The sequence below is a fragment of the Medicago truncatula genome, chromosome 7 (genome assembly GCF_003473485.1).
Source record: "Medicago truncatula cultivar Jemalong A17 chromosome 7, MtrunA17r5.0-ANR, whole genome shotgun sequence".
Classification (NCBI taxonomy): Eukaryota; Viridiplantae; Streptophyta; class Magnoliopsida; order Fabales; family Fabaceae; genus Medicago; species Medicago truncatula.
The window spans coordinates 11,546,546-11,618,634 of NC_053048.1; the positions used below are offsets into that span (position 1 = coordinate 11,546,546).

General features: G+C 33.8%; 2 protein-coding genes and 2 long non-coding RNA genes across 4 annotated transcripts; 2 read left to right on the plus strand and 2 right to left on the minus strand.

Annotated features, from left to right (window-relative positions):
• Positions 1-15,780: 15,780 nt before the first annotated feature.
• Positions 15,781-18,523, minus strand: LOC112416479 (uncharacterized). Its single transcript, XR_003006977.2, has 2 exons — positions 18,414-18,523; positions 15,781-16,030 (listed from the first exon to the last, which is right to left on the minus strand). It is a non-coding gene; the product is annotated as an uncharacterized lncRNA (long non-coding RNA).
• Positions 18,524-20,570: 2,047 nt separating this feature from the next.
• LOC11439938 (vacuolar-processing enzyme) lies at positions 20,571-36,568 on the plus strand. The gene is made up of 10 exons (XM_039827834.1): positions 20,571-20,596; positions 21,197-21,233; positions 30,635-30,868; positions 31,012-31,168; positions 31,816-31,901; positions 34,027-34,226; positions 35,513-35,561; positions 35,643-35,864; positions 36,063-36,269; positions 36,425-36,568. Exons 1-10 carry the CDS (start codon positions 20,571-20,573, stop codon positions 36,566-36,568), a joined length of 1,362 nt encoding a protein of 453 aa, XP_039683768.1.
• A 794-nt stretch (positions 36,569-37,362) lies between these two features.
• On the minus strand, positions 37,363-41,771 carry LOC11427435 (zinc finger protein CONSTANS-LIKE 6). Its single transcript, XM_003622218.4, has 3 exons — positions 40,823-41,771; positions 39,421-39,669; positions 37,363-37,640 (listed from the first exon to the last, which is right to left on the minus strand). The coding sequence occupies exons 1-3, from the start codon at positions 41,606-41,608 to the stop codon at positions 37,617-37,619; spliced, it is 1,059 nt and encodes a 352-aa protein (XP_003622266.1). The 5' UTR covers positions 41,609-41,771; the 3' UTR covers positions 37,363-37,616.
• Positions 41,772-71,161: 29,390 nt separating this feature from the next.
• LOC112416348 (uncharacterized) lies at positions 71,162-71,874 on the plus strand. The gene is made up of 4 exons (XR_003006724.2): positions 71,162-71,247; positions 71,334-71,403; positions 71,492-71,587; positions 71,688-71,874. It is a non-coding gene; the product is annotated as an uncharacterized lncRNA (long non-coding RNA).
• The last annotated feature ends 215 nt before the right edge of the window (positions 71,875-72,089 follow it).

Consider the following 72,089-nt stretch of genomic DNA (forward strand, 5'->3'; position numbering starts at 1 on the left):
AGGAACATAAAACAGAAAGAAAACAACAGACATAAAAAGAAACATCTGTTTACGGGAACCTAGGGCGAGGGAACCCTCTCCGGTCCAAGAAGAAGTCAGTCTGAAGATTCTGAGGCAACACCGATAACTAAACCTTGCCTTGTATCGAATGACCCAAATTCACTAGAAAGTCCGCACAGGTTCCCAAAAGATGGAACATGTGCAAATGTTACCATTGGCTCCACCAAAAATAATAAAAGGATATAAAATTCATTTATCACCTGAATTTGATCCTCCCTGAGAGCGGGTTTTATATGGTGGTGGCTTGCCAATCTAAAGCTGTTTTTTAACTTGCTGCTTTTGTTTCTTAGAAAGAACCGGAGTAAAGGGTAACTCCGCATTGGCTTTGTCATATTCACGGATACGCATCCAAAGATCCAAGTCATGTTGAACATTCGGATTGCTATGTGGTTCAAAAACAGTCAAAATTTTGTCTCCATTTTCATTAGTCCCTGTATGCTCAACCGTGTAATTCTGAGCAATACGCTCCATCTCTAAAAAAGTGGCAGTGTCGTCCGGGATGGATCTGACAACAAGGGGGCTAGATTGCACGCCATCATGCGCATCATCAAATTAAGTTGAGTTGGTGACATCTCCCTAGCAGAAGCAGAGGCCTCCAAATCAACAGTCAAAGAATGCTCATAAACAAGGGCATCCGAGCATGGATGTGTCTCATGTGCATTCTGAAGAATCTCCAACTCCTCCCGTGGTTCCGAATTAATATGTTCCGAAAGCACGTCATCATGCATATCATCAGGGGAAACTAACTCCAACACCGGTACATGTGATGTCTGTTGTTGTGGTGGAGTCGCAGTAGTAGGCATAGCAGCAGCCGGCATAGATTTTTGAGTCTCATTAGGGATAGTAGGTGCTGCAAATGCTTTGGATGAACCTATACCAGATGGATTTTCTTTCGTAGACACCCAGTGAGGTTTTGTGGCTGGTATCTGCGTCTTCCCTTTTGCAACTTTATCCTTAGACATGACATCTTGATGAAGTTTTTTTTTTTTTTTTTTTGAATAACATCTTGATGAAGTTATTGCAGCGGATCTTAAAGTGCGCAGGCATTTAACAATGTCTAACACCTTAAAGTATTATTGATGAATATGTTTTAATGTTGACAAAGTAGTGAAGGCTCTCACAAGCTAATAGATTAAATTTGTATAGAACCTTTTTAAGATTTAAAGGGAAATTGATTATTCAAATTAGCACATTAAGACACATCGCATATGCATTTCATCACAAACCAATAAATACTTTGGCATCTTCAACCTCCACCTTTCGTTTTCTACGTGACTGTGCAACATTTCTCTTTTACAACCTCGTATCTCCATCTGATATATTATTTTTTCTTCATCTTTCCTCTTGGCAAGGGTTCATATTTCAAAGAAATTAATATTGGGTTTTGTCAAAAATTCTCTCTTTGCCTTGAGTCCTTATTACGCATGATTTTGATCCTTAGAGAAACTCTCGATTTTCCTGCGGATGTACCTCCGGGGTTTAGTGTAAATTCTCGGAAACCTGTTTCCTACGGATTTCGCCAAGAATAAGTACTCCCAGGTAATACCTTGAGGGTAATTGTTTCCCTAGGATCTTAGGATCCGCAAGAAAAGAGAAACAATCTGCAGGAAATATTCGGTCAGTATTTGAGGAGATTTTTGCCTGCTACAACCTTCTCTGCGAAATATTCGCAGGTGATTCCGCAGCAAAGGTTACGTAAAGGATAATTATTCGCTGGTAAATCCGCAGGAAATCGACTAATATATTCAAAAGTAATATTGCTTTTCAATGCATTCCAAAACGATAAAAATATAGATTACAGAAGAAGATACTAGTTATAAATAAACATTTTAGCGATTAGAACAAATTAGATGTGAAGAACAGAAAGTGTTGAACAATTGCATCATCATGATCATACAAATATAAAAAAATTTAAAAGAAACATAACTCAATTGCCTAAATTCTCACACCTCTCCAAGTCTATTACACTAACACCACCTTAGTGACTTACAATTCAAAGCAGCTCAACTTACCATTAAAACTGTTCAGAGTTAACAACTTACCATTAAATTTTGCAGACAATAAATGTGCCACATGCGCCAAACTAAATTGAAAACAAAAAAAAAAAAAAAATTATGCAACGTGTTAGAGCTAGCATAGCGTACTAGTGATATAACCAAAAAGAAGAAAATAATATAACGAAAAGAATCTATCAAATTATGAAGTACTCACTAATAACTGTTACATTCATCCTTAATTTCTATTTATAAAGCTCATACTCTTATTTCTTTACTGAATATTAGTAGAATAAAGACCCACTAAATTAATGTTGGAGATAAAGAGAACATGAAATGGTTAATCATTTGGTTTAGAGAATTGGGACTCACCTCATTATAACAGGCTCATAAATCAGAACATAGCAACATCATTCAGACATCTCCAAACCAACTGAATGGCCAAATCCACATGATAATATCCTATCTCTCATTAAAAAAAATGACACATGTCATTTCATTGTACTTACATACAAACCAATTGTCCTAAAAAAAATACAACAAAGTCATTAAAACTATTTTTATTGGCAAGACGTAAATTACTAATTAATTTTTTTTTTTATAAGCAAGGAGAGAGGACGTGCATTAATTAAGAGGCAACATCGACATCCAAACTAGGTTGGCACTCCGAGAAACCTCTATCCTATGCCGCCAAACTCTATAAATTTTATTAAAAAAAAAGGGGGAAAGTAATTACAAAGGAGGGGAGACTAGGCCAAAACCCTCAAAAGTAAACTGAAAGGAAAAATAAGCAGAATACAAAAATAACCAAAAAACAGATTATGGAAATCTGTAGTTAGGTAAACCACATCTATCCCTAAAGAAATCAACCTTCAATTCATCCGGAAGAGATGGAAGCCAAACCGTAATCATCGGTTCCGCAATAAAAATAAGCATAGGTTTATGAGAAAAATATAAATTCTTTCACGCAATCCGAGTATCAGAATTACCGATACATTTCAACAGAGAAAATTCATTGATCAGTCAAATGTGGATCACCCTGAGCATGAGTTTTAGTAGGCTGCTTCGGCAAGACTTGTTGTAATTTAAGTTCATGTCTCTGCTTCCTATTTAGGACCGGCATGAAATCTTCAGCAGCTGATCTTTTGTCATATTCACGAACTCTTTCCCACAAATCCAAATCGTGCTGAATATTCTTGCAGGGATGAACTTCTTGTTGTTGTAAACTGGCAACCACTTGCTCCTCTTGAATTGCCGTGGGCATGCTAACATTCTCAGCAAGGGGCTGCTCAATAACCACAGATAAAACCAAAGAACTGCGTGAACCGGAATGCACGTCAACGTGCTCAACAACCGTATTCGTCTGAACCTCAACCAATTCTACAAACACCTCATGTACCTCAATGTGCTCAACAAAGGATGAATGTGATACATGCTCATGGGGGCTCCACCAGCTCCCGCAGGATCGAATGATTGTGTTCTACATCATCAGAAAACGTAACTGTAACATCATCCACCGTGGCGTTATTAAAATTTAATTCAGATTTAAAATCAGATACAAAAATAAAAAATTGAAGTCAATTGTCTTTACTAATATAACAAAAGATCCGTTATGTTTATTTGACTCAAGTGAATTTTTTTTTACTAGATGTAACATTTCGTGCACAAATTCTATTAACATCCATATCGAACCCTAGAGTTAACATCAAAAAAGAAATTTTAATAATTCTCATGCAACAAAATTAATTTGTTGTACCACAAAATTGGTTTCACGCTAATTGATGATAGGCTTATTAAACTATTCTAAATTAATTTTTTTTATAAAGATTTCATTAAAAACATTTTTTTTGACAAGATATATCAATATCTTAAACCACTTTCAAAATAAAAATAATTTAAGATACGTTTAATCGACAAATAACTCAAAGATGAGTTACTCTGCTGAGTCAAATATTCACTAATACAATTGAATATCAAAATATATCATATTGAGTACAAAATTATATTATTGAGTACAAAAATTTCAAAATTTAGATACCAAAATACATCATATTGAATACAAAATATATTATTGAGTACAAAAATATATTCGAAGCAAGTACCAAAATATATTATATTGCATACCAAAATATTTTAGATTGTTCACCAAATTAATTTAGACTGCGTTTCAAAATATTTTAGCAAACTTGGGTACTAAGAAATCACTTTCTAATAATGATTAAATTAAAGTTTTTTCTTAGTTCCGAAGATTTGCTAAAATATTTTGAAACACAATATAAATCATTTTAGTACACAAACTGAAATATTTTGATATGCAATCTAATATATTTTGGTACTTTCTATGAAGTATTAATGTTTTTTCTTAGTCCCGAAGTTTTTCTTAGCCTTCACTTATAACTTTTTCTGATTTGAGAGACAAATGAAGGGTATTAGTGTTATTTTAAGTTAATGGTACAATCAATATTCTCAATGCAGGTCCGAGGAAGATAATTAACTCAAAATAACACTTATAGCCTTCATTTGTCTCTCAAATTACACAAAGTTATGTTTCAAGTTTACCTTCATAAAGTTGCTATATATGTGAGAAAGAAGAAGAAGAAGAAGAAAAGAATTGGAAGTTTCACAATATTTTTCGGTGTGTGGAATAAACTACGTGATCTACCTATTTATAGAGAAAAATCACAACTAATATGTGAGAAACTTTGTGAACAAGTAATTCACATATTAGATCTAGTACAAAAATATTTTAAATTCAGTACCAAATAGATCATATTGAGTACAAAATATAAATTTTGAGTAAAAATATATTATTGAGTGCCAAAATATATGTGTAATCATGTACGAAAATATATTAGATTGCATACTAAAATATTTCAGGTTGTGTTCCAAAATATTGTAACAATTACTATGAAAAACTTTCTAATAATGATTAAAATAATAATTTCATTTAATATTTCCAAATAATAAAATATATATCAATATATATTTTTTGAATAATTTAAGGGTTAAATATGTTTTTATTCCCTACAAAATAATGAGTTTTTAAGCTTAGTTCCTATGAAATTTTAATGGTAATTTTAGTCCTCCAAAATATTTTAGTTTGTAAAAATAGTCCCTATTTTGAAAACTTTATACTAAAAAATGGATACTTTTAGTCCTCCAAAATAGTCCCTTTAAAATACAAATAGGGACAAAAAGTGATAAAAAAATTCCGAGACTAAACTTGAAAGCTTGTAATTTAATAGGGATTAAAAACATATTTAAACCATAATTTAATCTTGACAAATTTCCACCGAATTTACTATTAATCAGAAAAGGAACAAATTAGAACAATAAAAATAGAATTTGAGGTCTTTTAGAAAATTTCATCTCAAATTTGTTTTGTTGTCTAAGCATGTTTGAAAATGAGTGAACACCTATTCTGGTCCCAAGGCCAAATTAGTTATAAAAAAAAAAAAAAAGACCAATTTTTGTTTAAATTTTTAATATTTTCTTTCTTCAAAATGTAGGTCAAATTTATCCCTTAAAATATATACACATGTTAGTGCACTAAAACGAGCAGTCAGGCATGGTAGTGCCCTTCCTTCTTCTAGTTTTTATTATTTTTATTTTTATAAAGAATGTGTTTCCATTCTAATCGGTAACTTGGGAAATGTTTTTCATTTTTCAGATTTTTTTTTATCTACTCCTTTGGAGATTTTGTTTGTAACGCCCTAGTTATTTATTTAATTATTTTATTATGTGGAGTATATATATATTATTATATATGATGTTCGGTGATTTATGCGGAGTATATATATGCATATAATTGTGTATATATGAGATTTTGGATGATTTATGTGGTATATTATTTTATTATATGATTTATTTAATAATAATTAGAATAAGTATGAAATATTAATTATTTTGGTGTTTGGGGAAATAATTGGAGTTATTAGGAATTTGGGGGAGTTAAGTGTAATTAGGAGGGAGTTACTCTTAAGTGGGAAGTTAAGAAAGTAGAAGTTAGAATTATTGTACGTGAGAAAAACAGTTTTACGTGAAACCAAGCCAAGGAAGAGAAAACCAGGAGCAAGGGAGAAGAACCAGAGGAACCCCTTTTGCTGTGCATTTTTTTCATTCTGAACTAAGGTAAGGGTGAGGTTTGCTTCAGTAGTATAGACATTAATCTCTGATTTTGAATTTATCAGGTTTTGGTGAGAATGGGAAAAAAAATGGGTTTTTGATTTTGATTCCTAAAATTAGAAGTGTATAGGAATCATGTTGTTTTTGGACTTAGTTGTGTTCTGGGCGATTTTAGGATTGCATAACATGTCTGTAGCCTGTTTTGGGGTTTGGATTGGAAAAAATGGGATTTTTGATGAAAAACTACAAAATTCACGATTCTGGAACTGTCACGATTCGCCCTGGCGAAGTCATTTTCGCCTGGCGAAATTTCGCCATTCCCTCGCCTTTGGTTCGCCCTGGCGAAAGTGTCCAGAAAGTTTCCCAAGAACACTGCCTTAGTTCGCCATTACACCGCCTTTTGTTCGCCCTGGCGAAAGTGCCCAGGAGCTTTTCGCCTTACGCTCGCCTTTGTCTCGCCATGGCGAGTAGCCTTTTTAGTGAATTTCGCCTGGCAAGGTCAGTAGTCCGCCTGGCGAAAATACCCAGAACTGAACCATAATTTTGAGTTTTGTATACTCAGTGGTACGCATTGTTTGGTTGATTCTTTTGATTGTGCTAATGGTTATATATGACTATATGATTTATCAAGAGTATGATTAAATGTTGAGTGATGATTTATGTATATTTACACTTAAATAAATTATACAAATTGTTGGTGATGTTCTGATGTATGTTGCATTTGCTAAACCATACATGTCGTTTTATTCCGGAGTCACATGGAGTTGCATTGCATGGTCAGTTGTATGTAGATATACACAAGTAGGTCCATTGCATATGCATAAAACAGCGGTGAGGGCTTCGGTCCTGGAGTACTAGTTGCTCAACAGCGGTGAGGGCTTCGGTCCTGATGAATGCTTTAACCATTCAAAAGCGGTGAGGGCTTCGGTCCTGATTGGTACCACATGCATAATGCATTTCATTAAGAAGTCTAAGATGGTGTCTTAGCAGTGGTCATGTCATTGCATGAGTCTCGGTTGTGTTTCAGTTTTATCTGGTGGATGATGTTGGTGTTGAATATGTGTTATATATTTATATACCTTGTGATTATGGTGTATTGTTGATGTTGTGGTTGCTTGTGACTTATACATATATATGTTTACAAGACAATGTGTTGTTGTTTAGGGTGTTAGATTCAATTGATGATTTTAACATCTATATTTATTGTTGTGAATCTCACCCCTTCTGCTTGAAAATGTTGCCCTTCCTATGGGTAACTTGCAGGTGATCCTGAGTAGTTGGTGGTGGCTCATTGTCGTGTTTAGGGCTCTGATACGTGGGATGGGAATATTTATATTATTTTATTGTTGCTTTCCTCCTATGTATCAAATTCTGGAACTTGATGATGTGGCCCTTTGTTGGTTGACTTTTGTTGTTTAGGCTTAATGCCAGGATATTGTTGGAGATTTACATCGTTGTGGTTGTTATTGAAATGCAAAACTTTCCGCTACATTATTTTGAAGTTATGACTGATGTTGAATTAAATAGTTTTATTTTCTATTTAAGAATTTTGAATTTGAAATGTAGCATGCCCGTTTGGTGAAATACTCTGATGTTTATATGCTATTTTATTGCTTTTGGGTAACGGGGTGTTACAATTTGGTATCAGAGCAGGTTGGTCCGTCCGGCCAAGTAGTAGAGTCGTGTTGAGCCACCTAGGATAGAGTGTCAACTTTAATGTTGCTTTTTGTTGTTGTCCTGTTGGTTGTTTGTTGTGTCTTGGTATGAACTGGTTGGAGAATAACCATGTTCATATCAATTGCTTTAGTAAGACGGTGTACTTCCTTCTGCCGGAGAAGAGAGTAAAGCTGAGCTTGTGACTACGAAGCAGTTGAAGGAGTTGATGAATGAAGGTACTTCAGTGTTTGCTTTGATGGCGTCATTGTCGTTAGAAAATCAAGCTGTGATTGATGGTTTGCCTGTAGTGAATGAATTTCCAGAAGTATTCCCTGATGAGATTCCTGATGTGCCACCAGAGAGGGAGGTTGAATTTTCAATTGATCTTGTTCCAGGAACTAAGCCGGTGTCGATGGCACCGTACCGTATGTCAGCTTCTGAGTTGGCTGAGTTGAAGAAACAGTTGGAGGACCTGTTATATAAGAAGTTTGTAAGACCCAGTGTTTCACCTTGGGGAGCACCGGTGTTGTTGGTAAAGAAGAAGGATGGTAGTATGAGACTGTGTATAGATTACCGTCAGTTGAACAAAGTTACGATCAAGAACAGATATCCGCTTCCTAGAATTGACGACTTGATGGATCAGTTGGTTGGTGCTAAGATATTTAGTAAGATTGATTTGAGGTCTGGTTACCATCAGATAAAGGTGAAGGATGAGGATATGCAGAAGACGGCCTTTAGGACACGTTATGGTCATTACGAGTACAAAGTGATGCCTTTCGGTGTTACTAATGCGCCTGGTGTTTTTATGGAGTACATGAACCGAATTTTCCATGCTTTTCTGGATAAGTTTGTTGTGGTGTTTATTGATGATATCTTAATTTATTCCAAGAATGAGGAGGAGCATGCAGAGCATCTGAGAATAGTGTTGCAAGTGTTGAAGGAAAAGAGGTTGTATGCTAAGTTGTCAAAATGTGAGATCTGGTTAAATGAAGTAAGTTTTCTGGGTCACATTATTTCTGGTAGTGGTATTGCAGTGGATGTAACACCCCGTTTTCCCGACTTAAAAATTTCATTTAATTAATCAGAGTATTCAACATGTAAACGGAATGCTACACTTCATAAAATCATAAATAAGTTAATTAACTAATTTATCCTTCAACATATTAATTCAAACTTTGCAGCGGATTAAATTCATTAACATAAAAAGTCTTGGCACGAAGGCCTCATCAAAACATCTCATAAAAATCCAATTAACAACTTAATCATGTAAATTTATAAACAATACGTAAGGAATAGAAAAGCATGCAACAAAGTTCCCATCCCGTTACGTATCAGAGCACCTAAACGACTCAGTGAGGGATAGCCACTCACGACAGCAAAAACACAGCAACCTACTCTTGATCACCTGCAAGTTACTCATACGAAGAGCAACATTTTCAAGCAGAAGGGGTGAGATTCACAATCAATAATAATAATATATAATTCATCAAATGCATCTAACAACTTAAACTCCGTCGATTAGTAATAATAATCCTTTTAACGACTCCTAAACCATATCATGTACTCATCATATCAACAGTCATAACTCAATATCATAGATAACATCATAACAGCATCATTTAACTTCATAATTAACATCTTAATCATAATCATATAACATCATACTCATAATTCGTATACAACATGACAACTTCATAATCAATGACCTAAACAACGTACAACATCATATTCATAGTTCATAATAATAATTATTCATCAAACATTCCATTAGCATTACATGAATAAAAGACAACTTATCAACTTAACATAACCATCATCACAACATTCATAATCATCATCACGTAACATCCTAACAACCTCATATTCAACACCTTAAACAGTCATCATAACATTATAATCAATATCATAATAATATAAACAACAACATATATTCAACAATAATGTTCTTACTTCTTTAACTTTAGTAACGCTTGCTAATTCAACCAACAACGACGACAACAACAAGATTCAACGACAACGACAACAACTTAATCAACAACAACAACAACAAATCTCTCAAGAACAACGACAACTACAATTATCCAATATATGTATATATTTCATAATCAACAATATCATCAATAATAGATATCCAATTCATCATTTACATCTAACACCCTGCCATAATAATAATTCATCACTATATAAGTATATCATCATTAACACATCAACCAAATGATGATTAAAGCCATCAACAACGACTCATGCAACAACTCGACACCACCGCTAAGACTCATGCAAGACATGAAAACTCCACTAAGACTCCTCAACAAATGCAACTATGCATGTGGTACCAAAATCAGGGCCGTGACCCACACCTTTGTCGAATGGTTAAAGCATTCTCATCAGGACATAAGTCCTCACCACTAACACCACTTTGAGCAACTAGTACTCCACCACTTTGAACGACAAGGCGTTCCAGAGCCGAAGCTCTCCCACTTTTATGCTTATGCAACTGACCCACCTGTGTATATCTACATACAACTCAACTACAAACACCGACAGTATGAACGACGACAACCACCCCTCAACAAATACATATATTTATATATATGAACAAGACTTACACCACAATAATACAACTAATGATAGCCAACAACAACTTCAACGCCATATATTTTCCACATAATATATATATATTTCACATTAACCAACACCAGCCAACATTTCCCACAACATTAACCAACGTCACCTAAATATTAACCAACTTTAATCAAAGGTTAACCCACTTTAATTAAACATTAACCCACTTTAATCAAATATTAACCAACATATTAACCAACAGATGCATCTTAATCAATAATAACCAGTAACATGGCAGCACACAAACAATCTCAAAATATAACAACATCAAATGGTAATCAACATCTTAAAACATCATATATACATATAACACTTCATCAATCATTGACAATATCGTATTCACAAATATATACATACATATATTAATTCATCAATCATAAACAATTCTTCACTGTGACCTACGTGCAGTAATTTGACCATAACTCAAATTCTATAAATCCTTTTGAAGTCAAACCAACGGCATTAGAAAGCTAACATCCATACCTACAACTTTCGTGTTTACATCTAAGACCAATTATGTACCAATCAATACCAGTTTTCATTTCAAATTCTGACAAAGTTGTGCTGAAATTCATAAAAATTCACTAAGACCTCCTTGGAGTATTTTCATCATATCTCATAAACCAAAAATCAATTTCGAGTCAAATTAAAGCCATTGGAAAGCTAACAAAATTATCTACAACTTTCATGTTTACACCAAAGACCAATTCAAAACAGAAACATGTGAAAAAGACGCAAGAACGCGAAACAGGTGATGCTGTCTCTGTGTAGCTCGCGAGGCGAGTATGTTTACTCGCTGTGGCGAGTTGCGACGAACAACCCTACGGGAACAGACCAGTTTTCAGCCAAAAACCCAATTTTTCATCCACCCAAACACCAAATTTGATAGGAAACTCAACCTATGTTTATTCTACAATCTGAACATCGATTCTTAACACAATTGCCATGGTTTCTACACTTTTCAATCCAAGAATCATACTCCAAAAACCTAACCCCCAATTCCCAATTTCAACTAGAACTATGCTAAACCAAAATCAGAATTATATAACCATTATCATTGAGAGATAGTCTCACCCTTACCTTAATTCAGAAGAAAAATGCACAACGATCGGATTCCCTTGGCTCTACTTGCTCTTGTTCTCCCCTTGGCTTGGTTTTCTCTCCCAAAACTTGTTTCACGTAAAACTGCTTCTAACCTTCTCTTTTCCTAACTCCCAAAATATAACTTCTCCTTTATTTCATTAAACTCCCCTTAATTCTATTAATTCCTAATTAACTCCCCAACCTCCAAAATAATATTAATTCTCACATTATTCTAATTAATATTAAAATAAACTATATAATAAAATAATACACACCACATAATCAACCAATATTATTTAAAATCACATAAATTATATAAATATATCGTAACTCATTAAAAATAATTAAATAATCAAATAATTCAAGGAGGGCGTTACAGTGGATCCCTCAAAGGTTGATGCGGTATCACAATGGGAAACTCCGAAGTCGGTAACTGAGATCAGAAGTTTTCTGGGTTTGGCTGGTTATTACCGCAGGTTCATAGAAGGGTTTTCGAAGTTGGCTCTTCCGTTGACACAGTTGACCTGTAAGGGTAAGTCTTTTGTGTGGGATGCTCAGTGTGAGAGTAGTTTCAATGAGTTGAAGCGAAGATTGACAACTGCTCCTGTTTTGATTTTGCCTAAGCCGGAAGAACCGTTTGTTGTGTACTGTGATGCATCTAAGCTGGGCTTAGGTGGTGTTCTGATGCAAGATGGTAAGGTGGTAGCGTATGCTTCTAGGCAATTGCGTGTTCATGAGAAGAATTATCCTACACATGACCTGGAGTTAGCTGCGGTGGTTTTTGTTTTGAAAATTTGGAGGCACTATTTGTACGGTTCCAGATTTGAGGTGTTCAGTGATCATAAAAGTTTGAAGTATTTATTTGACCAGAAAGAACTGAACATGAGGCAGAGGAGGTGGTTAGAGTTACTGAAGGATTTTGATTTTGGCTTGAATTACCATCCTGGTAAGGCTAATGTGGTTGCTGATGCTTTGAGTAGGAAAACTTTGCACATGTCTGCTTTGATGGTGAAGGAGTTTGAATTGTTAGAACAGTTCAGAGACATGAGTCTTGTCTGTGAATTGTCACCCCAGAGTATACAGTTGGGAATGTTGAAAATTGATAGTGATTTCTTGAACAGTATCCGAGAAGCTCAGAAAGAAGATTTGAAGTTTGTTGATTTGATGACTTCTGGTAACGACACTGAGGATAGTGATTTCAAAGTTGATGATCAAGGTGTACTGAGGTTCAGAGGTAGAGTTTGTATTCCTGACAATGAAGAGTTGAAGAAGTTGATTCTTGAGGAGAGTCACAAGAGTAGTTTGAGTATTCACCCAGGGGCTACAAAAATGTATCATGATTTGAAGAAACTGTTTTGGTGGTCCGATTTGAAAAGGGATGTTGCTCAGTTTGTTTATGCCTGTTTGATTTGTCAGAAGTCCAAGGTTGAGCATCAGAAGCCTGCAGGGTTGTTGACACCGTTAGATGTACCGGAGTGGAAGTGGGACAGTATCTCTATGGATTTTGTGACGAGTTTACCGAACACTCCGAGGGGGCATGACGCTATTTGGGTTGTTGTCGACCGGTTGACGAAGTCGGCACATTTCATTCCTATTAATATCAGTTATCCGGTAGCGCAGTTGGCAGAGATTTATATTCACAGTGTGGTGAAACTTCATGGTGTTCCGTCGAGTATTGTGTCGGATAGAGATCCGAGGTTCACTTCTAGATTTTGGAAGAGTTTACAGGACGCCTTGGGTTCGAAGTTGAGGTTGAGTTCGGCTTATCATCCTCAAACAGATGGTCAGTCGGAAAGGACAATTCAATCATTGGAAGATTTGTTGAGAGTGTGTGTGCTTGAGCAAGGTGGAGCTTGGGATAGTCACTTACCTTTGATTGAGTTTACTTATAACAACAGCTATCACTCGAGTATTGGTATGGCACCGTTCGAAGCCTTGTATGGTCGGAGGTGTAGGACTCCTTTATGCTGGTTTGAGTCGGGTGAAAGTATTGTGTTGGGACCGGATTTAGTTCATGAGACTACTGAGAAAGTCAGGTTGATAAGGGAAAAGATGAAAGCTTCGCAGAGTCGACAGAAGAGTTACCATGACAAGCGAAGAAAGGATCTTGAGTTTCAGGAGGGTGATCATGTTTTTCTGAGGGTCACTCCTTTGACGGGTGTTGGACGTGCTTTGAAGTCGAGGAAGTTGACTCCTAAGTTCATTGGTCCGTATCAGATTTCAGAGAGAGTTGGTACAGTGGCATATAGAGTTGGTTTGCCACCACATCTTTCGAACTTGCACGATGTGTTTCATGTCTCTCAGCTTCGGAAGTATGTTGCGGATCCTTCTCATGTGATTCCGAGGGATGATGATGTGCAGGTTAGGGACAACCTAACAGTTGAGACTATGCCATTGAGGATTGATGACAGAAAGGTGAAGTCCTTGAGAGGTAAAGAGATACCTCTTGTGAGAGTCGTTTGGGGTGGAGCGACTGGTGAAAGTTTGACTTGGGAGCTGGAGAGTAAGATGCGGGAGTCGTATCCGGAGTTGTTTGCTTGAGGTAAGATTTCGAGGACGAAATTCTGTAATTTGGGGAGAGTTGTAACGCCCTAGTTATTTATTTAATTATTTTATTATGTGGAGTATATATATATTATTATATATGATGTTCGGTGATTTATGCGGAGTATATATATGCATATAATTGTGTATATATGAGATTTTGGATGATTTATGTGGTATATTATTTTATTATATGATTTATTTAATAATAATTAGAATAAGTATGAAATATTAATTATTTTGGTGTTTGGGGAATTAATTGGAGTTATTAGGAATTTGGGGGAGTTAAGTGTAATTAGGAGGGAGTTACTCTTAAGTGGGAAGTTAAGAAAGTAGAAGTTAGAATTATTGTACGTGAGAAAAACAGTTTTACGTGAAACCAAGCCAAGGAAGAGAAAACCAGGAGCAAGGGAGAAGAACCAGAGGAACCCCTTTTGCTGTGCATTTTTTTCATTCTGAACTAAGGTAAGGGTGAGGTTTGCTTCAGTAGTATAGACATTAATCTCTGATTTTGAATTTATCAGGTTTTGGTGAGAATGGGAAAAAAAATGGGTTTTTGATTTTGATTCCTAAAATTAGAAGTGTATAGGAATCATGTTGTTTTTGGACTTAGTTGTGTTCTGGGCGATTTTAGGATTGCATAACATGTCTGTAGCCTGTTTTGGGGTTTGGATTGGAAAAAATGGGATTTTTGATGAAAAACTACAAAATTCACGATTCTGGAACTGTCACGATTCGCCCTGGCGAAGTCATTTTCGCCTGGCGAAATTTCGCCATTCCCTCGCCTTTGGTTCGCCCTGGCGAAAGTGTCCAGAAAGTTTCCCAAGAACACTGCCTTAGTTCGCCATTACACCGCCTTTTGTTCGCCCTGGTGAAAGTGCCCAGGAGCTTTTCGCCTTACGCTCGCCTTTGTCTCGCCATGGCGAGTAGCCTTTTTAGTGAATTTCGCCTGGCAAGGTTAGTAGTCCGCCTGGCGAAAATACCCAGAACTGAACCATAATTTTGAGTTTTGTATACTCAGTGGTACGCATTGTTTGGTTGATTCTTTTGATTGTGCTAATGGTTATATATGACTATATGATTTATCAAGAGTATGATTAAATGTTGAGTGATGATTTATGTATATTTACACTTAAATAAATTATACAAATTGTTGGTGATGTTCTGATGTATGTTGCATTTGCTAAACCATACATGTCGTTTTATTCCGGAGTCACATGGAGTTGCATTGCATGGTCAGTTGTATGTAGATATACACAAGTAGGTCCATTGCATATGCATAAAACAGCGGTGAGGGCTTCGGTCCTGGAGTACTAGTTGCTCAACAGCGGTGAGGGCTTCGGTCCTGATGAATGCTTTAACCATTCAAAAGCGGTGAGGGCTTCGGTCCTGATTGGTACCACATGCATAATGCATTTCATTAAGAAGTCTAAGATGGTGTCTTAGCAGTGGTCATGTCATTGCATGAGTCTCGGTTGTGTTTCAGTTTTATCTGGTGGATGATGTTGGTGTTGAATATGTGTTATATATTTATATACCTTGTGATTATGGTGTATTGTTGATGTTGTGGTTGTAACACCCCGTTATTCCAAACTTAATAATAATAATAAATAATCAGAGTTAAACACGAACGGGCATGTCACACTACTTTTCAAAATTTCTTAAATAGAATAAAATACTATTTAATTAAAACAACTTCATAAAATATCAAAACATAGCAACGGAATAGTTTTCAAATCTTTATCATCGTAAACATCCAACAACATTTTATGGCACGAAAGGCCTCAACATAAAGTCAACAACATTGTTCAAATAACAATAAAAAGGCTCCACAGCATAATTCCAAAATTGATACATAAGGAATGAAAATAAAGATAACTAATTCCCATCCCGTACATATCAGAGCCCTAGACAGTTGAGCCACCACACCTACTACTCGGAATCACCTGCATGTTACCCACGGTCGAGGCAACATTCAAACAGAAGGGATGAGATTCACAATCAACAATAATAGACATAAAATTAATCAATTGAATCTAACACCCTATTATAATCAACATTTCAATATTTAAATATATTTCGTGTTCACATCAAATTCATCATAATCATCTTCAACCAATTACGTAGAAAGTATCATTCAATCACCGACAATGACTCATGCAATGGCATGACAACACCACCAAGACTCCTCGACAAATGCAACTAGACACATGCATGTGGTACCATTTTACAGGACATAAGCCCTCACCGGATTTTGAATGGTTAAAGCATTCACAGGACCGAAGTCCTCACCAATTTTGAACGACAAGGCGTTCCAGAACCGAAGTTCTCACCGCTTTTGGACGACAAGGCATCCCAGGACAAAGTCCTCACCGCTTTATATGCATATGCAATGGACTCCACTTGCGTATATCTACATACGACTTAACAATGCATATATGTATATATGACTTACAACTCCGCATTTTAAACAACATGTATGATTTAATTATGTAGCATACATCACAGTCAACAGCAGATCATCATATAACAATCCAATCATCTCAGAAAAATACACAATTAATCATAATTATGCTCAATCATCAAGTCCATCAAACATCATTCAATTACATAACAAACAGCTTCCCAACAACAACAACAACAACAATTCGACTGTGCATAAATAATTATGACTTACCCGCAACTTGGTCAACTTAATGATATTAATAATCAACAACAGTAGGGACAACAACATAAGCAACTTGCCCCATAACAATATTAATAATAACAACTTGAATAATATAAACAACAATATTTTCTATATCACACAACATAATATATATTCATATGATCATATATACACATCTCATTAATCGATAATTAATCATATCTCAAACGACATCATATATAATTCATCATGCATCTTTGTAAAATCATAATAAATTAACCACAACAGATTTTCATGCCAAACCAAATCTACTGGAAAGATATCACAATTATCAACATATTTCATGTTTATACCAAAGAGTAATTCAGAACAAAAACATGTGAAATAGACGCAAGAACATGAAACAGAGAATGCTGTCACTGTGCAATTTCGCTAAGATTCCCTTGGGGTATTTTCATCATATCTCAAACACCAAAAATCATTTTCAAGTCAAACCAAAGCCAATGGAAAGCTAACACAATTATCTACAACTTTCATGTTTACACCAAAGGACAATTCGAAACAGGAAATTCCAGAAAAGTTGATTTTCCTAAGCTCGGGGAAAGAGCACGACCGTGTTGATCTCTATTGACCTCTCTGTAGTATTTTGATCATATCTTGAGTTCTATGTACTTAAATCGAGTGCCTCTAAAGGCTAGTGACAGATAACATCTATACCTACAACTTTTGTGAAAACACCTAAGACCAATTATGTACTTATCAATACAGTTTTCATTTCAAATTCGGGAAAGGTTGTGCTGAAATTCATAAATATTCACTCTGACCTACGTGCAGTAATTTGACCATAACTCAAGTTATATAATTCATTTAGACGTCAAACCAATGGCATTAGAAAGCTAAGTCAATTATCTACAACTTTTATGTTTACACCAAAACCCAGTTTAAAACAGAAACATGTGAAAAAGACGCAAAAACATGTAACAGAGTATGCTGTCAGAGGTAACTCTCGGGAAAACTCCATTTTCCATCCAAAAACCCAAAGTTTGATATCTAAACACCCAAAATCGTTTCAAAAGTTTGCTTACAGGTTTATATATATAAAAGACACTCTAAAACTATGTAGAACTTGCAACAAAACATCAATAACAACATATCATAACAACAACAATAATAACAACTTAGTTTCTTCACTTTCATATACCCGTTAACATAGCAAGAACACAATTTATGAATTCATCATCATTCAACAACCACAATCATGATCTTTCATCCTTTTAAGCGAAAGTCCCTAAAACCACTTATTATGAATCAAAAGCATGAATATGAACATGTTAATTCACCAATTCAACAAAAATTAGTATACACATAATTACCCACTAACTATGAGTACGAATTTCTCAAAACAAAATCATCAATTAATCAATTCAACAATGAAACCCTAAACCCCAATTTCCACTATCAATCCTAATCTCCCCAAATTCGATCAACAACAGTAGTTTGAATTACTAAAATCAATCCTGAATATGAACTAAACATAATTAACATTGTTCTTTAACTTTTCAAATCAAATTCAAGAATTCACCCTATTTTCCAATTTTTCTCCAATTCAAGAACAATTCTCATGAAAGATTAATTTTTAGAAATTCTACACTATTATTATTGAGAGATAGTCTCACCCTTACCTTAATTCAGAAGAAAACCGCACAGCAATTCAGTTTCCTTGGTTCCTCTTGCTCTTCTCTCCCTTGTTCTTGGTTTCTCCCCAAAACTGATGTTTTCACGTAAAACTGGTTTTCTAACTTCTCCCTTTTTCTTAACTTCTATTATTAACTCCCTTTAATTACGCTTAACTCCCCTTAATTCTATTAATTAAAATAAAACCCTAAGACTCCAATTAATTCTATTTCTCACATTATTCTAAATAATATCAAAATAAATCATTAATAAAATATAACACACCACATAATCAACAATAATTATTTAAAATCATATATATATATATATATAAAAAGACTTTAAATCGACCAATAATAATTAAATAAAATTGGGGCGTTACAACTCTCCCCAACTTAAGAATTTTCGTCCTCGAAAATATACCTCTAAAACATAACTCTGCACCACAAACAACAATCAGAACAATAACAAAACAACATTAGAGTTGACACTCTATCCTAGGTGGCTCAACACGAATCTACTACTTGGCCGGACGGACCAACCTGCTCTGATACCAATTGTAACACCCCGTTATTCCAAACTTAATAATAATAATAAATAATCAGAGTTAAACACGAACGGGCATGTCACACTACTTTTCAAAATTTCTTAAATAGAATAAAATACTATTTAATTAAAACAACTTCATAAAATATCAAAACATAGCAACGGAATAGTTTTCAAATCTTTATCATCGTAAACATCCAACAACATTTTATGGCACGAAAGGCCTCAACATAAAGTCAACAACATTGTTCAAATAACAATAAAAAGGCTCCACAGCATAATTCCAAAATTGATACATAAGGAATGAAAATAAAGATAACTAATTCCCATCCCGTACGTATCAGAGCCCTAGACAGTTGAGCCACCACACCTACTACTCGGAATCACCTGCACGTTACCCACGGTCGAGGCAACATTCAAACAGAAGGGATGAGATTCACAATCAACAATAATAGACATAAAATTAATCAATTGAATCTAACACCCTATTATAATCAACATTTCAATATTTAAATATATTTCGTGTTCACATCAAATTCATCATAATCATCTTCAACCAATTACGTAGAAAGTATCATTCAATCACCAACAATGACTCATGCAATGGCATGACAACACCACCAAGACTCCTCGACAAATGCAACTAGACACATGCATGTGGTACCATTTTACAGGACATAAGCCCTCACCGGATTTTGAATGGTTAAAGCATTCACAGGACCGAAGTCCTCACCAATTTTGAACGACAAGGCGTTCCAGAACCGAAGTTCTCACCGCTTTTGGACGACAAGGCATCCCAGGACAAAGTCCTCACCGCTTTATATGCATATGCAATGGACTCCACTTGCGTATATCTACATACGACTTAACAATGCATATATGTATATATGACTTACAACTCCGCATTTTAAACAACATGTATGATTTAGCAAATGCAACATACATCAGAACATCTTAATCATCAAATCTCTTATACATCCAATAATTTGGAGTTCATCATCATTTTAATTATCTTATTCAGACTCATGCAACTTAGTTAATTAACAATAGCAGCATAATCAGATCACATCAACAGCTTAATATCAATTCATCTTCAACAACTTCTTGATCATTCAATAATAATTCAAGTAATGCAATCAATCAATAAATCACATTATAATCACTTAGCATTTCATAATAGCTTCACAGTTCTCAGTTAATATCTTAAATAGGTCTCATTAGTACCTAAAGTTCCTTTCCTAATCAATCCAAGCAACTCAGGTCTCAAAATCCTCAAATGCACTCAGTTCTGGAAGTGCTCCCGAGGCGAGAGCATCTGCTCGCCATGGCGAGTACAAGCCAGATTCCCAACTAAGGTTGTTCCAGGTTCAATCTTTTTCAAAATCATCCTCTAATCTTTAGTAGACACCTAAAGGTACTCAAAGGCATCTAAGGTTCAACTCAAAAGTCAAAAACTCAGAATTCGACATGCTCTCTGGTCATGCTCGCTATGGCGAGTAGGGTTGCTCGCTGTGGCAAGCTATGACATGTAACTCGCAAGGCGAGGGGTTTTGGCTCGCGTGGCGAGCGATGAACTTCATCACTCGCGAGGCGAGGATCATCGTTCGCTAGGGCGAGCGATGAATGTTGGCTCGAGCAGAAAGCAGTTTTCTTCAAAAATTCATCTAAACTCATGGTTTTAAGCCTAGTTTCGGTTCCAGAATTCATCCTAAACATATTCTAATGTCAAGGGACAGTTTCTACATCAATCTAATCAATTTTTACCGTTTGATCATCAATTTTAGGGATTTGACCTAATTTCAAAACTTTCTAATTCAATCCTAACTTTGTCAATTAATCATCATAATCATAGAAATTAACATTACTGAATTATTAGTCTCACCCTTACCATAATTGATGAAAATCGCAGCTCTCCTAGGTGTTCTTGCTCTTCTCTTGGCTTTTCCTCCTTTTCTCCAAAAACAGTCGTACGTACAAAACGTTTTCTAAACCTAGGTCTTTCCTTTTTATATCTCTTCTTAATATCTTATCTTATCTCACTTTCTCCCCCAAAACTCTCTAAAATCTCAAAACAGCCCTCAACTAAATATTTTATTTTATTTTCAAATCTTATTTTATTTAACAATAAAATAAGTCTCATAATCTCATCAAATCATCCAAATCATCTAAATCAACAAAACTCACATATATTATATAAATATAATATAATCATCTAAACTCGATTAAATAATTAACTAAACGAAAGTGGGCGTTACACCAGACCTGCCCCCAATGAGGATCGGGTTTCCCGACCCGACCCCGCCCCCACCTGCAAATTGTAGAGAAATTTTTTTTTGTTTTGGCTCATAATAAAATGGGTTTTTCAACCATTCAACTTTAATTGCAAACTAAGCAAGAAATCTAATCCAAATTAAAAATAAACATTTACTCTCCTAACACTTTTATGATGAGTATTATCCACATAATGTTGGCTTGAACCGAATTGAAGTAGAGGGTTTGATGCTCTGGAATGTATAATCATTCATATTAAAGTAGAGGGCTTGATGTTCTGGAATGTATAATCATTCATATTAAAGTTGAAGGTTTGATGCTCTGATGGTACCACATACATATTGCATTTGTATGAGTTGTTGTTGATGTGTTGTTGAGTAAAGTTAATTGATGATTTATAGTTGGAATTATGTGAAGCATTGTTGATGATGATTTGAATGATGATGATTAATTTATCTTGACGATGAGAATAATAAAGTATAATTATGATGATGATTTGCCGTTGTTTTGTGTTGCTGAATTCTCTTACTTAAACTATTATTTATTAGTATTGTTAATGATGAATTGATGTTATTTTATGTTGATAAATTCTCTTATCTAAATTATTGTTTATTAGTATTGCTAATGATGAATAGATGTTGTTATGTGTTGTTAAATTCTTTTATAGAATTATATTGCTTATTATTATTGAATATCTCACCCCTTCTGTTTGAATGTTGCCTCTACGTGGGTAACGTGCAAATACTTAGAGTAACCGCTGATGTGAGTTGATTTCTCGTGTCGTCTTAGGAGTCGCTCTGATACGTAACGAGATGAGGACTTTTGATGTTTATTTCCTTTGTTACGTATTTATCTTTATGAATTTAATGTTGGACCAATTTGTTGGATTTAATGACATTGTCTAAGTTGAGGCCTTACACTATGTTTGGTAGAGGAGAAAAAGGAGAGAGAGAAGTTGAAGAGAGAGAAATAGGAGAGAAGTCCTACACTTCTCTTGTTTGGTTCTGGTGAGAAAGAGAGAAGAGAGAGTTAAAACCTGTGGGACCCACTGTTTTTTTAGCCTTCCCATGGATGAGAAGAAACAGGGGAGAGAATTGCAATATTTGTTATTTTCCAATTATGCCCCTCTATTGCATAAAAAAAGACAAAAACGCAAATATAAATGGTTATGCTATCATGTATGTGAATGTTATTGCACTTTTAATTAATTTCATAATAAAGTTTCCTAATTTTTTTTTTTAACTTAGCAATAAAAATAATATGAACCACACTTCCCTATAAAAAATTAACCTATTTTCTTAGGGACTATAATTGAACTGTTTATTAATTAACATAATTAATTAATCAAAATTATTCATTTTTAATTAACGTTGATAAAAAAATGTATTGCAGGTAACATAAATTATTTATTTGCCAAAAGGGAACATAAATTATGTTTTTCTACTCCAAACAATTATTTAGTTTCATTTTACTTTGTTTAAGGGTATTATTGTCCTTTAAAAGCAATTATATTATTCTCTCACTTCTATCTCTCTTATCTTTCTCTTCGACCAAACAACCCCTCATATCTACTCTATTTCTCATATACTTCTCTCTTCTCAATCTCTCTCTCACCTATTTCTCTCTTCACAACTTCTCTTCCAAACCAAACACACCTTAGTGCCAATTTTGTTGAAAGAATAATGAAATGTTTTTCCGCTGCGATGTGATTTGAATTATTGATAAAAGATGTTTTAAATAAAATTTTACTCTATTTATCTTTTAAAGAAGTGTGACATCCTGTTTAAGTTGAATCTTCTGATTATTATGTATTATTTTGCATGTTGTGAGAACAGGGTGTTACAACACATCCCTCTACTTAAATCATTAAAACACTACTCAGCTCACTAACTACATTTCTTTTCAATTCAATTTTACTAATCCACCTCCGTTCACACTCTACTTCTTTATTCTTTCTAAAAACTCTATTTTCTTCCTAAATATTATTTTCTCTCACTCTTTTTAATTAAAGTTCTATTTTATATATACTATCCTTTTTAGTCCAATGTCTCTATCCCAATTAACTAAATAAAACCTCACCCAAACATGCCAAAACTAATTTAATTCAATCAAAATAAAAATAATGTCACACAATCAACAATACTACTAAAAATAATAATACTATATTATCTAATAAACTAATTTTAAAAATTGGGGTGTTACAACTCTTCCCCACTTAAAGAATTTTAGTCCTCGGAAATTACCTGACTCAAACAACAAACAAGTACGGACAGTGTTTACACATATGTCCTAAAAAAAATATAAATTTCGTCTGACTGGACCGATATGCTCTGATACCATTACGTAACACCCTAAAACCCACATATCAATTCTAGTAAAAATATAATAATTATTAAAGCATGTAAGGGTGTCGCACATCTTCATCAAATCAAAAGTACTTTATTTAGATAAAAAAAAAAAAACGTCGCAGCGGAATAGTTTTCAAAAACTTTAAAGTATACATCTCATCATAGTTTCAACAAAATCTGAATACAATAGAATTCAAAAACATAGTCTAAATAAAATAAATCCTCAATCCCTAGTGTCATAGATCAGAGCATCGACTCGATAAAGACTCCCAAAAGCGATAAGTAAACGAGTAGGCTCCAAAGCCATCCTCCAAGACTCACTGCTATTAAACTTCTTCTTCCTGCAAATCTACACCACAAGGGTGCAGGCGCCCAACCCGCCTCTAGAGGGTGAGAATATACTCAACATAAGAGGCGCCCAACCTTTGGAGATTTTGTTCGGATAGACAGGTAGAGACAGTTGAAGAGATGAAGTAAATAAGCTTCTTTTGTCTAAAGAAGGTCCAGATTGACAGTGGTTGGGAGACGAAAGTCGGTTGCGGCAGTGGAGAGATGGAAGAAGGGATTGTATTTCAGAATTATGGGTTTAGAGAAAAAGAAGACGAGATTAGAAAGTTGTCGGTTAGTGATAGGAGCTTCGGCCTTGCCCAATTTTATACTCCTAAAACTGTGGTGTTAACAATATGTCCAAATGTTTTACGTTTTTTTTTTAACATAATACAATAATTTCAAACTTAGAGATTAAACCATTTAATTTTTTTTTGAAAGAAGCATATAATTTAATTTTTGAAATAACTACATCGTGAAATATATCGCCAATAATTTAAGCAATGTACTTTATAATTTAAAATAATTATAAAAATTGAATAATTAATTTACACATAGTAAATTGGAATGTAGATCATTAAACGTAATCGCATGGTTTTTTCTTATGACTATCAAATATCATCCAATTAGCCTAATTTGCACTTGATCCAAGAGTTTGAAGGTCCTAATTTGAGTCTTCAAGTCGGTTCAAGTCAACATTATGTGGATAATACGTATCAAAGTATTCGGAGAAGAAATGACCATGAAAATGAAGTGTTTCTTAGTAACCACAAATTAATATTTCAAGAATATTAATGTTCATATGTATATGAAGAAAGGAATAATAAGAGAGAGAAAAGAAGTATTACCTCTCTGATTTGGAAGGAAGTTTGATTAAAATGTCATGAAATAATAGACTATATATCATTGTTGAAGATGGTAACGGTGATGGTAACGGTGAAGATATGTATGTCATTGTTGTAGCAACCAAAGCATGTGCAAACAATTTTTTTGGTGGGATACAGTTTGTGGAGTGTGCAACCACGGTGGAGGGAGGAGGAGGTTTCACCGTGGAAGCCAATTCTGATTGCCAATCAAAAGCCATGGCAGGCTTGTGTGATTGAGGGTGCAAAACGGCAAAGGAAACAAGAAGAAAGGTGAAATCGATCAGTCTAGGAAACCCTAACGGGAAACCCTAGAAGAGCGAAGAAGAACAATCGCATCTACAAAAGTTTCATTAACTGTGTCCTCCATATCCACATTTTGTATTTATGCATCTCCAAAATTTTTATTTATTGTGTCTTCCATATCCACATCTTGTATTTGTCCATCTTCAAAATTTTCATCAACTTCCACATTATCTGTAACCAAAGTGATATTATAATTTATGACATAACAAATGTAAATATTTGATATATTCTACAAAAGTATTGGAGTTACCATATTCCGGTTCATAATATTCTGGCTCATCATATTCTGATTCATTATCATGAGTTCCTTGAAAAGTTGATGCATTATTAAGATCTGGTAGTGTAGGGTCATTAATTTTGTTTTCATCACTAACCAAGTGTAGGGTCATTAATATGTATGGTACTTGATTCTGCTTCGTTGTCATGGGTCCTTGAAAGTGTATATTTGAAAAATTCATAGCTGTGAAAATTTGATTGGGCACATTTGGCTCAATGATATCATTAGTGCATGATATTTCAACTTCATTTCCTTTTTCTTTTCCTTTCCTTACTTTCTGGTGATCCTCCCTCGATAGTTGACTTTTGCTATTTCTCATTTTTCTAATAAGAACTGTCAAAATTAAAAGATTAATAATTAATAATAAAAGAGATTTTCGTTTTTTGTTTTAAAGGGGTAATAATGAAAGAGTTAGTAAAAGTACCATGCATATATTTATTTATTTTAACAAAAGAAGACATGAATTTTTAATATTTTTTATCAATGTATGACTTTGATATTTGTTCAAAAAGCGACATCCATCATTGCTCCATTTAGGTTTGCTCTATTTGAAGGTGAGAAAAACACAAGAAGGAGGGGTTGAATTGTGCTAGCTTTTTTTTAGTTTTCTTCTAAGCTGAAAACACTGATCAGAAGAAAATAGAGTTCGGCTTCTGAAGTGATTTCCAGAACTAAGTAGTAGCGGATAAAACAGAGAGAGAGAGAGAGAGAAAGAAGAAAGACACAAAGCAATTATACAGGTTCCTTCCACAAATCGGAAGTCAGTCCTGTCCCCCTTGCACTTCCAAGGAGATTTCAATAAAATGTAATATCTGATTACAAATGTTCACTGCTAAACTTAACAAGAGACTTCAAATGCTCAAGCACAACTGCAAGAGACTTCCTATGCTCTTGAACACAATCAAGAGACTTCTAATGCTCAAGCACAACTGCAAGAGACTTTCAAATTCAAACAGATTTACAAAGAAAAATGTTTGAGGTTGAACACTTGATATACAATCAGTGGTGTTCACAATACAAATCAGATACAAACTCTTAAGACTCTAGAATTTCTAAGATATGAACTTTGATAAAAAATTCTAAGTGAACTTTTGATATAGAACAATTTTGACAGAGTTTAGGCGCTTTCAAATTGTTGTTGAGTCCTTGCCATTCTCTAAGTCTTCACTCCTTTATATAGAGGTGTGAAAGAGACGTTGTGAATTGCCAGCACATCAAAATAGAGTCGTTTGAAGCTTTGATCAATCACCAATGATCTTTTGCCTGATATGGTTATTGTCATATGAAGGATCAAATTCAAATCCATTCCCAGTATGTAGGAACATTGTTGCAGGCAGGACTGTTATCCTTGTCTTGTAGTAGAGACACAAACTGAGTAGTGGAGATAGTGGTTGTACACTTCGTGCAATTGTAATTTGTCAACGCTCTTCAAAAAACACGCATCCAATGCATTCAAATCCTTTCAAAATAGTTGTTACTTCACTCTTTCAGTCTTCTGCAATGCTTAGACAAGATTAAATCCATTGAACATCCTTTGAAGCTTGAAGTCTTGCATCTCTTGATGACCTACAACTTCTGGTGATCTTCAGCTTCTGATGAGATGCTTCTGATGAACTTGCTTTTAATGACGTCATCACTTCAGGAGCACTTTGGCTTCAGGAGCACTTCTCTTCAGACGCTTTAAGCTTCCTTTTTGTTGATTTCATTGCTCTCTTTTGTTCTTCCAGAACCTAATAATGATTCCAAATTTTTGTCTATGGTCCTGTACACTTGAACAAATATTAGCATATCCAATTGACAATATTAATACTTTGTTATCATCAAAACTCTCAAAGGGTAATGTTAAACATATTTTGTTCCAACACTATTCACCCAATTTCAATACATAGATATATGACATGTTGCCAAAACAAATTTAAGTATTAAGATTAAATAGAATGTGAGAGCTAATGTATATGTGAGATTGTTCTGGGGCTATGCTACAACAACAGCAGTGAGGGAAGGCCATTTGAAAATATTGGAGGTCCTTATCAATGGTGGGACTCACAACTTGCATGTGAAGAGGACAGCCATTGCTGACTAAACTAACTACAAAAAAAAAACTTGAGTGGGGAAACAAAGATCACATAGAAAGCATAAAGGAGTTGAGTGATAGAGTTTTCAATGTCATCATCGGCACCGACATTACAAACTTTGCTGAAGCTATAATGTCTTTATTAAACAAAATAATGATTTATTTAATAATTAATAAAAACAACAGTTTTCTTTATATATATAAAAAAAAAAAAAAAAAAACCACGCTATAAACAATTATAAACTAGCAAAGTCAAATAATCCTTGAAATTAATCGTAAACAATTTGAATCATAATCACTTATAAACCAGCAAAGTCAAATAATCCATAAAATTAATCGAATTTAATTAGTTGTAACATGAAAGGAAAAGAAAAAAACTTACAGGTTAATTCTGAATTCTGATGTAGAGGGCTGAGAGAGTTGAGAAAAACAAAACAATGCGGAAACGAACTATGAACTGTGAAAAACCTACTTATTAATATTTATTTAATATAGTGATAACAAATCTTCTTCTAAAAAATTTTTGAGTCCTAATCTTTTTTTTTAGATGATTTAAAGTTCAATCTTTAACAATATTTTTTGCTCACGTTTGTTACCAATCTTTTTTTTAGAGAATTTAAAGTCCAATCTTTAACATTATTTTTTGCTCACATTTGTTACTAATTTTTTTTAGAGGATTTAAAGTCCAATCTTTAACAATATTTTTTGCTCACGTTAATTTGTTACTAATCTTTTTTTTTTAGAGGATTTAAAGTCCAATCTTTAACATTATTTTTTGCTCACGTTTGTTAATAATCTTTTTTAGAGGATTTAAATTCCAATCTTTAACAATATTTTTTGCTTAAGTTTGTTGCTAATCTTTTCTTTAGAGGATTTAAAGTCCAATCTTTAACATTACCTTTTTCTCACGTTTGTTACAATTGATCAACGGCTAAGGAATAGTACCTTATATTAATAAAACAAAATAATATGAAAATACTGTTTTTTGTGTAAGGGATATGAAAATACTTGGCAATCTTTGTCGGTTGTATTGAGGGGAACAACACAGATGTACAACAATTTTTTTTTAGGGAAACACAGATGTACAACATAAAAGTGGCTTATAAAAAAGTAACATGGATTTTTATTTTGTGCTAGTTTTTGTGAGTTTGATCTGTGGTTACGGAGGTAAAAGAGGGTTAATGGGGACGATTAGTGACATGAATTAGTAATTCATGTGTTATTTTATAATTGGCTAACAGTAAGAACAGTTAATAAGAAACTGTGTGTAAGTTTTCTCCTTAAATTAAATTTATTGTTATATATTTGTTACATGTGTTACTTGTATTTGAAATAAATTTAAAATTAAGGGTAGTTTTGGAAAGAAAAGTCCAACCCAAAAGTGTGCTGAAAGGGGTAGTTTTCTTTATATATAGTATAGATATAGATATATTTGTTATATGTGTTACTTGTATTTGAAATAAAATTAAAAATTAAAATTAAGGGTATTTTTAAAAAGAAAATTTCTTTACTTCCTCATCATTCGCAACGCGTATAACAACGAGTGATTTAATTTAATAATATCAAGTAATTATTACTAATAATAATAATACTAACATTATCTTATAATAATAATAACGGCTCAATATTAAAAATCGAGGTGTTACAAAATGAATGCGTTTGATTTGCTAAAAAATGAAGAACATGACAGAACAACTCTAGTTGTCCAATGTTTGATTTGTAAAACTGATTCAGGTACAGGACAAACTGGAGGCAACGGACAGGACAAAAACTCATATTTTTGTCCCTCACCAAACCACAGCACAACTTTTTGTCCCACGTACAAGTTGTCTAAAATACCAAAATAGCATTTTGTCCCTCAAAAATCGTATAAAACAAAAAATTACTCAATGCCATAAAAAATTTGTCATGTACTGTTCTGCCTTGTGTTGTACTGTTCTATCTTGTACTGTTCTGTCCGATACTTACTGTTTTGCAAACCAAACACACCCGAAGTTTCATTGGTCAAACATAATGTTTGGTCGGTACACATGGTCGACTACCTTGCCAAATGATAAGATGCTACAAAGACAATTGGTGGTGAGGTGCATCAATACCCTGATTAATAGTGTTGACCGGACATTCTCACTCTGGTTTGACGTTGTGGGTGTGAGTTTCAGGTGGAGCTTGCCAGTTTGTATAAAAAATAATGTGAGAGATATGCACATAGTATTTTATTCAGAAAAAAAGATATGCACATAGTATTAATTAGATGATACAATTGAAAATAATTAAAATTACATTAAAAACTGAAAATGATAATATTTTTAGTCTTTCTTTTAGGTTGTAAAGCTATTATTGGAGGAAGGAATTTGTGTTTTTTCTGTTAATAGGTGAAGTAATTTGTAATTGCAAGATTTTTTTTTTTTTTTTTAATAAATTCTAAGATATGTTTGTTTCTTCGTCTACCGACTAATAATATATATATATATATATATATATATATATATATATATATATATATATAAAGTAATATTTCATAATAAAAATTGTATTGAATGAAGGCATTAATGTTTGTTGACTCTAAGAAGATATAAAATTGTTTTTTTTTTTTTAAGGAAGGAAGGAATAAAATTGTTACTATATTAAAATATTTGCTTTTCATTGAATATTCTACTCAAAGAGAAAAAATCACTAAATATTAATTTCTTATTAATATTTTGATCAAGAAATTAATTAAATATCAATTATTTAATTACTAGACCTGTTTTAAATATATCCATAATTTAAGGGTATTTTTGTTTCAATTATTAGTCAGTTATTTAAAATTATTAATATTTTGGAAAGTCAATGACCTGTTTTAAAATAAGGATATAACCATATGTTATTTATTTGTTTCAATTATTTTAGAGTGTACGTCGAATGAGTTATTTTTTAAAATATAACTTATACTTCTTATAACCATTTACATTGCAATAACTAATGAGGGAAAGCTCATTGACTTTTAAAACATAATATTATGACTTCCTTTAAAAAAAAATATTATGACTATTCAGATGTTATATATACATGTTGTATAGGTTACACTGACATGCATCACTCTTAAATTATTCTCATAAATTGTTTTTCTTTTACAAGAAGATCGTATACAAAAATGAATCACAAGAATAAATATTGGGTTGCATTGATAGCTTCAATATGGATGAGTGTAACTGATAATGTTTTTGCAGAAGGTGAGTCTACAACAGGGAAGAAATGGGCCTTTCTAGTTGCAGGATCGAATGGTTACGTGAATTATAGGCACCAAGCCGATATTTGCCATGCCTATCAAATATTAAAAAAAGGCGGTCTTAAAGATGAAAACATCGTTGTTTTCATGTACGATGACATTGCCTATAATCCTCAAAACCCTAGGCGCGGCGTTTTAATCAATCATCCAAATGGTTCCGATGTTTATAATGGAGTTCCCAAGGTACATATATGTCTCCATCTCTTTCTTCGTAGTTCTATATTTTTTATTAATTTTAAATTAAGTAATACTAACGAGTTTTTTTGGAGTACTCTTTAATGGTGTTAAATTATAAGTGATACGCTCATGTATTGTGAAACTTGTAGGATTATATCGGAGATTATGGAAATCTGGAAAACTTTTTAGCAGTGCTTAGTGGTAATAAAAGTGCTACAAAAGGAGGTAGTGGTAAGGTTCTGGATACTGGCCCTGATGATACCATTTTCATTTTCTACACAGATCATGGATCTCCTGGCTCAATTGGTTAGTAATATTATGTTTATAATGACATTCTTTTTTGATATATACAATTTGATAAATTTATAAAACTTTAGTGTAAAGAATAATATTTTATCTCTTATAATAACATTCTTTTTCAAATAATTATTTTTATCATTCCACCTCTTTAATTCTCTTTTTTCTGTTTTTTTTTTTTTCTTTTCTATTAGGTTTAAATATTGCACTCGTCCCTGCAAATATGGCCCGATTAAGTTTTCGTCCCTGTAAAAAAAAAAAATTGTTTTTGATCCCTGCAAAATTTTTTTGTTTTTGGTCCGGAGACTATTTTCAAAAACAAAAAAAAAAATTTGCAGGGACCTTTTTAAAAAACAAAATATTTTACAGGGACCAAAAACTACAAAATGCGTTCAATCAGCGTGCGCCATGTAGGCATTTTGGTGACTTGTCATGACTTAAATGGGTCCAGGGGTATTTTTAAAAGACAGATTTTTTTGCGGAGATTGATTTCTGAATTTTTATTTTACAAGGACCAAAACTTAAACGAGCCATATTTGCAGGGACGAATGCAATATTTAAGCCTTTCGTTTATATATCAGGTAACCAAAAAAAAAACTTTTATTTTGGTGGGTATATTTTCTTATTTTCTAGATGATCTGTTTGTTTATGAGTAGGCATACCAGATGGGGGTCTTCTTTATGCCAATGATTTCGTAGACGCGTTGAAGAAGAAACATGATGCTAAATCCTACAAGAAGATGGTGAGTTTAATCGAATTTTTTGAATGGATTCACAACAAAGTAATTTCTATGCATCATGATTTAAATTAAATATACTATACATTCAATCGAATCATATCAAGGTGTCACTTTTTAGGTTAACTCCAAAAACCTCAGTTTTAGGTGAAATTGATATATGTCTTAATAAAAAAAATTGAAGACTACTAAATTATTCTTTTTTTTTTTTTTACCAAATTACTAAATTATTCTAGAAATCAATGTTTTTAAAATCGGACTGAAGATGAACCGTTGTGACTTCCGATTCTCGGTTTAACTGGTTCAACCAATTAAACCGTTATAGAATCGATTGAACCTGATATCAATTAAATTAATAAATAATACATAATATTAAAATCTAAGATTTTTTGAAAATCCCGACTTAAATCCTAAAATTCATGATTTTGGGATTTTCTTCACCTTCAACGACTCAAATCCATAATAGAATTCTAAAATAGGCAAAATTCATAATTTTGATTGCGAATTTACGATTTCTTATAAACTAAGTCATTTATGACTATATACCAATTATTTATAACATATTTAGTTTTTTTTTTTTTGGTAAAATCCATCGATTTTGATTGTAATTTTACAATTTCTATATCAATTTTACAGAAGTAGTTGAGTAAAACCCTTGAAATTTGGTTGCGATTTTACGATTGTCGATTTTGCTCTTCTCTTTTGACGTGAAGCAAGATCCCAATTTTGACAACCTTGAGTATATCATCGACTTCTCCTTCTACCCTAAAATCTTCTAACGCCAACTCCACCCCGCTCCACCAACACTTGACCCTATCCTACACATATCTGCAACAAACACAGAGCTATTTTAAGATGACTCAAAATCTTTTAAACCTTTTACACATACCATAGTTTCCCCATCGCCATTCTCACCAAATTGTCATCAAACTAGTTGCCAGTACTCATCCCCACCCCTCCTCTACACCTTGTAAATTGTCAATTTTATAGACACATCACTACCCCGCCCTTCACATGACCTCCCTCCAACCCATAATGAACAGTTAAAACTTTAAACCTCAAACCACATGATCCATATGGAACCTTCAACACCATTTACATAATAGAGATAAGTTAAATTCCCGCACTCTATGAACTCCCAAATTACCACTATTTCGATCAAGACACATCTTCTCCAACTTAACCCAATGAACTTTTCTAACTTCCTTACTTTCTATACACAACATTAAATAAGAATTTAAGGGAAGAAATTATACATATGGCAGCCTTGAAAAAGGTCAAAGTAAACAGGAAATAAATTATGAGAAATGATATTTGTACAATTATTTTTGACAATTTTGTGACAATTTTCTCTCTCATATTTGCATTAATTATATTTTTATTTTTTCTTTCTATTGTTTTTGTGTTTGTGTCAATATCTCTTTTTCTTTGTAAAATTATAATTGTCTCAAAAGTTATTAATAAATGGTTGTTTAAATAACATAACTCTAAATTAATTATGTGAGTATCACTTTCATAATATTTAGTAGACTAATTTTAAAAAATAAGATACATATAAATCATACTCAATACGTTTTTAGTACTTTCAACAAAATATAGTTACTTGAAAACGACCTCAAATTTAATTAGTAAACTTATTTGATTACCATTGGAAATTTGGAAGGAAAAGTTTCTGATTATTGTACGAAGGAAAAGTTTCTGATTATTGTACACACTACACATGTACAATAAAGTTAAGGGACGGCATAATGATAGATAGCATATGACTTTATTTAAAATATACTATAAGTATTGTTGTCAAAATCCCAACTTAAATCCTAAAATTTAGGATTTTGCGACTTTCTTCACCTTCAGCGACTAAAATCCATAGTAGAATCTTAAAATAGGCAAAATCTATCGATTTTGATTGCGATTTTACAATTTCCTATATTGATTCCACAAAAGTCCTTGAGTAAAATACTTCAATTTTGATTGTGATTTTAAGAGTCCCAATTTTGCTATTCTCTTTCCACCTGAAATAAAGTTCTGATTTTGACAACCTTGACTACAAGTTTCTTAACTGTTTCGTTGCTTATTTTTATTTATTCAATGAAAGTTGCATTGCTTATTTTATTTAATGAAATAAAAATAGGTGATATACATGGAAGCATGTGAAGCTGGGAGCATGTTTGAAGGTCTTCTTCCAAATGATATAAACATTTATGTAACTACTGCTTCGAATAAATCAGAGAATAGTTACGGATTTTACTGCCCAAACTCATATCTTCCTCCACCACCTGAGTATGATATTTGTTTGGGAGATCTCTACAGCATTTCATGGATGGAAGACAGGTACTTTTTTTATTGTTTTTTAGGGGGAACGAACACAGGTATTTTTAATTGTTAATTAGATAATATGGTTTCAGTGTTACATACAATTTATATATATATATACTATTACCATTCAGTTTACAATACCAACTAAACTTTGTTTGTAACTCTGACCGTCCTTACAAAAATGGAGGCTCGGCTCTCAATTTTTTTAAAAGAGCAAAAAAAAATTATAATGTTTTTTATTTTATATTTTTAAAGAATAATTATAGTGTTTGTTGTTTGAGCTTATTGGAAGAAAAGGAGATAGTATTTAGGATATATAAACCTCAAATCCATAAAAATTATGCAAAAAAAGGCCCTATAATGCTGGAAAAATAAATAAATGATAAAAACATAAAAATCAGCCCTCACAAGAATTGAAGCAGAATACATAAGTTCAACATCCCCAAGATTTACCACTGGTGTACGCCTTCAATTTTGTTAATACTACAATGTTATTTGTATATATTATATTTTCAGTGCATTATATATAAAAAAACAAAAAAAAAATATTTTGGGCCCCAAAATTGGGGAGGCCCAGCTCAGTAGAGCTGTTTGAGACGGCCCTGGTTTCAGTGTTACAAACAATTTATATATATATATATATAGGAGTTTGCTAGAACACACCTACTGGTTTTTATGTGGAAGTGTTTTAGCAAAGCTATACCTTAAGGTGTATTTAACCACTTTTTAGTTATTCACTTGCTAAAATACTCCTTCTAAAAACTAAGTGGGTGTATCCTAGCAAATGCCTATAGGATTTGCTAGAACACACCCACTTATTTTTGTTAGAAGGTGTGTTATAGCAACATACACCTTAAGGTGTATTTATTAACTTTTTAGTTATAACTTGCTAAAACACTCCCACATAAAAACTAGTGGGTGTGTTCTAGCAAATCTCATATATATATATATATATATATATATATATATATATATATATATATATATATATATATACTATTACGATTCAGTTTACAATACCAACTAAATTTTGTATACGTTTGAAAGTACCAGCTGGATTTCATAAAGTCTCTTGGTTAAAAATAAGTTAATAGTCCCTTTTTTTTTTTTTTAAGAAGTTAATAGTCTCTTAGTAGATAGTTAATAGATAGTTATATTCTTATTCTATGCATAAGTCTTGAAAATGGCTTGATGTAATTACTTTATTATTCTATCAATTTTTTTAATTTCATCTTTCTTTCAATTTTTTCTTCATCCTCTCTTGTGGGAGATGTTTCTTGATAAGTTTGTGAATAATGCAGTGAGAAAAATGACATGACAAAAGAAATTTTGAAAGAACAATATGAAACTGTAAGTATCAAATAATTTTTCCTTTTTTTTTAATTAATACTTATTATATTTGTCAATTAAATTCTATGGTGTAATGCACAGGTTCGCCAAAGAACATTACTTTCTCACGTGTTGCAATATGGTGATTTAAATATCAGCAATGATACTCTAATTACATACATTGGTGCAGACCCTACTAATGTTAATGATAACTTCAATGTCACTAGTACTACAAATGTGTTTTCCTTTGATGACTTCAAGTCTCCAAATCCTACAAGAAATTTTGGCCAAAGAGATGCTCATTTAATTTATCTTAAGACCAAGGTAATTTTTGGTTCAATAGTTTGTTGTACATACTAAAGTTTTAAATAGGGGTCGCTATAATAATTATGGTCGTATCACGATATTTGATGTTGAGGAAAATCATAGTTAAATATTGTCGATGCAATCTCAATTAGCAGCGGCGATGCAGTTTCAGCGACATTAAAAGTTGTTAAATATATTCTTTTTAAATTGTTTTAGCTGGGAAGGGCTTCAAGTGGTTCGGAAGATAAGTTAAAAGCTCAAAAGGAGTTAGAAGTTGAAATTGCTCGTAGGAAACATGTAGATAACAATGTCCATCAAATAAGCGATCTTTTGTTTGGAGAAGAGAAAGGCTCCATTGTAATGGTCCATGTTCGTGCATCTGGTCAACCTCTTGTCGATAATTGGGATTGTTTAAAGACACTTGTAAGTATGGATAAATTCTTCAACATTGTCACCATATCAATTTTTCAGGCTCAAATCTCTTACCAATTTTTTGTAAATGTGCACTCTCAAGCATATATGATTTTAAATGAAATATATGTTGATTAATAATCATGTTTTCTTAATATTTTATGCAGGTAAAAACTTATGAGAGTCACTGTGGTACCCTATCAAGCTATGGAAGGAAATACTTGAGAGCCTTTGCTAATATGTGTAATAATGGTATCACTGTAAAGCAAATGGTTGCAGCATCATTACAAGCTTGTCTGGAGAAAAACTAAGATTTTCAAAACTCTCTTCAAGAATGTAATAATTATTATATCGTTGAATTAAACTGCAGTTCAATCCTTGGTATATCATCGTTCTTTTTGTAATTTATGACCCATGGTTATATTAGTGTTTACATGCCTGAGTTATCCATAATGGTTCGATTTTACTCTTATAAAATTGCTCAAAAACTACACTAGCCGTAGCTAACTGGGCTCAGCCTTTCCAGCGACAGTTAACTGTCATTGGACACTTTTAAGATTGATTCGATCACTTTTTAAGTCGGTTTAACCGATCTTAAAAGCGTGTAACTAACTGCCGCTGGAAAGGCCTAGCCACAGTTAACTGTCGCTGGTGTAGTTTTTGTGGTTTCCGCAATTTATTTACATCTTATAGTCCTTTGCTACCCTCATGTTCATTTTTATCACAATAAAAATGCCAAGTCATAAAATAGATTAAGGGTGTGTTTGTTTCAAGTTTACCAAATTTATTCCTAGGAATAACATTCCTTGGAATATAAAGATGAGAATTTTATTCCAAGGAATTTAGGAAAAATATGTTTGGTTAGCTTTATAATATTCCTAGGAACCATAAAAATAGGGATTATAATAGGTAAACTATTTATGAATTTATTCCCATCTCCATGGGAACTTTATTCCCACCCTTTTCCTTGGGAAATTTTTTCTATTCCCAGGAACATTTTATACCAAGGAATAAATTTTAGTAAACTTGTAACAAACATAGGCATATACATTTCTATCATTTTATTCCCGGGAATCAACAATTATAACTTGAAACAAACACACCCTAAAACTAGTTCTATTTACAATAGAACAACAGAATAAAAGAATGTTCATTCATTTAAATTATTTTAATTACACTTTTTTCTTTCAGTGTCTACATTGACATTGTCACACAACTCATTTCCTCCATGAGTTTCCCAATTTTGTTGAAGGTATGGCCTGAGATCTAACTACCAGACCTCTCCAACATTATAAGCTTCATTAGAAATTCTAAAATTCGATCTCCTTCAGGAACAAAGGTCTATTACAAACAATACTTTCATTCCCTCTTCACAAATCGTCCCTGCAAAATGTACCAACAAGAAGAATTTCAGTTAAAAACAGATCTCTAGTAAACCAAATTCTTCAAATTTAGGATATTTTGAGGACTGAATAGACAGGCATGCAAATGCGCGTAATAATCATACGGTCTACTTTCGCTTTTTGTAGATCGTATTTAAAATTTAGACTAAACCGAAAACCTTCGGTTTAGTCCATAAACTATCATTTTAGTTTCTATCAGATTAGCAACAAATAATCTGTGGAGAAACAAGATAATTTCGCTTTTTACAACCAGATTTTTTTCCATATATATCAGTAAGAATCAAAGGATGATCAAAAAAAAAAAAAACAGCATGAATCAAAGGACTGATCACTTTATATAGGTGGTTCAGATTTTACTTCTCAGATCAACCATCAACCATATGTTACATGTGCCACACTTCTCTATGAAACATCTAGTTCTGTCAAATATTTAACTTTTACTACATATGCCTACAATTCAACATTGGACCTAGAAACCAACAGGTCCACAACAGACAGGTAGGCCACCATAGCCCCAAATACAGGAGTGCCCTTTTTGTGTAATCAATGGGACAAGGTCATGAAACACTTTATGCTAGTATATAATTGACTCATAAAATTGAGTTTCAATTCTGATCCTCTCGACTAGCTTCGGCATTTAGAGCTCTTAACATGTACCTTCATCGGCCTTATGACATATTGAACAATATTATTTAAATGAGACTTAAATATGTTTTAGTCCTACTGTTGTAAGATTAATTATGTTCTTCTTTCGTAGGTAAACGTTAGTTGTTAGTAAGTTATAAGTTAGTAAACTCTGGAACTTTTTCTCAAACTTCCACTTGAGCTACGCTTTAATTACAAAAAAATTGTAATGTTACAGGTAAAGAAAGAACTACAACTTGCCTCTAGATCCACTTCCTCCTATTTCCCTCTCCATCATCCTATCACTAGTCACTCCCCCTACTATTAACCCCACAGGCCATGTTATGGTGTTGGAGTAAAAGATGGCCCAGTAGGGAATACCTCACATTGTTAAAATTAAATGTACTAGATTTAACCCAGATTAGTCGGTCCTTTTCTGTATACCGATTTTCGAAACAAAATTGAACTAGCTATAATCTCTAAAATTCCAGAGGTGGATATACCACCACACAGACACACACTCAAAAATGATTCCTTCCTTGGTAAGAAACCGGGTTATGCTTGTATCTACTTTGAGTAGGAAGTGGCTCCGGTTTTGTGTTGGAGCAGATAGCGTTGGGTGAAGGGTAGTTACGGGCCGAACTACTTATGGTTGGTTGGCTGGTTGCCGGCCTTTGCTACTCTTTTTGAACGGTTGTACAAATATTTTTTCTTTTGTTTATTTTGTATGTTGGAAAGGGCTACATCTAGTGCTCCAGTTGTATGTTATGTTGACTTTTTGTAGTTTTCGCTCCTCTTTTACTCCGGTCTCAAATATAAGCAAAAACAAGTCAAATAAAGTTAGTGTATTTGGTTAAAAATGTAAACCAAATCCATCTAACTTGTTTAACTTTTTTTTTTGCTTATATTCGAAACTCAAGGGAGTATATCTTTGCCATTCAAAAAATAAATAACACACACTCAGAAAGAAGTTTCCTTTCTTTTCAAGTAATTTTTTCTATGTATTGTTCTTTTGTCTAGAACAAAACTTTTTCAATTCAGATCACAATCAGATATGTCTAAATGCATGGTGACATAGAATTGAACACAGAAAATTCAACATAATTGCAACTTGCAGTAGAAGTTAGCAATAATACCTTCATCCTAGGCCGTTTTTCAGCATTCAATTTGCGAACTTCATAACGGATCCTCTTAGCAAAGAGTCTGCTTTGCCTCTTTTCTTTGTATCTCAACAAACTTGCCTCTCTCTGCCCAAGCTTCCAACCCATTTCTTGCTTCCAACCCATTTCTTCCTTCACCTTCACATTGTTATTGTTAGCTCCAACACCTTCAGGAACTTTCCATGTGTTCCCATTAACATCACACCCATAACCATCCCATAATACCTGTACAAATACCAAATAGCTTCATCAAAACACTTCATTTGATAGTAACATGTGGGTCCATAATATATTTCTAAATTGATGCATAACCACCTAAAAGATTTTCTCTTGTATCTTACAATTCAATTTATTGCATTAACTTAGGATAAACCTCGTCAAAATAAATGAGATTCGAGGTATAGTTGGAAAAAGAATAATGAATGCATCAAAAAATTTGTACATAGTCGGAGACAAAAACTTTTAGGGACGAAGGGAGTATTTTTTTTTAGTTAAGTAGTCTAGTGGCTGGAGCTTACAGACATTATAAATGTTGAGAAGTGAAAAGTTCGGAGTTCAAACCCCAACCAATCCCTACCTACATATGCATTGTCCATACCAACCGATCTAAACTCACGGGAACGGACAAAGGAAGTATATCACAACCAAAAGGGGGGCCGTTGAAATAAGGGTAAAAGAAAAGCAAAAGGCTTTTATAATTCACCATCGTGTTTTAAATGTAAGATCCTAATCAAGCAGGCCCCTTACCAAAAAGTAACCAATAATAAAAAGTTGTCGGTGCCAAAATGAAATCACACTATTCACCATCCAAAAACATGCACAAAAGAAATTAATAATAAATACCATATATCAGTCACATGCATAATCACAATAAAATAAATCCGTGACGCAATCTAATTTTAGACACACACATAACTCAATAAAAAAAACTCTTAACTAATATAATATTTTCATAACCAATAATTTGTTTTTAAACTGGTTGATTCACTTTTTAAAAGGGTAATCAAAGAATTAAAGTCAATAATTATTAAAAGAAAAATGTTGAAATTTCTTAGATATTAAATCATGAACTTGGTACAAGTTAGAAGAATTTGGCTTAAATCATGAAGAATTATAGCTACATGGATAATAATATGCAGAGGTTGAAATTCGAGCTTCGAATTTTCCACTTCTCCACAATTAGGGTATGTGAGCCACTAAATTAGTTGGAAAAAAATGAAATTTGTCGGCTTGAAATTTGATAAAATTACGAAAATTTTGTCAACTTCAAAGCCGATCGGATCACGATGATACTGTGATTTTGTCAAACTCATTGCGAATCAAATATGTATATGTATGAACCAAATCTAAAAATTGAAATAAAAATTAGTAAAATTACATTGGGAAGGATTCCACCATTGAACAAATCAGGAACAGTCTGAGGAGCCTCATCACAACCATCAACATAAAGAGAACCTTTATCAGACCAAGCATTCAATATCCCATCATGATCCAACTTCAAACTCAAAGACCCAAAAAACGACGTCGTTTCAAATCCAAAACAAGTACTATTAACTTCCTCCATAATTTCCTTCTTCGTTTCTTCAACAACTTCTGAATAACTCACCCATCTCTCTTCACTCTCTTCATCATTCCTCTTCCTCCTCATTGCTTTCCTCACCAACCCTTGATCCATCACCGGACACTTCATCACTGACAATGACTCCTCCTCTTCCTCCGTCGTTGTCAACGTTGTCGATTCATTTTCTAGAAGACCGTTTAGCGTTGCTCCACCGTCTGATGTGAAGAGTAACGCTACATTGTTTTCTTCGTGCATGTCGTGTTCTGTATCGTGATGATGAGCAAACAAATTCACTTGATTTTGTTGTTGTTGTTGTTGTTGTTGTTGTTCTTGTTTTGGTGTTTTTTTGTTGTTGCTGTTTTTGGGTTGGTCTTTGTTTTTTTCTGTTTTTGAGAGCTGTAAACGTAGACTAAGATACTTTGGTTTTTTTCTTTTTGTTTTGTTTCTACGTGATTTTAGTGAAGAGGAAGAGGAAGATGAAGAAGGTGAAATTGATGAACATATATTTTTTTTGGTTTGTTTCTTTCTCTTCTTCATAGTAATAGATTTTGCTTTTCTTTTTGTTTTTGTTGGTGAAAGAGTACTACTGTTCTTGTTGCACATCACTCACTTACACATACACACACTGTTAGCTAACAAAACTACAAAACTAGTTTCTTTCAAGTTTCAAGCACAGTTACCAAACTAGCTTTTATGATGAGAAAATGGAAGAGAGTATAATAATGGAGTGGGGAGAGAAAAGTGAGCAAAAAGGGTGTGACTTTTGTTGAGAGAGGACACTGACCTAAGAGATGATGATGTGATGTGGGGCCCATTGGACACGTGGGGTGTTGTGATTGGTTAAATCAGTGGATTCTAATGTTATCTGGATTTCGCTTTTGGGAAGAGATGAGGTGATAATAGATTGGGTTAAAAAAGTTTTGGCAATCCTTTAATGGTAGTCTAGATTACTCGATTATCTTCCTCGTCCTGTGTCAAATCATTTTTTAATATTTACTATTAATGGGTTGTTAATTTATCTAATACTTCCTCCCTCCCCAAATATAAAATCATTTAACAAAAATTGTTTACCTTTGAATATTTAGTTAACTTGAATTCAAATGGTTAATGTGTTTCATTTAAGAAATAATTATTTAGAAAAATTTAAGTTTGATTTTTGAATGAAACAATTTTGATTTCAATCAAACTTTAGATTACTAGAAATATATTCCTCTACGAACCAATAGTTAACACCAACAAAAAAATATAAAACAATCAACTAATTTCTAGATATATTTATTAAATTTTTTTCAAAAATATATCGCTTATTAATATTATCAATTTGTCTTGAAATATGAAAATAACAATCAATACATTTATATCAAAAAGTATAATTTAGTAATAATCACATAAATTTCAGACAAATTTATTACATCAACAACTTTTTTTTAATGGATAATGTTGAATGGTACGGGATTGTTGGCTACGAAAAATGACGAATGCTTAATTGCTTATTTTCAATGCATAAATCCATGTATTCACATTATATTTGCTAACAATTTCATTGCCACTACCCCCGAAGATTTCAGTCAAACAACAACTAACTCAATTTTTTCTTTCTTTACAAATAATACTAAACCAGTTTTTTAATTCCTTAAATATTGGTGAAGTGGGCATCCGTGAATTTTCGTGAGAAAAACTTCCCGTACTATATAGCACTACTGTTTTTTAATAATCGTAAATTTTGTCACACGTTCTTATAAAATAATCACATAAACAACTTATTTTAATATTTGTAATTTTTGTCACATATTCTTATAAAATATCACATGTTATTATTGTTAGTGTAAACAGTATTGTCAAAATAAAATAAAAATCAACTAATATAAAAAATTATGATCCTTGAAATTTCAGTATATACTTTGTTCTTAGTCGAATTAGGTCATGTTCAATGGTTGGGTTGATTATATTTGATATCGTTAATAGGTTGGGTCTGTTTTTGTCGTTGGAGAAATGTCATTCCGTGTTGACTAGGTTTCTGAAGGGATAGTTTGTCGAATCGACTTATATCGAAGATTCAGATCGCCGAATTCGTTCTTAGTCCAATCAGGTCATATTCAATTGTCAGATTGATTATATTTGATACCTTTAGTCGGTTGGGTACGTTTTGGTCATCGAATGAATGTCATTCCATGTTGACTAGGTGTATGAAGTAATTGTTGGTCGGATTGACTTATACTGAAGATTTTATTCGCCGAAATTCTAGTTCCTACTTCGTTCTTAGTTCAATTAGGTCATATTCTATGGTCAGATTGACTATATTTGATACTATTAGTCGGTTGAGACTGTTTTGATAGTCGGAGGAATTTTCTTCCGTGTTGAGTAGGTTTCTTAAGGGATAATTTGTCAGATTGATTATATTAGATAACATTAGACGGCTGGGTTTATTTTGGTGCTTAGAGGAATGTCATTCGATGTTGACTAGGTTTCTGAAGGGATAGCTTGTCGGATCGACTTATATCGAAGATTCAGATCGCCGAAATTCCAGTTTCTACTTCGTTCTTAGTCCAATTAGGTCATATTTAATGGTCGAATTGATTATATTTAATATTGTTAGTCGAATGTGTGTGTTTCAATCGTTAAAAAGTTTCTTCCATGTTGATTAGGTTTCTTAAGGGATAGTTTGTCGGATTAACTTATACTGAAGGTTCCAATTATCGAAATTTGAAGCCTTGCTTCATTCATAATCCAATTTGGCCCCTGATTCGGGAAAGGTGGATATGTGTGAGGAAGGAAAGATATTGTCGATGATGGTAAGATCCATTAGTCTTAATTTATCTTACACTTAAAAATCATGATCCATTGTGGACCATATATGGTACCATGGTACTGGTCCACGGAAGCACTCACCTATATACATTTACCTTCTTTCAAAAGCAATAACGGATTTCAATTCAATAATTTTCGAGTCTAAATTTTTCTTTCTTTTCTTTTGTAGCAAACTATCCGGTTTTCATGATAATAGAGCTTTGTTAATCTGAAATTTAACTCGAAGCTAAATAAAATATGTTCAAAAATTGTCTCACATATAAATTGAATTTAATATCTTTTAAATAACCCGTCCATCCGTAGAATAAATTAATCACTTAAACACAATTATTTAGTTTCTTAAACTTCCGTCTATCATTAGATTTTTTTTTTGACAAAGTCTACCATTAGATTTAGCTCTTGGATATATATTATAATACAAATATTTAACATTTTTCATAAAAAAAAAAATGCATTTTAATTTTCGCTTATGAAAAGAAGGTATAAGCGGATATCAAACACCGACAAAATAAATTTATTTTAGGCTTAAATATGATATTAGTTCCTGCAATTTGGGTCGGTTTTGAATTTCGTCCCTGTAAAAAAATAAAAACTTTGAATTACATAAAAAAAAATTTGTTTGAAAAAGATCCCTGACCCCACATTTTTTATGATGTGGCATGTTCTTGCCACGTGGCAGTTGCTGACTGTGCAACTTATGCCACGTGGCGCTTACGTGGCATGCCACATAATATTAAATTTTTAAAAAGAATTTTTAAATTCTAAAAATTGTTTTTAAAATTTAAAAATATAAAAAAAATTAAAAAATCTGAAAAAAATATTAAAATTATTTTTATCATATAATTTTAAAAAAAAAATTTATTTTTTTTAAAATTATAAAATTTCTTCTGAAAAAAAAAATGAAATGATTTTTTTAATTTTTTTTTAAAATATGAAGAAAAAAATATAATTTTCAAATTAAAAAAAATTAATGGTCGAAAATTTAATTTTAATAGTTTTTTTTCGATTTTTTTAAATGATTTTTGAATTTATTTTCATATTTTTTTAATTTAAAAAAATAATTTTAATTTTTTAATTACGTGGCTGCCATGTCAGCGCCACATGGCAAAACCCATGCCACATCATCAAAAATGTGGGGCCAGGGACCTTTTTCAAACAAAAAAAATTTTACAGGGATGTTTTTCAAACTTTTTTTTTTACAGGGACGAAAATCAAAACGGGCCCAAATTACAGGGACGAAAATGATATTTAAGCCTTTATTTTATTATTACACCTCATTCTTTATAATCCATGGTTTTATTTTACTCACGTGATGTTTGTGATTTGTACTTATGAACTAATTTTATTTTGAAAGGGATCATGTATCTTTTTTTTTTGGCAAAATTACACTTTTAGTCCTTTAACTTAATTTCATGTAACAATTTGGTCCTTTATCTTTTTTTCATTTCAATTTGGTCCTTTTTGTCCATTTTCATATGAATTTTTAAGCTTAAAATTCATGATTTTATTTTCTTATGGTCCTTCAATCTTCAAATCTATGATCATCGTCTATGTTTGCATAAGAATATTAGATTTGAAGCTTGAAAATGTACATGAAAATGGACAAAAAGGATCAAATTGAAATGAAAAAAAGATAAAGGACCAAATTGTTACCTGAAATTAAGTTAAGGGACTAAAAATGTAATTTTACCTTTTTTTTTTTGAAGAAACTAAAATGGGATATATAAACAATAATGGAGACGCCTCTGAAGCACAAGGTGTACTAAAGAGGAAGCTCAAAAAACAAGATGTCTATCAGAATTACAAGAACGAACATTACCCTGTACCCAAACAAAACAAATGGTCAGACCGCCACTGCTCACAACCATACACAAAAGAGGCGCTATTCGCCTTTAGTCATTAATAGGAGTGGAATTTAACTTTTTCCGTAAGCCCCGTAATGGAACAGTGAACGTTATTAAAATTTATATTATTGCGTTCTTTCCATATGAGCCACACACACAACAACCACAACAGTTGAAGAAAAGATCGACGACTTCTCGTGGCACCTAAGTAGTTAGTAAATTGGGTGAAATGAACACCTATAACATTATGCTCAACACCTGCTATACCAAGCCATAACCTGACATGCTGCCACAAGGAGCCAAAACAATCACAAGTAAGGAACAAATGTTGGGCGCTCTCCAGAAAGCCGCAGCCCGCCACACACGAAGAGTCATCTGCTTGAATAATGTCGCGGTGCAAGAGTTTGGATTTTGTCGGCAACCTGTCTCGAAGTAACCTCCAAGCTAAGATAGAAACCTTTGAGGGAACCTGATTGTGCCAAATAAGAGTGTCGGATTCATCCACAGTAGAGGAGGCTGAGCAGAGAGCACCTGATAACCTGAACGCACTATGTAACCTGTAGTAATGTCGGGTTGCCACTTCCAAGAATCTGAAACATTAATCTGCAAAGTAACATTAGAAAGTAACAACCTACACTCCTCTACCATTTCCTCCTCCCACGCCCACAACCTCCGCCTCCACTGCCACGCCTCACCCCCTCTCCCCAACCTAACAAGAACATCGATGTTACTGAATTCTGTAACACCCCGTTACCCAAAAGTAATTAAATAACAAATATATATCAGAGTATTTCACCAAACGGGTATGCTACATTGCAATTTCAAAAATTCTTAAATAGAAAATGAAACTATTTAATTAAACCAATTGATAAAATATGAAAACATAGCAGCGAAATAGTTTTCAATCCAACAACAGCCTACGGCATTAAAGGCCTTAGCATAAGTCAACAACATTGTTCAAGAGACAATAAAAGGCTCCACATCACAATTCCAAAATTTGATACATGGAAGGAAATAAACAATAAAATAAATAATAGTTCCCATCCCACGTATCAGAGCCCTAGACACGACATTGAGCCACCACCAACTACTCAGGATCACCTGCAAGTTACCCATAGGAAGGGCAACATTTTCAAGCAGAAGAGGTGAGATTCACAACAATAAATATAGATATTAAAATCTTCAATTGAATCTAACACCCTAATCATCAAACACATAATATATAACTATATGTATAAGTCACAAGCAACAACAACATCAACAATACACCACCATCACAATGAATATATAAATGCATATTCAACATCAACATCAACCATCAGATAATAACTGCAATCAACAACTAAGACTCATGCACATGACATGACAACACTGCTAAGACACCATCTTAGACTCCTCAATGAAATGCAATATGCATGTGGTACCAAACAGGACCGAAGCCCTCACCGCTTTTGAATGGTTAAAGCATTCATCAGGACCGAAGCCCTCACCGCTGTTGAGCAACTAGTACTCCAGGACCGAAGCCCTCACCGCTGTTTTATGCATATGCAATGGACCTACTTGTGTATATCTACATACAACTGACCATGCAATGCAACTCAATATGACTCCACTTTAATAATATGTATGATTCAACAATTGGCATACATTTCAACCATCATCAGTAATCATTAATCCAGTAGTTCAATCAACCAAAATAATGCATAATTATATATAACCATGCTCAAAAACAACAACATCAAACACTACTATTCAAGTTAGCAAAACAACATTCAGGAACTGTGCAGCTCGCCTCGCGAGCACAACTGCTCGCCATGGCGAGTTCAAGGCGAACTCGAGGCGAGTGAACATCAGGTGCTCTCGGGAAAAATGACATTTTCTCACTCAAATCCAAATTCTAAGTTCCCTATTCATCTTTTTAACCTAGAACTTTCACCATTTATCATTAATATCATCTAGGTACCTTAAACCATCCCCAAAACATCTTATAACAACTTTTCAAAAATCAAGTTTTATCCAGGCTTGCTCGCCATGGCGAGTTGGACTGCTCGCGAGGCGAGTGATGATGTTGCTCACTCGCGAGGCGAGACATGAATGCTCGCGAGGCGAGCGATGAACATCAGTACGAGCAGAAAACTGGTTTTACCCAAAAATCCCATTTTTCTTCCAATCACTCCCCAAATTAGTTTACAGATATATAATTAAGTGTTCTATGCAACCAGAAACTAATTCTAACATCAAAATCCTGCTTACAACATCAAAATCATCATTTTGTCATAAAACCCCAAAATCTCAATTCCTCACCAAAACCTGTTAAACTCAAAATCAGACTTTAATAGCTACAATACTGAAGTAAACCTCACCCTTACCTTAATTCAGAATGAAAAATGCACAGCAAAAAGGGTTCCTCTGGTTCTAAGTTGCTCTTCTCTCCTTCTTCTCCCAAAGTTGGTTTTTACGTGAAACTGGTTTTCTGACATCCATCCTTTTCTTAACTTCCCATTAATTGTAACTCCCTACTATTTTCATTTAACTCCCCATAATTTCTCTTAACTCTTACTAATTCCCCCAAACACCAAAATAATTATTATTTCATACTTATTCTGATTATTATTAAATAACTATATAATAAAATAATTCACCACATAAATCATCCAAAATCACACATATATATATATAAATATAAGCATATACTCCGCATAAATCATCAAACATCATATATAAATATATATATACTCCACATAAATTAAAATAATTAATTATAACAACTAGGGCGTTACAAATTCGACTTGTTCACCACCAGCTCAAACAACCGAGCAAAACGCTGACAGAGAGGGACCTCCCCTATCCAACAGTCGCGCCGAAACATCGTGGCAGCCCCATCACCCACCTTTCTCGACACCCTCTCTGAGAACCAACTCTCACCTTCCTCTCCTAAACCATCTCTAATCCTAGCCACCTCTCTCTCCACCAAAAGGAACAACTCCGGCCCCCGACCTCCAACCTCCCTGCCTCCTCACCATACCTAGCAGCCAACACCCTATACCAAAATCCCTATCTATAAACCAACATCCTCCAACACCATTTTCCTAACATAGCTAAAATTAAACTCCCTCAACCGCGTAACCCCCAAACCTCCATTCTCGGATCATGTATCTTTTGATTTTTTTTTTACCATGCATATGTTTGCATCGCTTCTACATCATTAAAAACTCCTTTTTTTTTAAGTAGCTTAATGGTTAGAATTTACACATTTTAAATGTGGAGAAGTGAGGTGTCCTAGTTCAAACCAAATTAGCCCCATAAAATATTTATGGTCATGATTTACAAAGATTTGTGTTTTCCTTTACGGTGTTTCCGTTCATATTTACTATATATATTTTCACCATTCTTTTACGATATATTTGATCATTTTTGACAACTAACTCTATTATTATTTAACTTTAATATATTTTATAAAAAAATATTTTGTGAAAAAAATTAGTTTAATGATTTTAATTATTATTTTTATATTAATATATAAAAAATTTATTTATTTAAATTATATAATATAACTACATTTATTATTGATCTACCTATACATTCAACTATATCAATTTATTTGTATTTAACTATGTCTATTTTAGTAATTATACATTCAAAAACAATTTTGATCAAAATCATCCAAACATCATTCATTATGCTAAATCAATTTTGCTATCTAAACATAAATCAATTCTCACTAAATCAATTATGTCCACTGCACTCATTTCTCAGGTTGATGAGGATTGAATTATTTGGAAAGCGAAACGACATGGCAAGTATTCTGTTCGCAGTGCTTACATCATACATGTTATGTGTATCTGAGTTAATTGACTCCTCTCATCTTTGGCGTCCGGGGTTTTGGTCGAGGATTTGGAATCTTAATTAAGGTCCCGCCGAAAGTCAAGAATTTAGTTTGGTGTATGTGTCGGGGCTACTTGCCGACTCACGTATGTCTTCATGACAAAGGCGTTGTCTGCCCGACAAATTGTGCTAGTTGTCAATCGAACCATGAAGACCTCACTCATGTATTTTTTGACTGTCCTTTTGCTGTCCAGGTGTGGAATCAGACTGGTCTTAATTAGGGGTTATGTTCAGCATGCTCTATCCAGTACCTTTTCGGCTACAGATGCTATTTTTTCGTTGTTAGAATGTTTATCTGGTGAATTAGCACAACGTTTGGCAACTATGCTTCAGAGTATTTGGAAGCATCGCAATCTCAAAGTGTGGAGCGTGCTTGGAATATGGTCGTTGATTGGCAGTTGGCTAATTTCCCCGCGACTCTTGCATCTTCAGATCACCAGCCGCCGCCGCTTGATGGGGCGCGCGCGGGGGCAGGGGGGGTTCTTCTTCGCTTCCACATCCTGTTAATAGGTGGCCGCCCCCTCCGCCGGGAAGGTTCAAATGCAATATTGATGTTGTTTCTCTTCTAATCTTGATCGTACAGGTATTGACATTTGTTTCGTGATTTTGATGGCATCTTTGTTCTGACAAAAGTTGTTAGTTATCCTTGCCTAGTTTCCGTTGATGTGGGTGAAGCTATGGGTTTGCATCCGGCCTTGCAATGGTTGAGTAATATGCAATTTGACAGTGTGAATTTTGAAACGGATTCTAAGCTAACAACTGATGCTTTCATTTCTACTAGAAATGACACGTCCGAATTTGGTTGCATTATTCTTCTTGTTGTTCTTTATTTAGTTCTACTTTTTCCAACTCTATGATGGAGTTTGTTAGGCGACAAATAAACGGAGTTGCTCATGCCCTTGCAAGAGTAGCCACGTTGCTCGCTAGTCCCGCTGTTTATTTTCATATACCCTAATATATTGAAACACTTATTATCAATGAAATGCTATAAACATATTTCTTTAAAAAAAAATGTCTACTACAGAACCAAACAAACACTATATATTTTGTTGATTAAATTATTAATTTAATTTATATTTAATGTCAGCCTAAAGTTATTTTATATTACATCTAGTTATGTGTTGAAATTTTAAACTGATAGTATATAGAAATTAATGTTTCATATTTTCTATTCAAACGAGACAGTTTAAAATTTAAAATATCCAAACTTTCACCTAATTAGGGATTTTATTACAAAAGAATTATGGTAGATTTGAAATGAATTACAAATTTAAGTTATTTAGATAATTTATGAGAGATTATTGTGATTTTAGAAGTAGCCGCCCTAATTTTTTTTATAGTGAGAGAAACTTCAACTTCTCTAAAACTAAAAGTTTTCTTTCTCTTTCGCTCATCGAGAAGGGGTGATTTTAGTTTATTTTTTGACCTAGAATCACCCCTTGCATTTTTTTTCCATTTCTTTCAATCTAAATAAGTGATTTTTAACATCTATCAAATATTTTCTTTTGTGTTTTTTCGTGATTTCGTTGTCTGAGTGCGGCGTTGTGTTGTTCGTCGAATCGCCGTCTTGTTCGATGTTGTTCGAGCTCGCGTCTTGTTGCGGTGTTTGTTTGGTTCATATTGAAAGATTAAATTCAGTCAATTACAAATTTAATTAATGATTTGGACGTCAACGTTGCAGATCCGAAAAATGAGTATTTTGGTGATTTATATTTTACAATATTATTTGTAGGTATTTTGATGTTGTATGCTATTAACTTAGGTGTCTTAAGTTTGTATGCAGATTCATCATTTACGTTTTTAGCGATGTTGATCATGTTATTGTATCTGATGTATTATATCAATTTGAATAAATGAATATCGTTTTGTTTTTGTAAAAAAAAAAAAAAATTATTTAGAAAATTTAAGTCAAAATATCAACTAAAATCAAGAAATTAGTTCAAACTTCTATTATCTATGCTTGAATTATATGTGTATTTTGACTACTACAATTATTTTTACATTATTGGAAGGAGACAAGAGTGTCACAAGCATTTGAATATTGATAGATGATGAATCTGATTTTAGGAGAGAAATCGAGAAAGGCATGTAGAGCCATAAGTGAATAAGAATTGCACGAGAAAAGTGCATGATGGGCCCCTCCATTCCCACTTTTCACATCCCCAGCGGCTAGTGTCCAAACAACAACCTGCTAGTTGCAATTATTTTTTTGTTTTGAGAAATCTTGATGGTTGCAATGTGTTGCAAACTAAGTTGTAAGCCTTATTTGATCTCGTAGTCCTCTGAATAATTTCAAGTTTTCATTTTGGTCCCACAATTAATAAAACGTACGTTTAAGTCCTTCATTTTCTCCGTTTGTCAAATAAATCTTTCGGTGTTAAGTTTAACCTCAAATATCTATGGTGGTCCAACATTATAGATAGTGCACCATATACCCTATTAATTTCTTTAATTTAAACCATTCGATTTATTTTTTAAAAAGAGGACTGTTAGATCATGAAGATCCATTGTATGTTACAGTATACTATCAACAACTAATATTTTCCCCATTTCTTCATTTCTTACTTGATCAACATATCATCTTCATCATCAATCTTCATAGAAAAATCCAACAAAAAACACCCAGAACATACAAAATCAAATTAACCCAAAACTGAGTTAATTCAAAACTGAGTTAATTTAGGATTTATAACAGCGACCTTAACAAGGGAAGAAGACCACAAAAAATTATGAGCAATTTGGGATAAATCTCTTTGATTTTACCATTGTTCGAAAAACCCCATGAAACCACACCTGCTAGCTCTATTCTTCATCTCGTTTGATTAAAATTTGGGGAAAAATTGAGTTTTTCTCAGTTTAATTTAGTTTTTTGAACTTCCACCCAAACACTTCCAAGGCGACTCCTTCACCTCCACCACGCCGTCGTCAGCCTTAGCATCTCGCCACCGTTTCCGCTATTCTCACCTCTTCTTTCAATTTCAACCTTTCTATCATTTTATTTATTTTCTGAATCTCTTTTTTGTTAATTTTTGCAGAAACGTGAAAAAGGGCTTGTAAATATTAAGTCATCATTTTATCACTTTGACCCTTTCTTCAATCTATTCCTCTTATTTGTTTAGTTTTCAAATATTCAGTCACTTTAACACTATAATTGATTTTCCAATTTAATTGTGCTATTTTGATTTTAGGATTTTTATGCTTATTAATGTTGTTGTTCTTGTAGCAATTGAAGGATGGATTATTTTGGTGACTCGTGTACACGAGGAAGCAAGATGATTATGATGGTGCAATATTTTTAACCCATCATCTTCCATCCTTGAACCTATCCTTGAACCTGTTTTTAACCCAGCCTCTGTTGACACTGCTACTAATAACATGGAACTATCAGATTCTGATGATGAAGGTATTCCTGTTATCATTGTCAACAGAAACCAAGACTTACCCTCATCCTTAACTTCTCAACCAAACCAAGACTTACGTACACCTCCAGCTACCCAACCTATAACTGTCTCACCTCCTCCTATCCTTACCTCACAAACAGATCGGAGAGAAGTTGTAACAATATTTTTTAGGATCTGATGGAGTTGGTCAATTCAAGGAATCTTTCAGAGACTATCAGTGCAAGCTCAGAATTAGGCTCTGAAGAAATGGTTTGATGAAGTGATTGAGAGCATGAAAGTTGTAGAAGTCAAGAGGAATATGAAAGAATTATCTGACTCTCCTCACTATGTGGATCTTTCGAAGATAATTTAAGAAGCTGTTAGATCAGGTCTTAACACTTCATGGATAACTCAGATGCATATCACCCCAGAGAAACCAGTTCTGAAAGCTTTGAATATGAAAGACCCTGAAGAAGTAAAGTTTGTTGAGAAACTTCAGGAAGATTTGTTTGAGCAAAATATGGTATCTTAAGCTTTGAGGAGACAACTTGCTGAAGTCAAGGAAGAACAGAAGCAACAGAAAGCAATTCAAGAAGCTCAGATTAAAAAGACAAAGGATCTGGAAATGATTGTGAAGCAACAATTTGAAGAGATTAAGTCTGAGATTGCCTCTTTTCTTAAGATGACGCAGCAACAACAAGAACAACAACCTTAGAATGCACACCTTGTGTTTATTTATTGTTGTTTACATTATGCCTCTGAAACTTATGTGTTGTCTATGATACATTGTTTATACTCTGATAATGTTTTGCTTTAATATGTTAGAAATATTCATGTTTTATCCATCTTTTTCTTACTTCTCTCTTTAAATATTTTAGTCTTTTTGTTGGTCTATATGGCTAGATTTTCTGGAGATTTGATAAAAGAGGATTTTTAATGAAGAAGTTGACTATTGAAAATTTGCTTGAACAATCATAATCAATAAAACAACAAGAAGCAAATATATGTAGAATAAGATTTTATCTTAGAATTGAGAGATTCACGATACAAATCTTTTTACACAATCAATTATTAACAATCCTTGAACAAGGTTCAAAACAATACACAATTTCAAACCAAACCTATATGACAATAAACCTAATTATCAATAGAAAATACAATACACATGAAATTGAATAATTGAGTGGGTATTGCAATTAATTGATCCAAGTGAAATTGTTTTAACCTAAATCAAATGGATTTAGATTAACCTTTTGAGAAAACACTACTTAGATCAAAACTAGCAATTCATTAATCATCTATTCAATTAATCAAGTGCAATATTAAAAAGTAGAGAGAGAGAGAGAGAGAGAGAGAGAGAGAGAGAGAGAGAGAACCGATGTTTATAGTAGTTCACCCTTGTTTGTCCTCGTTAAGGGCCACCTCTACTCTACTTGATGAAGTACACCTTTACCAAGGTCATCCACTATGTATGAAAAGTTGATTACAATGTTTATAAGAGTTCCTTCAAATGAAATCCCTAATTTTTCAACTCCTATGTAAAACACTCCCCCAAACTTCAAGTACCCCTTGAATTTGGTGCTCCTTGAATCTTTGGATCCTTGAATTACCCGTGCACTCCTTCGAACTCTTCACTCGAGTCTTCAATGCTACATCCGGCAAACGAACCCCCTTCAACTTCAAGAACGGTTAGAAAGACCCCCAAGTCCTTTGGAGGTGGAATGAGATTATTCACTTCCTTTGAAGCCTTGATTAAGCCCAATCAATCTTCTTGAGAGAACCAACTTACAATCCCTACTAGCACCCTAGAGAATCTATACACTCAAAGAACAAAGTGATTCTAAAAAAAAGTGTTTAATCTTGAAGAATGTATGAACAATGAGTTTTTGAGACCTAGAGAGAATAGATGCAAATGATTCAATCAATTAGGAGAAAGGAGGAGAAGAGTATATATAGTAGTGAAGGGAAAGGCTAAAAAGTCGCACAAAATTAACTAAGTGAATCGATTCACTTAATGTATGAATCGATTCAAACCATTTAAGACAAAAGAAAGAAAAGGAAAAACGTGATGAAGAATGAAACGTGTCAAGTGAAAAATGAAACTACTCAAAAAGGCCATAAGGAGATTGATACGATTCAAGGCTAGATTGAATCGATTCAAGCTATGTTAGAGAGTTTGATGAATCGTTTCAAACAAAGAATGATACGATTCATAATTGAATCGACTCGCTATATAGGTGATAAGATTCAAAAGAAGTGAGAGAGCACCAAAATGGTGCAAGAGCAATTGGAAGGAGACAAGAGTGTCACAAGAATTGAATATTGATAGATGATGAATTGCAATTAGGAGAAAAATGCATGTAGAGCCATAAGTGAATAAGAATTGCACGAGAAAAGTCCATGATGGACCCCTCCATTCCCACTTTTCCATTCCCCAGCGGCTAGTGTCCAAACAACAAACCTGCTAGTTGCAATTATTTTTTTGTTTTGAGAAATCTTGATGGTTGGAATGTGTTGCAAACTAATTTGTAATTAAGGGAGTGCAAAAATTTTGATTAACCATAACCAAATCAATAACCTCCTGCCCATATTCTAAAAGTTCAGTCCATTTAATACAAAAACTAACGTGGTCATTTAACAAAACAACAATAAATCAGTTTATTATTTAATGAATTAAGTATGACTTACTCATAAGGTTCTATAATTAAAGTTTATTGTGAAGTAAGATAACATTATTAAATCATAAAGAAGGTACCGCCAGAAGCACTAGAAATAAACTCTCCTCAACGCCTCTCAAAAGCATATCATGTAAGAATCTGAAAATGTTGAATTCAGAGAAGAAGTTGAATACCCAAGGAAACACAACAAATGTATGGGGAGCGACAAGTCCAACTGGTGTAGGTTCCATCATTTACCTCCCATACGACAGACGATTGCATACAGTTGAAAGATTACTTTGAAGATATCATCCAGACAAGGAAACTTAAGAGGTTCACCAATGACAAGGACTGACTATAAGACCACAAAAAACGCCCTAAGTCTTCTTCTACGAAGAAAAAGGAAACAACAAATAATGTTTGGGCCCTAAAAAGGAGAAAATTGAAGATGCAAAGACTTTCCTGGTAGCACTCTCTGCGGAATGTACCACAAATGGGAATACATCTTCTTGGTGTTGGAGCGGATCGGGAACATGGTCACATAATGGGAGAACATTCTCGTCATAGTAGCCGACGACGAAGCTACCATCGAGGAGTAGGAATACTTCCTATGGACCGTTGAGGGTTTTGATGCCGTCACATGAGTCCAAATCACTGCTTCGGACTAGAAGGTTCGACTGAAGCAAACTATATTTAAGCAGGATTTTAAATAAATTAATGACAAACAAACAATTCCTTGAATATAAAGTTGAAAAAGATGTTTTCTTAGGTGGAATGCAACGTCGTAGCAAGTCCTAGGAAAAAGAAGAGACGTCTCATTTCTTTTTGTAATGAAGACCTACCAAATGGGATTTCCTATCATTATATCCCTCTGTTGTGATGGAAAATTACGACATCCGTCAAATTTTGATTGAAAAAGGTTCCTTTGACATCATGTATTTCATCCGCTTTCGAACCCTCAAACTCACACACACACACACAGATATATATATATATATATATATATATATATATATTTAGTTAGATAGATAGATAGATAGATAGAGAGAGAGGGAGAGGGAGAGAGAGAGAGAGAGAGAGAGAGAGAGAGAGAGACTTAACCCCGTACAGTGGTTGTAACCTCACGCGATTCATTGATTCCTTATCAAAATTGTGGGGTTTCGTGAATTTGTTTGTCACCTTTAGAGAAAAGAAGACCATAAAGACCATGAAAAGTAATTGTATGGTTGTGGACTATCCTTCAACCTACATATGCATCATTGGTCGAAGCACACTTGTTAAACTTGGATCATCTCGTCTGCGGTACACATGAAAAGGAGATACCTCAACGAGAAAGTTGTTGTAGTGACTGTCTTCGATGACCTTAAGGCCAAACATGCTTTTTGCATGGCATCGCTCAAGAAGTACAATGAGGACCGTAAGGATAAAGATAAGGCCATATAGAAGAAGGGACCTCATGGAAGTGATGTAAATCTGGATGAGTTTGACGCTTGTTAGGATCTATAACTAATATATCATGGTGACGAGAAAAAAGAAGTTACAGAGCCCTGAACCATCCAAATGCCTCCAGGCCAACGCTGATACGTTTGCGTGGGCTGTTGATGAGATGCCAAGAATAAATCTTGAGCTGGCCTGCCACATTTTGGTCGTCAACAAGCTGACCCGCCTATGTGGTTCAGAAAAGGAAGAAGCAGTCACCTTAGAAAGTTGAAGCAGTTATAAAAGTTGTCTCGGGCCTCTTAAAGGTCGATTTGTAATTGAGAGCATAATATACTACTTGGTTCTCAAATGTTGTATTAGGCAAGAAATCTAATAATAAGTGAGGCATGTGTGTTAACTACTCTGGTCTCAATAGGACATTCCCCGCCCCCCAAACATTTATAAAATAGTTGATAATTCATTTGAGTTTAAATTACCATCATTCATGGATTCGTACTCTAGTTATAACTAGATCCCCATGGATCCTAAGGACCAAGAAAATAGGGCTTTCTTGACTAAGGACAAGAAATCATTGCTATAAGGTAATGTTGTTCGGCCATAAAATCACCGAAGCCACTTACCAAAGATGATGAATGAGATATTCAAAAACAAAATATGAGACATGCTTGATGTGTACATGGATGACATGATTGTTAAGTTAAAAGAAGAACTGGACCACATAGCTCACCAAGAGGCCGTATTCACATAAGTTCGTAAATGCAAAATGCGCCTTATACCACAAAAATGCATGTTTGCATGAGGACCAGAAAATTCTTAGGCTTTTACCTCACCGAACGGAGCATTGAAGTAAACCTGGACAAATGCAAAGCAGAGGTAGATATGGTCTCTCTAAAGATGAAGAGAGGAATGTAGAGACTCAATGCAATGTTGACAACCCTATCATGTTTCAAAGCCCGCTCGGCCCACCACACATTATTGTTCTCATAAAGGAAACAACCTTTGAATGGGCTCCAGAGTGCCAAGAAGTCTCCTCAAATCTAAAGCGGGCACTTTCTCAGCCCCCAATGCCCACCCGTTTGAACAAGACGAAACAATGTTCCTATATCTGTCTATTTCCAATGAGGCTGTCAGCACAGTCTTGGTCTGCGAAACGACATAATGACAAAAACCGTTTTATTTCATCAGCAAAGTCCTTCAAGGACCAAATACTCGATGCTAATAAATTGAGAAAGCGAGTTGAAATGTAGGTTCAAACAAATTAAACACCCGAATGTTTTACGCGTTACGAAGTTTTGACCACAAAAACAAAGGATTTACTTCACCATAGAATCAAGATTTCGTGATTAAAGTCCCTGATAAACACAGTTTTTTGACAAAAATCAAGGGCACTACAAATCATTGGAAGTATTTCGTAATTCAACCTTTGGCTAGTTTATTCAAAAGTTCATTATAATTGAACTGTTTTCTTGAGAATTAGAGAAAAACTAAGGCACCTATTTTTTTTTTACAATTAAGAACTTTTCTTAGACAATAAGACGCATATGTACGGTTTCTATGTTACAATTAAGAACTATTCTTAGACAATAACTAAGCATATGTACGGTTGTTAGGTGATATGTATAATTGTGTATAGTAAAAACGTACTGCATTTTTTTTAATCAATATGATTGTGTTGTCAAAAGCATATGTACGGTTTCTATGTTACTATAATCCGACTTTATCAACATATTAGTTTAACCTCATACATGTACATGAATTTAATATTGTCATCATATTTATGTCCGTTATCCGACTTTTTATGATGTTATTGTAATTCTTTGTAAATTTCATGACAGCGTCAACGACAAAAATTGCAGGGGTGTGAAGCGCACAGCGTATTAGTGCACCACAACGTCAACGGCAAGAATTGTGCCCCTTTTGTTACTTAGTTCTAATTGAAACTCGCACTAGTAAGTAGGAATTTCACAATCCCCGTGGAGACAAACTTATATGTATTATTACTTGGCGACAAATTTAATACACTCTCTAAATTTACTCATTAATACACTTTGAAGAATATGTTGGTCAATAAGGATGCGCGCTAGAGGGAGGTGAATAGCAATTTTAGAAAAGTTGCAGAGTTTTGGCGAAAGCGTTTTGAAATTATTGACTTGTTGAATATTTTTTTTTTGATCAATCACAAATTATGACAAATTGTTAAGACTATGCACTAATAAGATTTACAAAAGAATTGAGAGATTCACTAGTTAAATCTTATTTCAATCAATTATTAATAAAATAATACTGTTTCAAAACCAAATCTATAAGAAAATATAATTAACAAGCAAAAAACTAAGAATACAATGTAAATATAATTGATGAATTGCTAAGAATTGAAATCAATTGATGCAAGTGAAATAGTGAAAACCTAATTCAAGGAATTAGGCTAAATTTAACCAAAAAGAACTTAAGCAAAATCAATTTCTATCCTATGAATTAATCAATTCAAGCATATACAATTATCAAAATTAAAGAGGATAAGGAAGAGAAAACGACACCAATATTTTTATAGTAGTTCATCCTTTCCTCTTCGTTTTGGGCTACATCTACTCTTCTTGGTGAAAAACGCCTCCACGAAGGATTTCCACTAATAGTAACAAGGGTTAAAGGTGCTTTACCTCCCTATAATATAGGTCATTTTCGGTTTTTCCGCTGTAAAATATTTTTTTTATTTACCCCCCTGTAATTTTTTTTTTTGAATACCCCCCTAATAGGTCATAAAAAAACGATATTTTTTTTACAGAAATTTTTTGTTTTTTATGACCTATTAGAGGGATATTCCAAAAAATATATATTTTACAGGGGGGTAAATCAAAAAAAATATTTTACAGGGGGGAACCGGAAATGACCTATATTACAGGGGGGGTAAAACACCATTAACCCTAGTAACAATGTTGAATTACAAATATGATTACAAGAGTTCCTTGAAACTATCCTAGTTCTTCAACCCCTATGTAACCACTCCCCCAAACTTCAAATATCCTTTGAATTGGGTGCTTCTTGATGTCTTCGAATCCTCAATCACCCGTGCAACCCTTCAAGCTCTTCGATGCTATGTCTGTCAATTGGATCCCCTTGAACATAAGAACAATTAGAAAAAGAGGAGTGTTATTTGAACAACCATTTGGTTGACAACTTTTGGGACAACCATAATTTACAAAGAAAAATTTGGTATTTACACGAAAACCAAAGCAATAAAGAGATAAAGTAAAAAGTAATGTGAGTATGAGAGAGAAAGTTGTCACAAAATTGATGTTCAAATATCATTTCTCTTAGAAAAACCCTCGAGACCTTTGGTGGTGGAATGAGATCATTCACTTCACTTTAGAACCTTGATTAAGCCCAATCAATTTCCTTTAAAGAACCATTTTACAATCCCTATTACCATAGAAAATCTTATGACTCAAAGAACAAAATGATTCTAAGAAAAAGTGCTTAATCTTGAAGAATGTATGAACAATGAGTTTTGGAGACCTAAAGAGAATAAATGCAAATGATTCAATACCTTAGGTATTATAAGGAAGTGAGTATATATAGAATGGGGTGGCAAGTGCCAAATTTCGGCCAAAGATAACATAGTGAATCGATTCAGACAACAAGAAGACAAGCCAGATGAACTATGATGGTTGATACGATTCAAACTAAATTTGAATCGATTCAAAGTGCCCAGGATGAAAATTGAAATGATTTAGATTATATTGAATCGATTCAGTACAAGTCAGAAAGTTTTCATGATACAATTCAGGCAAGTTTGATTCGATTTAAAAGTGAATCGATTCAAAATATCATGAAACGATTCACACAAAGTCAGAAACTTTGAGTGATACGATTCAAGCAATAGTGAATCGATTCATAGTTGCAGAAAATGAATTTTGACATTATCAGGGGTGGGCATGGTTCGGTTAACCATATTAACCGAACCGAACCGAAGTGTTGAAATGGTTTGGAATAACCGAACCGTTCATGGTTTGGAACTAACCGAACTGAACCAAAGTTATGGTTCGGTTAACCGTTTGCTTGCCTATTAACCGAACCAACCGAACCAAAACCAAAATTTTGAACCGAAATGTATTTTTTTTATCCTTTTGCTAATTTAATTGTGTTTTTTTTTTCCTTTTTAAATTTAATTGCAAGGTATTCGAAACATTATTGTTATATTAAGTGTAATCCATTGATAAATTTAATTTTGAACTGAATATCATTGTTATTACATGAACGCATACGGTGTGGCTTTGTTGATATATGTTTTTGCTGACTTTGGTGTGGATTATTGTGTCCAGTTCTTTTGGTTCAGTTCTAATGATGATTGTGTCCACCTGGTCTGACATGGACTTGGTCGCGAGGAAGATCAGTAACCTGTTCCCATTAATTAATTAACATGTTAAAAGAGAGTGAAAAATTGCAAGTCAAAAGAGTCCTCTATCAGTTCATTGTAAATATATTAACCTCTGCAGGCAGGATCATGACATTTCTGATAATACACTGCCATTCTTAGATCAACAACGTATATCACTGGAACATAAAATTATCAAATGCATCAGTAAGTTGCAATCAGATAAGAATGAAAGACAAAGTTAGTAATTTAATGGTTATGGTTCGGTTCGATTTGGATAACCGTGGTGATTAATGGTTCTGTTCGGTTAATTAACTGTTGTCAAAATAATGGTCCAACTCAAAAATTTGTGAAATGGTTCAGTTAATTTAGATATGGTTCGGTTCGATTATTGGTTAATTTTGTCCACCCCTAAACATTATGAATGAAATTTACTTAGGCTATAATCTAAGCCCAACTAATAAAGGAATAACATGCTAAGTAAAACCCATCAGTCATTTGAACATCATCAAAATAACCTATGTCAAGGCAGGCTTCAGAATACAATACAAAATCTCTCTTCTTGTCTTGTCTCTGTTTCTCCTTCATCTCCACTCTTCTAATATAATGCTCTAGTTTTGATTAATTTCACATGTGTTCGTCCTTCGATTAGATTGCTTTACATAGTTATATTTAGTTGCGTTATTTCAAGTGATTCAGAGTTTATTTTGAAAGTTTATAGCACTAAGAGAGTGGAAGACCATCACGCTTAAATCGTCTGTATTCTCTACCTCTTAGTTCCTTTTTGATATTTACTTGCTGTTCATTTTCTTTGCCTATCCTGTAGGCCTTTAATGACTAATTGGTGACTATAAGCAACTTCAATATATTATGTACATTTAATGATCCTTAACATTTTGTTTGTATATTGATAACTGTTGTGAAAGTGACTCAAAATTGAAGAAATTGAGTTTGCTGAAGCTGTCAAAATCGGAGCCCGATTTGGAGAAATCGAAGCACGATTTTATGTTGCATAATTGGCACTTTCATTCGTAAAAAATCGGAGCACGATTTTGCGCAGAGTCAGAAAAATAAAACGTATTTTTGGGCCTGATTTTGTTCCAATTTATGAGGGATTCTTTTACTATAAATATAGGCTTTGTATCAGTGTAAACCTTGAGATAGAGGGGGCTGAAACAAGGGTTTAGAAAGGCAACAACAAAACTAGGGTTTGTATAGAGTTTGTCTCTTGGCAATAAACACTAGGGTTTGAGGGTTGATTCACCTTGGGAAACACTATTAGGATTGAGTCTCTTGGTTACAGGAAGAGATTGAGACTTTGGGTAGAATTAGGCGGGAGACTTATTCTTGTAACTCATTGATATCTTTTTTGTAACGTTTCTCATCATATAGTGGAACAGAGAGCTGCTCTCTCCCCTAGACTATGTCAATTTGGACCGAACTGGGTCAACAAATTCTTTTATGTTCTCTCTTACTTCTCTCTCTTGTTGTTTTCTACTTTTGGCTTGTGTTTATAATTGTTCCATACACTTTGTTTTTGGTTGCCTGATTATTCCTTGCTCCACACATCAAATTTATTATTGGTGTGATTTTTTCATCGAATTCCCAACAATAACAAATATGCTTATATATCATTTATTTATGGAACATTGGAGATGATATTAGGTGACCATGTTTGATATTGGTTGATTCAATTACGTTTCATTGGATTTAAATTAATGATATAAAGTCTAGAAGTTCTAGTTCAACTAACAAATGCCGAAATTGCAAGGTCGGACGTTATGATCTGGATTCGAACCCGGGATCTCACAGTTGTGTGTGAGTTTAATTTCAGTGGATTACCACTTCATCTAAGACATTTTTTTTAATGATATCCAACATAGGATGAATACAAGTGATTTTAGAACTAATGAGAACATAAAGCGGAGCATAAAGCAGGAAGTAAAAAGGAATATAACGAATTTGAATGATCAAAGATAATCAAGTTACCGTGTGAAGAGTCAAGAGCTAATAACTCATAGTTTCATGTGATAACAAATTAAAATTAATAATGTCCTGGTTAAGGTAAAACTTTTCGAATCATGCTCTCCGCCATGCACATTTTGCTCGTGCCCTGCAGCCGTTCTAAATTTACCCTTGCGCACCTTAAGTTAACGCTGCACAACTTAACTCACGCAGCGCATGTTAAGTGACGCAGTGTTACTGTTTTCGTGCAAAACCCATCAGTCCAAACTCCAAGCACCATTTTCTTTCCCTCCACCTTCAAAAACCCAAAAAGTGCGATTTTTTGGGTCAAAATTCTCATCCCAAATCATTGCAAATCATCAGGAAGCAAGTTTCTACGTTCATCAAGCACCAAATATCAGGTATTGTATCATCAAAACTCATCTCATTTTGCTGGTTTTTGTGTTTGGTTTGTCTGGTTTTCGTAGGCAATAGGGCTAGGTGCGCAAGTTAACTTGCGCAAGGAGTAAAGGATGCATGACTTAAGTCACGCGTGACTTAAGTCACGCCACTATGCTCTCTTGATTTTTGAATTTTTTGCGCCACTTTTGTTCCTGGTTAGCTTGTTCCACAAGTAATTTATTTATTCTTCCTTTGTAAAATTTTTTATTCAATAGATATATAGTGAGATGGTTGACAATGTCGCGGATGATGACGTTGAACCGAAACCGGCCAAAACTGAAGCTTCCGGTGAAGGTTCTGGCGATGTCAAACCAACCATTAATTTGAAACCATTTAAAGTCCAAATTCCAATGCAAGCTCGAATTGGTAAAATTGTAGAACCTAAACGGGTACCTATCGGTGTTGTTTGTGAAGCTCGCGACACCGCGTCATTTTTTACAACAAATGCAAGATGGAGAGAGCGAGAAGAGTTACTTACTTGGGTTCGTCGACAAGGGGTAAAGGCCGGATTTGGTGTTTGTATAGATAAATCCGTTTTAAAAAGGCCGTACTTGACGACGCAAAGTGAAAGGAGTGGGATATATAAGCCACCTAAGACAAGGAAGAAACCGAACCTTGAAGGCATCGGCTCAATGAAATGTAATTGTCCGTTTAGGTTGAAAGGTTTCTTTGATAAAGATACAAATGATTGGTGGCTTGCAATTCTTTGTGGAATGCACAACCATGACTTGGAGGAAAAGTTACAAGGACACCTTATTGCGGGTAGACTTAGTGCAGAGGAGAAGAAAAAAGTTATCGACATGACAAAGAGCTTGACGGTGCCTCGGAATATTCTCACCAATTTGAAGGAAAATAACAAAGAAAGTGTGACAACTATCAAGCAAGTGTACAATGTGCGAACAAGATGGTGCAAGGGGGAAAGAGGTGACATGACGGAGTTGCAATTCTTGATTTCGAAGTTGGTGGAGCATAAATACGTCTATTTACACAAGATGCAATAGTGAGGAAACCACTCTTGAAGACATCTTTTTTGCTCATCCAGAGTCAATTAAATTGCTCAACACTTTTCCAACCGTTTTGGTCATGGACTCTACATACAAAATCAACAACCATCGAATGCCGTTGTTTGAGATAGTTGGTTGCACCTCTACAAAAAGGACGTATTCCGTTGGTTTTGCCTTTCTTCACCTTGAACTAGAGGATAACTTTGCTTGGGCACTTACGATGTTGAAAGGTCTCTTGTCCTTAAAAGACAACATGCCTAAGGTGATTGTCACAGATAGGGATGGTGCTTTGATGAATACCGTTGGCACAGTTTTCCCTGAAACATACACCATGCTTTGTTCTTTTCATATTGGGAAGAATGTGAGGGCTAAGTGCATCACGGATTGTAGAGTTCACCCAAAACTTCCTAAGGGTGCAAAAGTTGACAAGAAAGAATTGAAGAAGAATAAGGTGAATAATAGAGAAGTTGTTGAGAAAGTCGTAATCGCTTGGAGAGAGTTGGTCGAATCTCCTACGGAGGAATCATATGCAAGTAATTTATTGAAATTCAAAGAGGTATGCATGCCATTTCCGGAATTCATAAAATATGTTGAAACCACGGTTTTGAACCTTAAGGAAATTTTTTTGAGGGCATGGACGAATAAAGTCTTGCATCTAGGGTGTAGAACCACCAACATTGTTGAATCGGCTCATGGAGTGTTGAAAAGATATTTGAGGAGTAGCGTGGGTGATTTGGCATCATGTTGGGATGAAATTCACAAGATGTTGGTCGTGCAATTTGGTGAGATACAAGGAAGTTTTGGGAGGAACAAAACAGTCCTTGAACATAAATACAAAAAAATCAAGATGATGAGAGAGTTGGAGGGTTATGTATCTAGACGTGCATTGAAATTTATCTATGATGAATATTGAATTTTTGGATGGGCTCTTCTTTTTGTTTGGGGGCTTCTTTTTGGTTGGGATCTTCTTTTTGGTTGGGCTTTTACATGCTCTCGTTTTCACCCTATACTCATTACCTTCAATTATCACTCTATTTGTACCATTCATAGGTGGGGAAAACTTAAAGTTAAAACCATCATCCAATCCTATCCCTTTTTCATCTTCACTATCATAAAAAATTATACCTCTAACATCATCATCACTAAAACCCCTCTTAACAAATTCAATTCCATTATGTTATACCCTGATTTTGGACCTAAAAATACTCATTCAAATTTTTTTTTTTTAACACTGATATTTGTCAATTCTCTGTTATTTTACTCTGAACCTTTACTCTCTTTTTAAACGTATTTTACTGCCTCTGTCTGTCTTTTCTTGCATTACAAGTCATTTAAGAACTCTCTGAAACGTCGCATTACTTTTCTCACATTTTGTTTCAAAAATCATACAAAAGGGTATTTTGGTCATTTCCTGCAGTGGAATCCATTTTAGTCCCTGTGTTTGCCTCTGAGCCTTTTCAATTTGTCTATACAAATCATTGTTGAGTCTTTGTTTAAAAATCATTTCAAAAATTGCATCTGAGTCAGTCTGAGTCAGTTTAATCCCTAGGGGCATTTTGGTCTTTTCCTGTCAAAATTTCGGCAGAGAGGTATTTTAAAATACCTCATTTTTGTAGCTGGTTCATTTTAGTCCTTTTGTTGATTTTACTTTTGGTTTCACTTTACGTTTTTTTCAAATTACCAATTTTAGTCCAATTTTATTTTTTAATTGCATTTTAGTCCCTAAACAGTTTATAAATTGCATTTTAGTCCGCTTTTTCTTATTTGCTGTTTGGTCCTTCAATTTTCCTATTTTACAGATAAGTCCTTAAGGTCAAAAGTCCAAGGCAGAGCCAAGCAAGGTCCAATTCCAGGTGGCATTATCCCATTGGTCCAGGAATACACATGTCAGCTATAAATACAAACACAATGTCAGAAATTTCCAGAACCCACACAATCATTGACACATCACCAAAAACGAGTCTCAACTTTCTCTCTCCATTCAGTTAGATCAAAAACAGAAAATCACAGAGAAATCACCAAGAACATTCATAGAACCCTAACTTTCCAAAACCGAAAAAATCAACACAGATTCAACCAAATTCATCACGGTTCTCAGTGATTCATCAAAGAATCATCATCATCGAACCGAATCCTTCACAATTCCAGTGCGGATTCGTCACCGTTAGCAACGAATCCAAGCACGATCACGAAGGATCCGAAAGCTTGAGAAGAAGAAGAAAAGAAGTAAAACCAGTAAAATCACCGGTTTATTTCCGGTCCAGCAACCGAATCCACGCGTGAAGATTGAATTCAAGAGTTTCCGAAGATCTTCGTTCAAGATCTCCAACTGAAAACCACAGGTAAACGCGTGAAACTCATTTTTCTTTCTCAGAAACGGTAACGAACACGAATCAAACACAGATCTGCAAAGTTCCAAAACTTTCATTCAATAAAACGCTAAAAAGAATCAAGAAAAATATTTTCAAAACCGCGAACAAAAGTGTAGATCTACAAAGATTTAGACCTTGTATGAGAAAACCAGTGCCGGATTCGTGTTTGTGACAAAAAAGGATTTCCAGAAATGTAAAAATTTTTGAAAACGGAGAAGTTTGTTCAACTCCGGCGGCGGCGGCGCCACCCTTGGGTGGCCGGCCACCGCGCCGGAAGAACAAGCTTCACCGGAGAAGATGAAGATCTTCTTCCATTTCCAGTTTCCGGCGAGGTGTAGGAAGAGAGAAGTGAGAGCTTCTCTCACTAGAATGAGAGAAGAGAGAGAAAGGGAAGAGAAAAATAAAAAAAAACCGGTGCTCCCCTCCTTTTAAAGCCAGTGAACCGGACCGGTCCAAGACCGGTCCAATCTCCTCCATCCCTGGCCGTTGGATCTAGGGTTTCCCCCCCTGGATCAATCCAACGCCTCCTGTGTAATCTGGTTTTTTGTGTGTTTGGGCTTTGGGTTTGGGCCTAGGTTCCTGTACGTTTCTTGTATTTTTGTGCTATCCACACCCTGCTTTTTTTGCTAATTGAACCTCTGTGTGCTTAATTTTTTTTTCTAAAAAAATTCCCAAAAAATTGTTATATGTTTCTCAATACATTTTAACACTTTTGTGATATTTTCCAGTGGTTTAAAAAATGATAAAAATGTGTGTGTTTTTTCTTCTTGATTAATTTTGTGTTTGATCTAAGTTTGTGTATTTTTGTGGTATATTTTCTCATAAAATGTTGGCATGTGATGTGGATGATTGGTGTGTAATTTCATGGTGAATGTGTTGCCGATCATGTGTATATCTTGCTGATTGTGGATGTAGATTTTCATGTCTTTCTTGTTTTGCAAGCAATGTGTGTTTTTATCAAGAAATAAAGTGCAAAATATCTTTGAAAATGTGTCATGATTCTTGGCTTGAATGTGTCCTATTTGTTCCCACATTATAGCTCAAAATCAAATCCCTTTAACATTGCTATAATGAGGGGATTATAGGTCATGTACATTGTCTAAGTGTCATAACCAATTTTAGGTATATTTTGCCACTTTATTTCATTTCATTACTTTTTCTCTCTTGCTATTCTATTCAATTTTGTTTACCTTTCTACTATTTTTATGCCTTATGATACTAACCATTTCATCTCACATTTCATTCATCCCATAGTTTTGACATCATTTTTCTATTCATTTCTATATCAATTGGGTTTGTAATAATTTTAGATAGATTAGTTCCTTTTTTTAGTTCCTTGCAAGACCATAGCATGTATCTAGGACTCGATGTAAAGGACTATGGACACTATAAGTGATGTACACCGACACAAGCACCGACACGCACACACGTTGCATGATTACCGTTTAGATGTATGCTTAGGAAACGCGATTTTTAGACAAATGTCAATTTTCAAAAATAATAAACCAATTCCATCACTCAAATTTTTCCAAACAAACCTTGGAGTCAAGACTCCATTGAATTTTTTTTCTTTATTTTCTTAAACAAATCCAAATGAATCCTAATTCCTACTTAGACTCTTTTAATAAACAATTGAACCAACATTCACCATTTCCTTCTCTTATGCCTTTAAGGCCTCTTTCTTTTCTTCAAAACCATTTTCCAACAAAAAATTAAAATCAACCAAACACACCAAAAACCTTTTTGAGAGAGAACTACATGGAGTTTGATCCCTTAAATGGGTATGTAGGCATGAGGTCAAAACCTCTCCAAGTCCACTAAAATAAAACCTCAAACACTTTCTCCCCCCATTCTTAACATAAATAAATTTCTTTTTTCATAAATAGCATTAAAAATAAAGCGTAGACATAAACTAAGAAAACGGCTCCTATAGAGTACTATAGTCACCGCGGGTGCCTAACACCTTCCCGTAGTGAAAACGACCCCCGAACTTCGAATCTAAGGGTTTTTCTCAATTTTGCCCTTCCCAAGAAAAAATAGAGAATATCAAAGATTGAAAGGTTCAAGCCTAATTTATGACTTGACACCCGAAAATCGCGATAACACATTATCTTCACACTTAACAACCACTAGTACAAAAAACACTTATTACATCTAGGATTTTAAATGGGTTGTTATCCACCTGACTTAAAATGCTGGGTGTAGGGAAAGTTTTTAACTCCTAAAAAAATTTCATTATCCCTTTTCACTTTCACTTTTCCCTTTCCCCTTTCACTTTTCCCTTTCCCCTTTTCACTTTCCCTTTTCCCTTTCCCCTTCACTCCAACACCATCGTGAAACCCACTCCACCATTTCACCAAACCAATCCACCAAACCACAAATCCACCAAACCACCAATCGAACTCCAATCGAACTCAATCCACCACCATGAAAACCCAATCGAACTCAGAACCCAAACCACCACCGTTCTCCCTTTTCCTCCATTTTCAATCGTAACCCAATCCTAAACCACCACCGTGAAACCCAAAGTCAGACCCCAAACCACCGTGAAACACCATCTCTGCACCATCGTTGTCTCTCTACATCGTTGTCTCGCTACATCTTCAACGTCGGTCTCAAATTCCAGCTCAAAAAGGTAACATAACTCAAATCCTTTCTTCAACTAACTTCAATCTATGTATTTTTGTTTCGATTTTCATTTTGAAATTGTTTCTCTGAAGCTATCGCACAATCGCCGAGTCGCCGTGAAACCATGTTCCTCTTCGTCGCTGCGAAATCGTAATTTCTAGGTAAATCTTCTAATCTCTGTGTTTTTCAATTGTTTAATTGTTTTTTATTTTCGTTTTTGATTTTGAATTGTTGTAGGTAAATTTTAATTGTAATTATCAACTTTGTGTTGAATGGTAATTTTAATTGTTATAGGTAAATTGATTTTCGTTAGAATGGTAATTTTATCTCTGTGTTGAATGGTAATCTCTGTGGTTTGGTTAATGGATTGAGAGGGAAAATAATTTTAATTTTTTATTTTTGTTAGAATTGTGATAGTGTCCTGAACACTCTGGTGGTTATGATATTTGAGGTTGGGTTGCAGCTGCAGCGCATCTCACATATGATATATTTGTTGTTATGAGAATGTGTTGTATGGTACCTTTTAGTAATTTAAGTTTGATATTTAACATCTATGAAGCACAAACACTAGCATGAGATATGACACCAATACATGAACATTAGTAATAATTTGTATGGTGTTTTATTTGTGTCAACACTATCATGTATCATACATTGGGCATCCCTTCAATCTTATGGCTTGATGTCTACATAGTTTGAAATTTGATTAATGAGCCAATTTGTTCATTTTTTTTTTCCAGTTTAATGAAGGGCCTCAATTTCTATTTGTGAAGAAGTGCAATACATACATCCTGGTGAGGTATAAATTTCACATTGACATTCTGAAAACTGGATGCATTTGATTTATTTAAAGTTGAATGAAAGTTAACACTGTTACTTAATCTGTCCTGCATTTGTTTTGGATATTTTACTGACAATTTTGTTCAATAATATGGTTTTAACTTGTTCATATTTTGGCTTCACTTAAATGGTTTTTGTTTTTTTGCTGAATCTATATTTGTGTATTGAGTTAATGTTAATTATATGGGAAAGTGATTAGACAATCACTGCAGAATTCCAAATAGTGGATACTTGCCAGAGTCAAGGCAGTAAAAAATTTGCTTAATTTCATAGGTTCAAAATTTGTTTGATTGATCCTCTTATCTTTTTTTTTGTAGTGAGACATTAATAATAATTCGAGATGATTTGGTAATTTTATAATTGTAAGTAGCCATCAAGCCTATCTAGCATTCCACTCAAGCATTTTTGGGTATATAAAATTACAAATATTAGTCTGATGTGAGTTGCTGCACCAGATCACTAGATCACTAGCTTATATATATAGGATCACCTCAATTATAGTGTCTGATTTGAGTTGCTTATTATTGAACCAGAAAAACAAAATGTCGTTTTCTTATGTTCGATGGGTTGGAAGCCAGATAAATATCTTGTGCAAATTGTTAATTCGTAAGTATATATATTTAACTAATTAGATGTAATTTAATAAAGATTTTTCACACATCAATTTATATGAATGTATTTTATTATTGTAGTGCTATAGAAGGGTATAACAAGTTGAGTGGTGTTAGAAAGGCGAGAAAGCCAACATGGAAGATTCCCACAGTAAGTTAAAAATTATATTCATACAATATTATAACTTTTATATATATGATATTTACTCAATATAATTTCATATTAATGACAACTGTAGTGCCAAAGATAACCTTTCAATTATGAGTGTGGCTACTTTATAATGATACATATGCTGAACATTGTATCAGCTGGCATTACCGACTCATGGAATATGGTGTGTAACTAAATATTACAACCTTTTGTGTTATTTCTTAATGTATTTTTAAAGCTAATTTCTAATTCTAATATGTTATCGTAACTTCTTTTTTTTCCAGATTTTTGGAGACGAAACTCCGTTTATTGATGATGAAATGACAAAAGTTCAAGAACGCTGTGCAAGTTTGATTTTGGAAAGAGTTGATGTAATTTAATTATGTCAATAACTATGCTTTGAAACAATGTTTAGCTTTTGTTTAATTTTATGATATTGTAACTTTGAATTTGTTTGATATTGTAACAATGACAGGTCTGATATGAAATTTGCATATTAGTTGCTAAGTTTATGAAATTTTTGATTATTATATTAAATTCTGCACTATATTCATGTTAAAAAAAAAAAAATAGAGAGAGATTTTAAATGGGTTGAACAGATTTAAAATCTAGATTTTTTATGCCCTTTTTTACCTTTTTTAAGTGGGTTTATCCGATTTAAATTAAAAGGTTCTAGATCGGTTCAA

Bases quoted from the DNA above. Each gene is read 5' to 3' on its own strand.
- LOC11439938 (XM_039827834.1), top strand. From the start codon at position 20,571: ATGAATGTTGGCTCGAGCAGAAAGCA. The intron at 35,865-36,062 runs GTAATTTTTGGT...AAATTGTTTTAG, and splicing joins TAATTTATCTTAAGACCAAG to CTGGGAAGGGCTTCAAGTGG. The intron at 36,270-36,424 runs GTAAGTATGGAT...TATTTTATGCAG, and splicing joins GGGATTGTTTAAAGACACTT to GTAAAAACTTATGAGAGTCA.
- LOC11427435 (XM_003622218.4), bottom strand. From the start codon at position 41,608: ATGTGCAACAAGAACAGTAGTACTCTTTCACCAACAAAAACAAAAAGA. The intron at 39,670-40,822 runs GTAATTTTACTA...GTATTTGTACAG, and splicing joins ATGGTGGAATCCTTCCCAAT to GTATTATGGGATGGTTATGG. The intron at 37,641-39,420 runs GTATTATTGCTA...TACATTTTGCAG, and splicing joins AAAAACGGCCTAGGATGAAG to GGACGATTTGTGAAGAGGGA.